This window comes from Bidens hawaiensis, unplaced genomic scaffold, assembly GCF_021521415.1.
Source record: "Bidens hawaiensis isolate Kalapana, Puna unplaced genomic scaffold, B.hawaiensis_p1.1 tig00023227_1, whole genome shotgun sequence".
In the NCBI taxonomy this organism is placed as follows: Eukaryota; Viridiplantae; Streptophyta; class Magnoliopsida; order Asterales; family Asteraceae; genus Bidens; species Bidens hawaiensis.
In genome coordinates this window covers 260,884-332,972 of record NW_027493644.1, presented here as the reverse complement: position 1 = coordinate 332,972, position 72,089 = coordinate 260,884, and the positions used below count along the sequence as shown (strand labels likewise).

The 72,089-nt window shown below is 36.4% G+C and overlaps 4 protein-coding genes, 1 long non-coding RNA gene and 1 pseudogene across 6 annotated transcripts; 3 read left to right on the top strand and 3 right to left on the bottom strand.

Moving 5' to 3' along the window:
• The first annotated feature begins 12,618 nt into the window (after positions 1-12,618).
• On the top strand, positions 12,619-16,512 carry LOC143567159 (protein SUPPRESSOR OF K(+) TRANSPORT GROWTH DEFECT 1-like). The gene is made up of 8 exons (XM_077053638.1): positions 12,619-13,298; positions 13,813-13,918; positions 14,438-14,636; positions 15,429-15,497; positions 15,574-15,648; positions 15,818-15,916; positions 16,094-16,249; positions 16,328-16,512. Exons 1-8 carry the CDS (start codon positions 12,815-12,817, stop codon positions 16,451-16,453), a joined length of 1,314 nt encoding a protein of 437 aa, XP_076909753.1. The 5' UTR covers positions 12,619-12,814; the 3' UTR covers positions 16,454-16,512.
• Positions 16,513-35,658: 19,146 nt separating this feature from the next.
• Positions 35,659-39,754, top strand: LOC143567157 (uncharacterized). The gene is made up of 4 exons (XM_077053637.1): positions 35,659-35,918; positions 36,735-37,398; positions 38,302-38,659; positions 39,472-39,754. The coding sequence occupies exons 1-4, from the start codon at positions 35,714-35,716 to the stop codon at positions 39,520-39,522; spliced, it is 1,278 nt and encodes a 425-aa protein (XP_076909752.1). The 5' UTR covers positions 35,659-35,713; the 3' UTR covers positions 39,523-39,754.
• LOC143567158 (uncharacterized) lies at positions 37,903-38,324 on the bottom strand. Its single transcript, XR_013141364.1, has 2 exons — positions 38,231-38,324; positions 37,903-38,107 (listed from the first exon to the last, which is right to left on the bottom strand). It is a non-coding gene; the product is annotated as an uncharacterized LOC143567158 (long non-coding RNA).
• A 4,984-nt stretch (positions 39,755-44,738) lies between the features above and the next one.
• On the top strand, positions 44,739-46,672 carry LOC143567148 (uncharacterized). Its single transcript, XM_077053630.1, has one exon. The coding sequence runs from the start codon at positions 44,850-44,852 to the stop codon at positions 46,650-46,652; it is 1,803 nt and encodes a 600-aa protein (XP_076909745.1). The 5' UTR covers positions 44,739-44,849; the 3' UTR covers positions 46,653-46,672.
• Positions 46,673-51,200: 4,528 nt separating this feature from the next.
• On the bottom strand, positions 51,201-57,601 carry LOC143567147 (choline/ethanolaminephosphotransferase 1-like). The gene is made up of 18 exons (XM_077053629.1): positions 57,417-57,601; positions 56,789-56,798; positions 56,648-56,698; positions 56,472-56,549; positions 56,298-56,373; positions 56,187-56,209; positions 55,536-55,636; positions 55,359-55,453; positions 55,181-55,249; positions 54,252-54,321; positions 53,142-53,205; positions 53,011-53,051; positions 52,696-52,780; positions 52,401-52,463; positions 52,061-52,119; positions 51,884-51,936; positions 51,588-51,660; positions 51,201-51,504 (listed from the first exon to the last, which is right to left on the bottom strand). Exons 1-18 carry the CDS (start codon positions 57,551-57,553, stop codon positions 51,483-51,485), a joined length of 1,170 nt encoding a protein of 389 aa, XP_076909744.1. The 5' UTR covers positions 57,554-57,601; the 3' UTR covers positions 51,201-51,482.
• A 2,496-nt stretch (positions 57,602-60,097) lies between these two features.
• Positions 60,098-67,265, bottom strand: LOC143567156 (uncharacterized; annotated as a pseudogene). The gene is made up of 7 exons (XR_013141363.1): positions 66,527-67,265; positions 64,769-65,744; positions 62,990-63,269; positions 62,069-62,176; positions 61,629-61,907; positions 60,673-60,816; positions 60,098-60,434 (listed from the first exon to the last, which is right to left on the bottom strand). The product of XR_013141363.1 is annotated as an uncharacterized LOC143567156 (transcript).
• Between the last annotated feature and the right edge of the window lie 4,824 nt (positions 67,266-72,089).

Sequence of the window (72,089 nt, the reverse complement as noted above, 5' to 3'; positions counted from 1 at the left end):
CAAAATCCTGAGAACATGATACTTCTGGCCAACAATGAAGAGGGATGCTTTGAATTATTCTCAGAAGTGTGATGCATGCCAAAGACACAGTAACATTCTGCACCAGTCGGCTGAACCATTGTATCCTAATATATCCCCTTGGCCTTTCATGAAGTGGGGTATGGATATCGTGGGAAAGATACCAAGAGCTCCGGGAGGAAAAGACTTTATGCTGGCAATGACAGACTATTTCTCGAAGTGGATCGAGGCTGAATCTTTTGTTCAAGTCAGAGAGAAAGAAGTTATCTCATTCATCAAGTGCAATATCCTGACAAGATTTGGAATCCCAGCAGAGATAGTGTGTGACAACGGCTCGTAGTTCATCGGCAAGAGAACAACTAACTTCTGTGCCAGTTGGGGAATCAAGATGATCACCTCAACACCTGTCCATCCTCAGGCTAACGGACAGGCCGAGTCAAGCAACAAATCATTATCAATAACCTGAAGAAAAAGTTGGGGTCTAAGAAAGGAAAGTGGGAAGAGGAACTGCCCTTCGTTCTTTAGGCAGACAGGACCACTTCAAAGAATGCTACTGGTCAGACTCCTTTCTCATTAGTGTTTGGGGCTGAAGCAGTTATCCCGACAGAGATGGTTATCCCTACAGCTAGAGTCGGTCATCAAAATCCCGAAGATAACACTCAAAGTCTACTTGAAGATCTAGATGCAGTAGAAGAACTCAGGGATTTGGCGAAGATCAGAATGGCCTCTTATCAGCAGAAGATAGCGAAATCCTATAACAAAAATATCAGGGTTCGTAGATTTCAAGAAGGGGATTTGGTTCTCCGAAAAGCCTTTCAGAATACTACAAATCCTGTAGATGGAAAGCTTGCACCAAAGTGGGAAAGTCCTTACTTGATAGATTCAGAAGCAGGAAAGGGGGCATACAGATTGTCCACTTTGGATGGTGACTTACTACTAAGGGCTTGGAACGCTATCCACTACAAAAAATATTTTATGTAAGATTTCTATCCCGAGGATAATTTAACAGTAATGTTAAATAACTAAGGTATGTATTATAATTTATCTTTTTATTTTTTCAATATTATTATTCTTCTATCCTGGTATTGACTTAAGCATCGGAGGGGTGTTAGCAAGGCTAACACCCACCCCTCACCTAGAGTTGAATGTTTTGTAGCTTGAAGATATGTGATATCCCCACATGGAATGGAGTTAATTTGGGCCTTGTCGCCAGTATTTTTAGACCTTGTCGCCAGTTGGCCTTTGTCGCCGGTTAAAGGTATTATTCGCAGTATTACCGTTTTCCTCATTATATGTCACGTATTAGGTTTGGTCCGGGTAAGTTTAAGTGTTGGGGGTCTGACCCGTTTGAATGTTTTAGAATGCTTTTAGTTTCACTATGTGCTATTTGTTTAAATATGTTAGACGGGTGGAATTAAACGGGTTAGATCGGGGTTGGATTAAAGAAAAGCCTCCCGATTGAGATTTCGGGAGCGAGTCTGGCTGAAAACTTTTCTGTAAACTTAGCGCTTCCCGGGAGGCAACCCGGTAGTATGTTTTTACTTTTATTTTTTATTTTAATTTTTTGGGGTTTCTTGCTTTCGTTTGCTGGCCGTGTGTTTTCTGTTTTTACTTTCAGGTTGCTCTGGGATTTCTTGTGGAAGGTTGATGATACACGGTTTGATTCAAGTGCGGGGAGGCTACTTACTTATTGATTGTCGCTTTCGTTTGTAAGTGACTGCTTGGTAGAGAGCATTGGAGTGTAAGGCTTTCGTTCGAATTGGAGGGCACGGGAACACGACTCATGAGGCATATCCGCATATTTACCAGGTTAGTCTGTTCCACTTTACTTATATTTGAATGTGCTTTAATTTTTGTCTTTTTCCTGTCTCATTGAGGACAATGTGACATTTAAGTGTGGGGATAGGAAACTGACATTTTTATATTAAAAAAATTCAAAAATTTAAAAAAAATAATAATAATAAAAAATAAAAAAAAATTGAAAAATGTCCCGAATTTTTTATCGAAAATTTTTGCAAAGAATGGAAAATGATAGAAAAATTTGAGATTAGTTTTTAAAACTACTATTATATATGAGATTAAATAAAAGATAACGTACTAAGCTTGGGATGTGTCGATAGGCCCAACTAGCTTTGATAGTCCTCTTTAGCAAATTTTATATATATAATAATTTTAAAAACGGTGAAACCGAATTTCGATGCTTAGGGAGGATGACCATAATCTAAAAACTTTGAGATGGTAAGACTTAGAAGCACTCAAACCAACACACCACCACATGTCCATCTTTTTACGAGCTTAGAAATAATTATATACTTTAGGGTGAAAAAAAATGAAAAAAAAAGAAAAAATAAAGAAAGAAAAAAAAGAGAAAAAAAAAGTATGTTTTGAAAGTCTATTCTGAAAAGTTGGTTCAAAAAACAAATGACCATGAGAAAGTTATGTAATGAAAAATGCCAAAAAAAACATTCTCAAAGTTAGTAAAAGAGGCCAAAGTTGCACATACTAGACGGGACTTAGAGTTTACGTGTTACCAAGGGGATAGTGACTCTGAGGATACACTATTGGGGCTCGAATGTTTTTAGTCAATAAATATTTTTATTAGGGATATATAGGACAAAGTCCAATAATATTTAGGGTATGCTCGTACGACCTCCACATGACCATTCATCCATCAAATTTCACCGAGTGCATCTACTTAGTACCATCAATGAGTTCTTGGCTTATGGTGATTTGTCAAACCATTCTGTTTTGACTCGAGTTTTTCTAGCTCTCTTTATCTGAGATGGGGTAGGTGTAGCCGTGGTTTTTAAACTTAAAACGCTTAATGAAACTGGGGGCTTGATAGGTTGGTGGTTGGGTTTAAGTGGACAACAATATCGGCAATCGCGGTTTTTGCGTTTATAAGTGCTTAAAAGATAACCTATATGTTTTAAAGATCAGTTTCGAATTCTAATTCCATTGCAAAGTACTTTTTCAGGGACGAAAAATGTTCAAGTGTAGGGATATTTGATAGGGGTTAAATTATACATATTTTATATAAATACTCCCTACATTTTTAATCGTTTATTGAGCTAAGTCTATTTAATATTACTACAAATTGGTTCATATTTGAATTGTATCAGTTTCAAGAGACAACAAACTAAACGATGTATTTTTTTTATTACTCTTGAGATCGACGATTGAAACTTTAAACAAATTAAATATTTACCTATTTGCTTTGTAGTAGTTTTTTTTATATAAAAATATATATGTTTAATAAAGAAAAAAATGAGTAGGTGCAATTCTCCATATTTTAAAGTTCATCTATTCTTAATATAATGATTTATTGATGCAGGTCAAATGTGCATATTCTAAATTAATAGAAAGAAAAGGCTACATGGAGTAAACTCAAGTGCATGCTACGTGGAGTTGAGATAAAATAATAAGGCCTCAAAACATTTGTTTTTAATCAGTTATTAATAGAAGGCTCATGAGAATTAAAAGTCAAAGGAATAAGTCAACCAGCCCATGAGAATGAAAACCTATATGTGATATGTCGGCAGGGAGTTTTTTTGACTATATATGTTATACATATATTCTTTGGAAGGGGCTGGGAGATTGGGCACCCCTGGTGGTGATAGGTTGGGGAAAATTAAAAAGTCACGCAATCCTTTGTGCACCTGTGTCACCGTACGAATAAAACAAAATTACAAGCTGCCAAGAAGGTCAAAAAAGTCCACGGCAATATTGAAAAGGTCAAGCACTCTAGCAGCTCAAAGTCTTACGGCTCAAGAAAGAGAAAAAAGTGAATTAATTTAAGCTATCAGGCTACTCAATTAATTTAACCAGGCTAGTAGCTCAATCATATTTATTTCTTTTTACGATGAACTGCAATAATTTTTATATCTTTGTTTCGTCGAATATAATTATGATTGGCTAATCTGTTATACTGTCTGGGTTTGGATGAATACTTTTAGACTTGTTTTATTTTTAGTTTTGGATTATATATTGATTGGTTCATGTTTTGGTAAAGTTTTTATTTTATTTGGTTGTGATGCACATGCGTATTAGGTATTAAATTATTATCAATTTATTGTTCCATATGCGTTTTTATGAATGTCTTTCATGTATGGATGCATATTAGGTTGTTTACTGCGTGTTTACAACTAGTTTATGGTTTATAGTTAACATATTCCATAGGAGCGGTAATTGAGAGTTTAGAGATACCTTATATTCTGTCACTTGAGAGACCGGGAGGTAATTAAGTGTCGTCTGTTTTGGTCTTTTGCGGGTTTGGGTAGTGATTGCACGGGAGTGAGTTACCCTAGATTCCCTTAGATTCTTACATATCCGAATTATAACCGAATTAAATAAGAATACCTCTTTACGCTTTAGGGTGTTTTGTGATTAGAGAGACCGGGAGGTGATTTAATCTTTGGGTACCTTAGCATAGTTAGGTAAGGTGAGACCGGGAGGTGATCCGAACCATTAAACCGTTGAGCTTACATGATATTTAGGATTCTTAGGTATTGTTAGCGAGACCGGGAGGTGATCTAGCTTACTTTAGTTATTCCTTAAATTTCATATTTTTAGAATACGGTACCAATCATAAATCCAGTTCCGAGAGTTTACGAGTTGACTAGTAGGATTCCTTACCTAGGTAGTTATTTCCCCTATTTGAGTTCCACCCCTATTTGTTCGTGTCAGTTTTAGTTTAAGTATTATTTATTTTATATTTTAATAATTAAAAAAGACAAAAATCAATAAAATCAATTTATTTAAATTATTAGTCAGAGTCTAGTTTAGGTGTCGCTAGTATCTCGTGGGTTCGATATCCGGACTTCACTAGGCTTTACTACAGTCGATAGGTACACTTGCTTGTCTAGTGGTCTAGCATTAGGAGAGTCTAGATTTATAAATTTTAAAACTAGAGTGTCTAAGTTAGGTTAGGTTTTTATAGACCGCGTTTCGCACATCAGTACCATTTCCCAAGGTGTAAGGGGTTTTCACCTCTTCTCAAGGGCCATATCGCCGGTTTAATCCTAAGGCTTAAGGGATTTTCACCTCTTCTCAAGGGCCATGTCGCCAGTTTAATCCTAAGGTTTAAGGGGTTTTCACCTCTTCTCAAGGGCCTTGTCGCCAGTTTAGGCCTTGTCGCCAGTATATTTGGGTCTTGTCGCCAGAATTTCTGAAATTATTCTCAGGATAATATTGCAGGATATCCTTATGATTAGAAGAACAACCTGAGAGGTAATCTTGTTAACAAGAACTAAGTGGTCTATATCTTATCAAAGTTGATTACTAAATAATTCTATTATGACTTCCTATTTTGCAATGTTCTTTATTTCCTTCTATTTAATGAATTTTATGACTTTATGTTAATTCATTAGCTTAAACCTAAATTTTGTTTCTTATCTCACTTAGACTTCTAAGTTCTAAATGAAATCAACTTTATTGTGAAAATTCGATAACATGAGCGAAGATAAAACACCAACATAAGTTATAAAAGGTTATTCTACTAATATTAAAATTGCAGGAAAAGGATGATTCAGGTTTCACTCAAAAAAGAGCCCATCCGCCTGAACCATCATATTGTCTTAAAGCAGGAAATAAAAGATTTGGGCTTCGTCCTGAACCAGGATCCCTCCACCCAAACCGTTATCCTAAGCATACTACATTATCCTTACATAACCAGAATAAAAATTGTCCGAACAACCATCAAAAACACATAAAAAAACACTTGAAAACCAGACCTAAACCTTATCACCTTCAACCTGGTCGCCCTCCTTCTTCTCCGACTCCGTCACCTCACCAGACTTGTTTTCCTTCACCTGCTCGCTAACACCGGCTTCCTTGACCACCTCAGAAGTGCGCGCCACATCATCTTCCTCGACCTTCTCACCCCTCAGCATCTACAGCTTCTTCCTCCAAGCCACAGAGTTCCAGGAGTCCATCGTGTAGCCTTTCGCTTGAACTTCCTCTGACATCTTGAGCATCGACTCCAGGATACTGGTGGCTGCACACTTTTTGGCCTCTTCAAGGAACTCAACCTTCTCCAACTCAAATGAGGCTCTGAGATCCGAAATCTCTTTATCCTTCTTTTTGAGCAGCTTATCCTTGATGTCAGAAGATCGACAACCTTAGCCTCAGCATCTTTTTGTGCCAACTCAGCATCCTGGGATCTCTGATGGTAACCTTCAGATTTCTGTTATCCCCAAATTGACATAAATTTTCTGCAATTTACTATTTTCAGGATAAGCAAAAATACTTACTGTTCCAAGAAAGTTGGCAAGAGCTTGCAGCTTCTCCACAGCATCAGTAGCGCTCATATCAGCAAAGGGCTCGGTCTCAGCCGAAGTAGTGGCTTTCCTCTTCTTCTGTGCCGCGCTTTTCTGACGGGTCGTTGGAACTCTCACTATCGGAGAAGCGGTCTTGGAGTGTTCTTGCTTTACCACGGTCCTATCCTCAATGAGATCGTCCAGTTCAACTAAGCTGAAAGAAGACTTTGGCTTCGGCATCCCTATACAACAATTTATCAAGTTATTCCCAAAAAAGTAAAATCCTAAGGATTTCATAAAAGACCCAAAAAACTTACTAGAAGACATACTCTCAACAGACTTTGCAGCAGTTACACTCGTCTCTCCCGTTTCTTCTTCTAATCAGGACTCCCTATCCTCTGGTGGAATCTTAAACAAAACCTTAAGCCTTCTATTTGTATCCTTCCTATACTTTACCAAATCTTCAAACACAACTGCCAACAAAGAAACCATATTAACACAAAATATTTGCAAAAGAAATTCTATCCTAAAGATTTCCTACCCTTGTGAACCCATTTGATAGGCAAATTCATTCCGTCGGGAATAGAGCCACGACGGACAAAAAAGAATTTTTTTCTTCCAATCAGGGTCGCTAATTGACATCTTGGGAACTGTCACACCCCAACCTACGGCGGAAATGCCGGGGCGGACTGATTGCTCACAGCTTTTCAAAGGTTACTATCATGCACAATATAAGTTTCAATATTTATTTAATTATTTTAAACAAATATTCATGTACATCAAAGTTATAAATAAACAATTACATTAAACATCCAAAATTAAGTTCTTGTATCTTTTCTCTAACATGCATCCTAAGTTGCTTCAAACAATCTTGATAATCACGTCACACAATAACCTGCATATGCGTTGAAAATAATATAGTTTGTCAACACAAGGTTGAGTGAGCAACACACAAGTTTAAATGTACATATAGTATATAACAAAAATATGTAGTTGCAACAAGTCATATGAGAATAACAAATTAACCAAATGAGCAAGTATAACTAAGATGCCGAGAAGCACAAAGGCTAACGACTGGCGTATGATTATACTAGACTGAGATTATGTTGGACCTCTCCGAATACGAAAGCATACAAAGCAAATAAGCACATAAACAAGTAAGGTATAAGTTGTTAACACATAAGACAAAGTTGCAGTTTTAAGTATATGTATATATGAGAAATATATTTACGCATATGTCCCCAAAACGTGGAAACAAGTAAAAAGGGGAATGTGGTACTCACCTCGATAGGCGAACAACGGTGATTGAGATAATAAGAGTGCGGAAAATCAAGCGTTGACGATAAAGCCTATAAAGTAAAATAGAATACGAATATGCTAAGTTAACGAACTAGATCAAATACGAAAGCTCGATAATTAAGTTAATATATATTCTTTTTTAATCATATATATATATATAAAGATATTGTATACAAAATCATTAGTTTATTTAAATAAAAGTAAAACACATCTTAAGATATTGTTAGTTTTATAAAGTATAAATATATAAAGTATATAAAATATAAAAGTAAAATACATCTAAAAAAATATTATTAGTTTGTCAATTTAAATTATATAAATATATTTATATATATAATTTACTTGTTACATATATTTATATATCAAAATATTAGTTTTTATGTTATTATATATATAACCATATATGCTTACTTATACATATATACACGAACATAAACGAGAGAAAACAAGTATCATAAAGTCGGTTTTCAATAAAATAGTTTTATTTGATTATTAATATTAATAATATACTTAATTAGGGTTTTAGAAAGGAAAAATAACAAAAATCAATAAAGATTTGGGGTGGCAGGGGATCGAACCCGCGACCTGCCCCCCATGACTCAAGTGAACTACCCAGCTGGGCTAACCAGCATTGCATATATAAACCAGAACCAAAACTTAATAAACAGAACAGATTGAACAAAGTTTGTAAGGCCCCGAACCCAGTAGCCTTACTTTAGCGTCGGATTTATTGATAAACACAGTTCTTACAAATCAGAGTTCATTAAAACTTTCGCGGAATATAAAGACTTTCATGAAACGTTACAACAATCCAAAACTTGCCTTAATTAAACATTCTTGTCTTTCAAAATAAACGTCAATTACATTAAAACATCTTGAGTCTTCAAATGCCAGTCTCCTATTCGCCCACCATGTGCCCGCTCAAGCTAGCTGTCTCATTATACTCACCTGCGTGCATACTAAAAGTCAGCTACGCTGAGTGAGTTCTAGTTAATCATTCACTATACAATACACATAAACTTATATTCTTTCATTCATACTTTCATACTTTCTTTTGTATTAACTTACTTTCATATCTTACGTTATAAAGAGCATTACGCCCTACATTCCTCGAGTATTATTAGGGCTCGGTACCCTCCTTCCTCGAGTATTATTAGGGTTCGGTACCCTCCTTCCTCGAGTATTATTAGGGCTCGGTACCCTCTTTCCTCGAGTATTATTAGGGCTCGGTACCCTCTTTCCTCGAATATTAGTAGGGTTCGGTTCCCTAGTTCTCGAATATTAGTAGGGTTCGATTCCCTCTTCGTTACCATACAACCATACATCATACCTCGAGTATTATTAGGGCTCGGTACCCTTTTCGTAACCATACAACCATCATTTCCTTCTTTTATTAACTTTATCACGTTCATACACATAAGCATACATATCATACTTACCTTATACATAGCGTTACAACCTGACAGTACATGCAATATCCGAAGATCGTTCACGTACCATCAAGCAATCATTCATACATATCACATCATTCACATAAGGCATACACTTATCTCTTAGGATAAGCGTATTAACAAACATATCGAGTATGTACACAGCCCCGAAAACGTAACACATAAATGGGGCTAGAACTCACCTGAACTCTGCTTCTTCCTCCGATAGTCGTAAATCTCTTCTTTAACTGAGCTCGGCTGACTGTATAAGTTACACGTATCAATATTCGCCTGATTTAATCTGGTGGCCTAGTATTAGCTTACTTTTACTTATCGTTTTTAATTTATTTTCTAATCGAACTTAACTTTAGGCGAAGTTAAACCTTAGGCGAACTTAGCTTTAGGCGAAGTTAAACCTTAGGCGAACTTAGCTTTAGGCGAAGTTAAACCTTAGGCGAACTTAGCTTTAGGCGAAGTTAAACCTTAGGCGAACTTAGCTTTGCAGCGAAGTTGTCATCAGGCGAACTTAGCTTTGCAGGCGAAGTTGTCATCAGGCGAACTTAGCTTTGCAGGCGAAGTTCATCAGGCGAACTTAGCTTTGCAGGCGAAGTTGTCATCAGGCGAACTTAGCTTTGCAGCGAAGTTGTCATCAGGCGAACTTAGCTTTGCAGGCGAAGTTCATCAGGCGAACTTAGCTTGCAGGCGAAGTTGTCCAGCTGCAGGTACTGTTCGTCCTTAAATCCCTTAATCATCTTCGTTTCTTAACCAAATAACTCGATTTAGGTATCCACGGAATAGTCTGACCATCGCCTACAAAACCCAACCATCAAATCGACCTAACATCGATGTTTAAAGGTGCGATTTAGGCATATAGGTTACGGGTTCTTTTATCAATCGATTAATGCATCAAATCATATCCATTTTTAGTAAGTTTAGCTTTGTTGGATTCGTTTTTACCATACAAACACAGATCTATCATTTCTATACTAATCCAAACCTAAACGAACAAGTTCTCGATATAAACGTACCGTAAATGAGTCGAACTACGAACACGAGCTGGTCTTGTTGCTTTGGTTCGTCACGACGATTTAGCACCAACGAGCTCGGGTCCTCTCCTTTGGATCTTGGTTCGGGTTGTGTGTGTTTTGGAGTGTGTAGAGATTAGGATGGATAAATGGATGGAATGGAAAGGATTGGGGTTTAAGGGGGTATTTATACCCCCTTAAGCCCATGGACCGAAGGCCCATATTTCCTTTTGGTCCAAATCTAATCCCATCTAATTATCCTACTAAGTCTTCATATTTTGCTATTATTATTATCGTTCCACTAACTCGTTTATTTCACCCGACAAAATAATATAATAAATATTACTTTAGAAATTTCGGGATGTTACAAAGTTGAACATGAACCCTAATTTTTGAAATTGGGAAATCGGGTTTAGGTACGACTGATTAAGTTTAGGGCTTTTAATTCCCATTTAAATCCGACCAAAACCATATAATAATATTACCTTAACGCGTTATAATTGAAGGTGAACGAGATCCCACAGTTTCCGGCCACAAATGCTTACGAACGGGCTAGAAAACGGCAAATTTAATATAATTAAGTTTAGGGCTAATGAAGGAGACGGCTTAAGGAAGCTAGGTGTGAGTTTAATTGTAAAATTATCATCGTTTATATAGAAAACGAGATTAGGGTTTATAACGTGGATAATAAGCTATGGCCCAAGTTCTAGAACCTTTTAAACGTAATTGAATGAGGAATTATGGTCGGCTAGATGCGAATTAGGGTTTAGGAACACCTAATTAGGCGTTGGTTGATGGATTTGGGCTCAAGAACAAGTTAGGGTTGATAATTAAATCAATTTGGGTTCGGGTTGGGTTTGGATCCAAGTATAAACGGGTTAGATGAATAAAATGGATAATAATATACCATACAATTATTTAATAAATAACGATTAAGTAATAAACATGCACTAACTTTATTGATCAAAATAATCCGAATAACAAAACGGGTCGGGTTCTAGTTCGTAAATCAAAACGAGAAAAACCGGGATATTATAGGAACCATGTAAAGTCGGCTGGATTTAGATTGAAGACAGTAGCGAAAAAATCCGCGAGTACGAAGATTATAAGTCGCAGCTATCTCAGGCACGCCTATGGATAACCCATGGATTTTGTTCAGTCGATCTACCGTGGCCAAAACCCTCCACACCATTGGCATGACTTGCGAGTACGAGAACCCGGTAATGTCAAAGAACTCATTGATAAGCGGGGAAAAAGGGTATGAAAGGCCGATTGAAAAAGGATAATAGAAGAAACACACCCAGGTTTTGGAGGAAAAGTCAGCCTTGGCCTTGGAATCGTAGGGTCTAATGATGGCTTCGGCGGGTAGCAGGCCTGAGTCTTTAAGAAATCTGATATCAAGATCTCTAAAGAGACATTGGTCTTCATAGGTGGCCAGAATGAGACCCTGGTCAATAAAATCGTCCGAGAGTGCAAAGGATTGGGCGCTCGAGGGGTTCTCTTCCTCATTATCGATTGGATCGAGAGAAAAAATTCAAGAAATTAAGAAGACAAGAGATAAGAACTAACCTGATAATGAACTGGTGGAAGAGTATTATGATTTGGAAAATTAGGAATGGTTTAATTATAACCTAAGGAAGCGGTTGTGAAGTCTCCTTGATCCCCATGCACGTCCTTTCAAATCACAGAGATATTATTGATTTTAAAATTCAAAATTTTTACAGCTGTCACGCTGTAAAAATTGGGGGCAATTGTTGGGTGCGAATTTTTATCCTCGGAATTGAGCCTCACTTAGGGATAACGACTTAATCTGCTATTCTGAGGAAGGTACGTTGACTAATTCAATTGTCCTATATTGTTCTTGTTTGTTTTGCAGATAAGAACACGTGGTAAATGTGATAATAAGAACGTGGACTACAACGGATATTATCTGGACTTCGTCAAATTCGAACGTGGGCAACTAACGGATTAAAGAAGAATTAGTCTAGGGTTTCTGGTTATTTCGGGATAACAGTTGTAATCTTTTCCTATATAAATGAGCTGATAATATCACTAGAACACACACTCTCACGACTTAGCTTACTAGTAAACACTGTATCACATAGCTTACGATCACTTATCAGCTCCACCACCTGTAATCACCTATTTTCGTTATTAATAAAGTCGACGGTGATAGTTTTCACCGTCCGGGGGTTTTTTGTGCCGGAGATTACCATAATCATATACGAATCCGACCAAAAATTACGTTCTTAATCTTTGACCGAAGCAATTCGACCAAAGATTACGTTGCTAATTCTTGAGCGACGTAAGATTATTGTAATCAAGGGTTTTTTCCCTCGTAATCATATCGTTGTGTTCGATCTTATTATCAACAAACACTTCAACTCACGCACTAATTTGATCAAAGTTTGCTTTACCAATTTTTGACCGAAACATTATCGACACACGTATAAAACGGTGCTTTAAAGCCTCTACACCTTCCTGCTCACTTCAAAGCCCATAGAGGAGGGTCTCGTGGAGCATTCTTTCCCATTGAATGTTTAATTAATGACTTCAATTAAAGGCAAATAACACATTTACCTGGAAACATCCCAAATCACACATTATTATTATTATTATTATTATTATTATTATTATCCCCAAATCAAAACCCGCGAACATAACTTCCTTCGCACGCTCCGTTGACCCATATACATACATCTTCATCCCAATTCTCAATTCCTTTCAGTAATCAATCAATCCAATTACCCTCTTCAACCCGATCCGATCCGAATATAAACACACCATGTACAGCAATTTCAAGGAACAGGCAATCATATACGTCAAACAAGCGGTTGAAGAAGACACAGCCGGTAATTACGCAAAAGCCTTCACTCTCTACATGAACGCTTTGGAATACTTCAAAACCCATTTGAAATACGAGAAGAATCCCAAGCTTAAAGAAGCAATCACCCAAAAATTCACTGATTATCTGAGAAGAGCAGAGGAAATCAGGGCTGTTCTTGAAGACGGGAATAATAATAATAATAGTAAAGGTTCGATTGGGGGTGACACGGGCGTTGCGACGAGACCGAAATCGAATAAGAAGAATGGTGGTGATGGGGATGGTGAGGATGCTGAGCAGAGTAAGCTTAGGTCAGGGCTTAACTCTGCGATTATCCGGGAGAAGCCGAATGTGAATTGGAATGATGTTGCGGGTCTGCAAAGTGCGAAACAGGCCTTGCAGGAAGCGGTGATTTTGCCCGTTAAGTTTCCGCAGTTTTTCGTTGGTTAGTTTGCTTTCTGTTTGTGTGATCTCATGGTTTTTGATATATGAAGTAGTTATGCATATTTATCATTAATAGACAACTAATCTAACATTAAGTTTGTAACTTTTAGCGGGGCGGGTAATAATATATTGTGTAAAAATGTATTATTTGTTTTAGAATCTATTTGTCATTGTCATCACAACGCTAAAAGTGTGAACTTTAGGCACGAGATACATCTAACACGAAAAATATTGATTTGAGTTTAGTATAATTAATTAGACTAATCAAACATTAAAGTTCATAGTTTTTAGCGCTGCGGGTAATAACTTATATATTGTGTAAAAAGGTATTCTTTGTTCTAGAATGTAGTTGTCATTGACTCATTGTCATCATTATAGGGTATTATTACTTGTCTACATATGTTTTGTAAATAATCAAGCTTATGCCATTTTACCGATTCAGTATTCATAATGGTATCTGGCTTATGTTGATTTATTATTGAAACTTATATATTTGGTTTTATATTAATAACAAGGGAAGAGAAGGCCATGGAGGGCTTTTTTATTATATGGACCACCCGGAACCGGAAAATCATTCTTGGCTAAAGCTGTGGCAACTGAAGCAGACTCGACTTTCTTTAGGTATTGTTGTTTGCACAATTGCACTTAATGATTCAGTGACTAATTTGGGCGGTAGTTTTTATTTTTTTATTTATTTACGTTTTGGTTTCATCGAGTGATTTTTTTGTTGGTTTCTTGGGTTGTTTGTGAACCTTGGATGAGTAAAATGGGAAGTTTTATTATTTATGTGCTCCATACAAAACATTCGTCAAATAAAACTTTCTGCTTGGTGTTGGCTAGATAGTTGATGATTATATAGGGGGTGTTTGGATTTTGGTGTCATCAACCTTTTAAAACAGTCAGGTTTGAAAAATCAGTAAGAATACTTATTATTGTATTAAATGTGGAATTACCTAATAACCCTCGTTCTAATCATCTAGTTAATTAATCACACTTGCTCAAAATCTTGACCATCCGAGTCGTACAGACTTTAGAAAATGAAAATCCAAACGGCCCCATGAACTGTTATAATTATCAAATACTTTGTGTTTAGTATCTATCAAAATGAATTGAGTGTCATGAAATTTTGTGTTTATGCAGCATTTCTTCTTCAGATTTGGTTTCAAAATGGATGGGAGAAAGTGAAAAATTAGTTTCAAATTTATTCCAAATGGCTCGAGAAAGTGCACCTTCTATTATTTTCATTGATGAAATTGACTCGTTGGTTGGTCAACGTGGTGAAGGCAACGAGAGTGAAGCTTCTCGCCGTATCAAAACCGAGCTTCTTGTCCAGATGCAGGTACTTTTGTTAGATTAATGCTGGCGTGGCAAAATGTGTGGGTTAGATAATGGGTCAAAACTGGTAATTTTATGTATGCTTAAAGAACACGATTGGAGCATGTTTGTGCCCGTTTGTTTAGTTAACAAAACAAATGATCGAACACGAACACTCTGACTATGGTTATGTTGTTCGTTGTTTGTTAAGAAAATGGTCATGTTCGTGTTCATTTATTTTTGTTTGTTAACAATATAAATGAACATTTTATGAACATAAACGAGCAAACATAACTCAGCGAAAACTTTTAAGTTAATGTGGAGAACAATGTGTTTGTCCTAAAAAGTTATTAAAACTATACTAGGTTGTAATGAGCCAAAAAAAGTGTTTAATGAATATATTAACTGATGTAAACAAACGAACTTATACAAATGTAAACTAATGAATATAAACAAACTTAAATGAACGAACATTCATGAACATAGCATGCATTAATGTTTGTTCGTTTAACTAAATGAACAAAATTTGTGTTCATGTTGGTTTTCGTTTATTAAATAAACGAACTACCCACTGAACAGTTTTCAAACTTTTCACTGAGCGTTCGGTTTGTCACAGGCTTAATTTTGGGTAGGGGTTGAAACGGGCCAGGGTGGGTTGACCTGAAACCCCTTTTGTTCAATAAGTTCATTTTTTGATAAATAATAATTGGTGTACTCATCAAATATGATCACAAAAAACTGTATTAGTTCAATAATAATTTGATTTTTTTATAATTGTCTAGTCCAGAAATATTAATATTGTTTGTATATGCTTCAGGGTGTCGGGAATGATGATAAGAAAGTTCTTGTTCTTGCAGCTACAAACACACCATACTCATTAGATCAGGTCACATTTTTGTAAATCAATTTTTATTTATTTTTTATTATATTCTGGCTGCTAACACATTTTGAATTAATTACAGGCTATTAGGAGGAGATTTGACAAGCGAATTTATATTCCTCTACCGGATCTTAAGGCAAGACAACACATGTTTAAGGTAACGCTAATTTTTTTTTTCAACTTCATTATTTAATTTTTTTCAATGAACAAATTGACCAATTTTGATGTAAATGGGTTGAATTTTCCACCTTAATGTTAAGGAACAAGATACTTGTTTTAACATCAGCTTATTGTTTTTATTTTGTTTATTAAATTTATGTGCGTAGGTACACCTTGGAGATACACCTCACAGTTTAACTGATCGTGATTTTGAGCAATTGGCGTATAAAACTGAAGGATTTTCGGGATCAGATATTGCTGTTTGTGTAAGTTTTTATCCTAACTTCAAATTTTTAAGCAATTAACGCAATAAATATGATCACAATAACCACATTATTACACGAACAATCGAACCTTCAATAATAAAACGTTATAATTTTATAATTTTTTTATACATTTGAATACACATCGAATGAGATTCAACCCGTTTGACCCATCTGTAGGTAAATGAGGTTCTGTTTGAACCGGTACGTAAAACGCAAGATGCAGTGTTCTTCATAAAAAAGTCCGATGACACTTGGGTGCCATGTGGGCCCCGCCATCCGGGTGCTATTGAGATCACTATGCAGGATCTAGCAACTCGTGGCGAAGCATCAAAGGTATGAATACGAACCCGAGCTCCAGAAACTGTTACGATTTTTTAAACTGAAATCGAGTTTTGGATATTGTTTTTTTAGATCATCCCGCCACCGATTTCAAGAACAGATTTTGATAAAGTGTTGGCAAGACAGAAACCTACTGTGAGCAAATCAGATCTTGAAGTGCATGACAGGTTTACAAGAGAGTTTGGAGAAGAAGGCTGATGATTAAATACAAGAAAATACTCAAAAATGTTTATATTCATGATGACTGTTTTTGAAGTATTAAAAACTTTAAGGGGTATTGGTTATATTTTAGTATATATATTATTTTCCCACGAATAGAAGCATCAAAGTTTGGACTGTTAAGTTAGTGATTTAAGTCTTATGAAGTTATTTTGGATTATTAGGATTTACTTGAAGAAAAATGAAGTCATAATAAACATTGACACAAATTAGGACATGTAGAGAGTGCATGCTTGTTCAACATTATTACGACTTTGGACACTAAGGAACCTTTAAAGGTTGTAAGGGACAAAGCCCCTTATCCGAGGGAGGTTCCAAGGGGGCACGACCTGGGGGGGTCTACCAGTTAGCCCCAATGGACCGAAAAGAGCAAAAGTTGCTTTGTTGGAAATGTTGATGGCGACTAGACGGTTGTTGGTAGCTAAGTTATCAATTACCACTTATGCATAATGGTAACTTAGTTACCACTTATGGGGTTGTTTATTAAACGGATGGTTTGGTTTTCATTGTTAGACATTTATAACCCTAACTTTTACACTGTTTAATGAATAGTTGAGTGTTTCGTTGTTAACGTTTCCCACCTACATAAAGAAATCATATGATTTGTTTAGCATACGAATATTACACTTTGCTTTCACTTAAAAGCCATTCTCGTTCTCCAATGATTTGTTTAGCATACGAATATTACATCTATCTAAATGCTCCATATGCTTGTATAAAATTGCCGCACTCTTGTATTATAAGGGTTTAAGAGCATTCTCAGCCTATTCCTTTAACAACTAATTTATTTATTAAAATTCCATAAGTTCTAATGTCTTCTTCAAGTATCATTCCCTAATATATATAAAAAATAAAGTCGACTAAACGAATAGTTGGTAAGTTCACATAAGTTTTGATATAAATACGTAAAAACCATACAATTCCATAAAACAGGTGTAATAATTAAGCACGTATGGTCCTTTCCAGTTGGTAACCACCAACGTACCTGGACACTAATGGATAAACGAACATGCGAACAATGATGGATAACACACTAATGGACAAACTTTAACGGCTACATATTAATTCCAAACATAAATCTAAATAACTTCACCTACAAATTTGAAATTACACTATTAATATCCAAATATACTTAACACTTAGTATATTAGAGTAAAGTGATAACTATAATAATACAAAAGTATAATTAATAACACTAAAAATTCCACAATTAAATTACTATACTGGACTATATATCTAAACACTTACAATATCGGGCGAACGTTACCGGACGTAATTAGACGGACGTTACCGTACGTTCACGAACACTATCGAACGAACTTAGCCCTAGTCTGTGTTTATCTGTTAAGCTTACCGAACAATTTTTTTTGTCCATGTCCGAATCGCTTACAACCCTAGTATTATAGATTTTTTTGTCTTCTTTACTTTTGGTGGTCCTCTAATTTATAAATACTTTAAAATGTTAGCAAGTTTTAATTCTAGTTTTTTAGAAAATATTTTTAGACGATCATATCATTTCTCTCTCTATTATATTTCAACAATTTCATTAAATACAACCTAGAAAAACATATATGGTACTTGAATTTGTAAAAATGACATAATCCAACCTTGTGGGAAGAATACATGCTAGGGGCTTCATAGAAAAAATTTTATAAATAGGAAATACTAATGGGGTGTAACGGTTTATATGAGAGAAAATTTTTTTTGGGTTTCTAGGTGTTTCGCCATTTCAAATGGCGGAACCGACCATGGTAGCATAACCTGTCAGAAGTTGTCTGGTGACATGGACGTTAATTTGGTTTTCCGTCATTTCAAATGGCGGAAGCCAAATAATAACCACATGTCCTGCCATTTCAAATGGCGGAACATAATTTTCACCACTTCTAGGCTACCCCTATTTATTTTTATCACTTCCGCCATTTCACACCGACAATTATGACACATGACATAACTTTCTGCCACCTTTTTGACCACATATTCACTTCCGCCATTTGAAATGACGGAAGTGAACAATGTTATTATGACACCTTTTTGTCTGCATGTTTTTTGACCACACATTTTACTTACCCTCACTTCTCATTATTGCCATTTTAAATGGCATAAGTGAACAGTATAATATAATAAAAAATATCATATGTTTAAAAAAAGTATATTTTAAATAGCTAATTTATTTTTTTCATTTTCTCTACATATATAATATTTTTTTGAAAATGACAAATAGGTGTTTTATTGTTAACGGGTTTTATCTCATCGCACTCTCGTGTCTTCGGGCGAGTCTTTACGGTCGAACCATACTTATTATTTGTTTAGCAACCATGCATATATTTGAAATACTTTATAATAAAAATACCATATAATATAGAATTTTTATGATACTTTTGACAAAACTATCCTGGTTTTTTACGACGCTATTCACTCATGCTATTTCAAAATTATGTATTATATGGTATTTTTATTATAAAATATTTCAATTATAGGTATGGTTACTAAACAAATTATAGGTATGGTTCGACCATAAAGACTCGCCCGAAGACACGAGAGTGCAATGAGATAAAACCCGTTAACAATAAATCGCCTATTTGTCATTTTCAAAAAAATATTATATATGTAGAGAAAATGAAAAAAATATATTAGCTATTTAAAATATACTTTTTTTAGACCTATGATATTTTTTATTATATTCTACACACTTATGCCATTTGAAATGGAAAGAGTGAAAAATGAGAGTAAGTAAAATGTGTGGTCAAAAAACATGCAGACAAAAAGGTGTCATAATAACACTGTTCACTTCCGCCATTTGAAATAGTGGAAGTGAATATGTGGTCAAAAAGGTGGAGAAAGTTATGTCATGTGTCATAATTGTCGGTACTGTTCACATCCGCCATTTCAAATGGCGGAAGTAAATAGTGTTGGTCAACACCCCTCGTCAGATGTGTCAGGATTTACACTATTCACTCACGTCATTTCAAATGGTGGAAGTGATAAAAATAAATAGGGGTAGCCTAGAAGGGGTGAAAATTGTGTTCCGCTATTTGAAATGGCGGAACATGTGGTTTTTATTTAGCTTACGCCATTTGAAACGGCGGAACACCAAATTAACGTCCATGTCACCAGACAACTTCTGACAGGTTATGCTACCATGGTCGGTTCCGCCATTTGAAATGGCGAAACACCTAAAAACCAAAAAAAAAAAATTCTCTCTCCTATAAACCATTACACCTCATTAGTATTTCCTATTTATAAAAATTTTTCGGGCTTCATATGTTAGTTCCGGCTTTAATTTTACCCGTAATGATATAGAACATTGTAATCATTAGTTAATTATTTTTGTTTTAACATTATCCTTTTTTAAATATATAAATTAAAGTAACAAAAATAACATTTAAGTTTTTGCTTAAACATTATCCTGTATTTCCTTTTGTTAGTCTTTTTAGGTGGTGGGCCAACGCTGTCACACCCCGACTTAGGGCCTAGGCGTATGACCAATAGTTGGTACCTGTTTTGCAAATACATCAGAGTTGCGAGTTATTTTAGTGAAAAACTTTAGTTAAATAAAATATTAAATTCATTTGAAAACTTCTCGGATAATAAATACCAGATGTTTTATAAAGCTTGTTGAAATACCGTTTGCAATATTTTTAATAATTAAAAACTGAGCCATCATTACCTTGCGAGCATCTAATTCCATGAATGTCTTGCTACCTGTACTAATCTGTATTCTCTGAAATGTGGGGAAAAATACATCAGTTATATGCTGGTGAACACGTATGACTCAATAAAACATTTTGAATGACATTATAATACAAATGTAGTTTTCTTGACAATCTCAGCGGAAGCATTTCTACTTCCTGTATATGTACCACTGCCCTACACACATAACGGTATTCCCCGAGCCAAACGGCCCTAAACTGAGAACTGGTCATGACCATTTAAGCTCGTGGCTTCATTGCCTTTGATTGATTGATTGAGCTTTAACAGTTATGTTTGGATCCAGACACATGCGTATTCGGTCTGAGTTGATTTTATTCTCTACTTTGTAATATAACGTTTTAGAGATTTCATGATCTCATGTAAGCATTGATTGACTCGTTAAGACAAACACCCGTTCGTCTCATTGAGTATGAATATATTTTGACTGATTAAAAAGGTTTGAACGTATTCACCTGTGATTGTCTGTTCTGAATGATATGGTGATTTCGTTTGAAACCTTGACTGTGAATGAATGATTGATTGACTGACTGGTTGATTGATTGACCTATAATAAAATAGGTATATAAATATCTGGATCGTCTCTTGATCCGACTATAGACCTTTAGTCTGGTTTAAATAGCTTTAAACCTTGATTGATCATTTGTTTGAATAAAATATTTAGACCCTTAGTCTTTTTGTTTATTTACCAAATCATATGATGAGTTTCTTCTTCATGAATAAACATCTATAATCTGTTTCTTCTTCAAGAAGAAACATTCATTGACTGCCATGCATGTAAAACCTTATGTTTCTTACACATGAAGAAACAATGTTTTAATTATATTCTTTGTATATGAATGCTATGTTTCTTAATCGTGAAGAAACTATATTTCTTTATGAATGTAAAATTGATGTTTCTTAATTGTAAAGAAACACTATTATAATCCTTTGTATGTTAAAGCTTATGTAAACATATTTATGATCAAGGTTTGAGCTATACCCATGACTATGGTCCAAGCCATATAATAATAATACCATAATGACTTAGGTCAGAACTTTTACCTTACACGGTATTCGAAGTTAGATACCTAAGTTCGTACGAGCAGCACTTCTACTCTATGTCACGTTCTGGTGTTTAGATTGTCAGAACTTCGGGGCTTAGCACGAACTTCGAGGTTGACACGCAAAACGAGGCAACATGTGGTGGCCGTCGTGTTGTGCACGTACTTCGAGATAGATTGTCAGGTTATTTTCGGGTGGCACGTACTTCGAGTATAGTCAGTATGTCGCACAGATTACGAGGTGATGATTGTCGGGTCGGCACAGAAACCGAGGTGGTGAGAGAGTAATTCTAGAGAGAGAATCTAGAGATGTGTGGTGAATGAGCTCGTGGCCTCCCCTTTTATAGCTGATTTTGGATCCTATCGCGATACGCGATAGGTCCCTTGTGGCCCGTCGCGTATCGCGACGCCGCCATTTTACACCGCCTTATGCGGTGATGACACGTGGCCTGTCATATTGTGCCACATGTCGACACGGTGTTCAACACGTGTCCGGTGACTCACCAAGCCCATCGCGCTACGCGATGATGGGTTGATTGTTACCCCGTCGCGTATCGCGATGGGAACAAAGTTTCAGAATTTGCACTTTTGGTCCCTATCTTTGATAGCTTGTCATTTCTAGGCCTAACTCCCATTGTCCAAAAATACAAAGGCGGCTCGCGGCGATGCGAGCTTGCGAAGTGCAAAGTGCGCCATCAAAGCGCCACATTGTACCCATCGCCCTTCGCCCGAGCCCGAGCGCGTGCGCGTCGTGTGCTTCGCACCCTCCGCTAGGACCGCTGGGTGCATGCTAGGCATATAAGAATATTATTATGGAAAATCTCTTCCTTATAAAGAGCTTCCATTTCTTTACCACTTTCCATGTGGGATGGGTTTTAATTTCCTTATTTATACCCATGTGGAATGCTTCCACTTTCTTACATCTTTCAGTGTGGGATGGAATTTCCTTATTCCATATCCTTAACATAAGATGGAATATTTTAATTTCCTTATAGAATGGTTTTATTTTCTTTATTTGAATTTTCCCAACACTTATTTTAGGGAATAATTTTGATCCTCCAACTTTACTTAGTTATCAAATTTGGATCGAAATTTTGGGGATGTTACAAACGCGTTTGGGTCGGGTTTTCGGGACAAACTCTGGTGTAGGTTTTGTTTGGAATGCCGTTGCTTGGGCTAGGAATGTGTTTTGTTGGTGTTGAAACACGGCCCGATTGGCTTATTGATGTGTGAAAAAACGTAAATAATATTAAATACCAAGTTTTACCGAATTCACCTAAAAAAACACACAATCGGCAAGTGTACCGGTCGCAATGTAGTTAGCAAGTAAGAACGGATATCAAACCTAGGACACTATGGGTAAACTCTAATTATTAAACCTAAAAGATTACTAACCTAGACTTTCTTTTGATTTTTTTAGAATTTTTTTTATATTAATTAAACTGATAAAACTTAACTAATTAAAATTAACTAAAAATAAAACTTTATAAAAAAATTGGGTTTTAAAAAAATATGAGAACGACTACCTAGGTAATGGAATCCTACTAGTTAAACTTAATAGCTAACGAACTTGACTTGGTTGAAAAACAATATCTTAAAAAAATATGACACTAGAGACCACTAAAATACGCTAGATCGCCTCCCGGCCTCACCTACGACACCCTAGAACTCTATTGACATGTGAAGCTTAATTGTTAAAGGTTTGGATCACCTCCTAGTCTCAACTTACCTAATAATACTATGGTACCCCACAACCCAAGTCACCTCCCGGTCTCTTCGGATACAATATATATTAATATAAAGAGGGTATTTTTAATTAACTTGAACAAAACTTGTATCACAATAATCTTAGGGACCTAGGATAACTCACTCCCGTGCAATTACTACCCAAACCCGTAAAAGACAAAGATGACACAACACTAAATTACCTCCCGGCCTCTCTAGTGACATAACAATAAAATCTAATAAACTTTTAATAATCACTGCTACGGTTGTTTCGACCATAACCCCCAAACAAGTTGAAAACACAAAGTAAACAACCTAATCATGCGTCTAACAATCACAAAAAACTATTAAACATAAGTGGAATAAATATTAAAGCAATAAACTAGATTCTATTACGCAACCATATCATGACCAAACCAATTAAAAACTTTACCATAATACTAAATCAACCAAAAATCAATAGTAGTTCGTCAAAACATTAAACTAACATAGTACTCAACCAAAACTTAGGCAGTTTAAAGTATTTTGCTACTCATATAAATAATAAAAGAAAACAATTCAATTGTATTCATGACAACAATCATAACGAAAGAAATATAACTAATAATAATAATAATACTTTCGAACTATTACCACTATAGTAGGCACCACCAAAGAACAACAGTAGATTTTGACTTTCTTGAATTCTTTTTCGTTTTCTGATTTCCACGGCAGCTTGTGACAAAACCAAAGTATATTATGCATATTATTTTTTCCTTTTGCTTCGTTGACTTTTTCCTCAACCAAAACAAAACCTCGTATCTGGTGGAATTTTTTTGCCACCGACAATAAAGTTACCCCCTATTAAAATATTAATATGGTAGCTGCTTTACACCTTGAGACATAATCAAAACAGTAGCCGGCCCCTTTTTCGTAAATATATTAGTGCCCTCCTCTCTCTCCGCTCTCTGCCTCTCTCTATATATTATATTCTAGTGTAGGGTTTTAATTTTTTAGCTCCAACAAATATTAAAGCCCACATAAGCCTTTTTTTTATATTGATCCATGGCCATTGTTAATTTATTTCTTTTGATCTTCTTGTGGGCCCAGCTCATTTGTCTTCTAAGATTTGATGTCCAAGACTTCGACACCTTTCTCTGCATTCACACAATCACTTATTTAGTTTTAAACTCGTTGCATTATGAAACCTTTAAACTTTAAATATGAGATAATTGAGAGTAAAATTAAATAAAAAACAACGTCAAAAGCTATTTAATGTGACATCTGCCCGATCCGACCCGACCCAGGTACCCGTTTTCGAATCCGATTCTTTTTATGATTTAAATTTGTTTATTAATCTTTGTAAATTTAGCATTAAATAAATTATATATATATTTTTATATTACTAATAATAATAATTTCCTTTCCGCCGTCCCGCCTCTCTTTTCTCTCTTGTCGCCGTCCCGCCCCTCTGCTTAACCTTTACGCCTTGAACCCCTTTTCCTCTTAACTCTTTGCTTGTCCTTTGGTTCTTCCCGCCTAAGGATATCTGCGCAGCTCCACGCGCCAGACTCCTTACAAGGAAGCCTGCGTGAAGACCAGTTGTTCCTGCGATACGCGAGGCGAACTGTTCTCGCAGCGCGCTAAGAATTATAGTTCTTCTCGCAGCGCGCTAAGAACGGTAGTTCTTCCCGCGACGCGCTAAGAATTGTAGTTCTTCTCGCAGCGCGCTAAGAACGGTAGTTCTTCCCGCGACGCGCTAAGAACGGTAGTTCTTCCCGCGGCGCGCTAAGGATCTAAGTTCTTCCCGCGGCGCGCTAAGGATTTGTTCTCTGTCTGCCTTCGCCCTCGCGCGTGCGCTCGAGTTTTCTCGCGCTAGACCTTAAGTCTTTTCGTCTGTTTAGGTCAGCCTGTATTCTTTTGTGATATCTTATCTTCTGTCTGAATAGTCACTTTCGGCGCAGCATGCGCACCAACCCCATTGGTTGGCAGAAAAAGTGACTGGCATAATCTTTTGAAATCTTCTTTTGCATGTCTTGAACAGTGTTTTATCTGACTCTCCCATGCTTTATCCTGTAACCTGTCAGCTTTTCCATCCCCTGCAGCTGCCGGCATATCTTTTAATATCTTTTGCTTTTGTTTTCTTGTGCTTCTTGATATCTTTTGCTTGATTTGATAAGATCTTTTCCTCTTTTTAAGGGATTGTGTTCCCTAGGGTTTCCCTATATATAATACTAATTTCTTGTTATTTAACACTACACACAAACACTTAAACTCCCCTCTGCTCTCTTCTCCTTGCCCTCTGCCGTTGTTCCTCAGCCGCCTCCTCTCTCTGCCTTCGTCTTTTCCCTTGTCCTGCCCAGATTTCCAGTAATATATAATATATAATATTTGTTAAAGATACATATTACTATGCTAACATATATTCAAGGCATAAAACAAATCATTAAACCAATAAACTTTTATTTATAGGTTAACTTGTGCTTGTTTCTTGCATTATCTTTCAACATACCTTTTTCAGGTGAGTAATCTCGTACCTAATCCCTTTTTATTTTTAATGTTTTGGGATGTTCATGTGTTCGTACAAACTTGAGTCTTAAACTTGTTTATGAACTTTTGTCGCGCAAAACCCCATGTGTTATGGACGTAGACTTGGCTGTTTATTTGTATGTGTGGATCGTTAACCGTCTTGTCGGCCTATTCCGCAGTTTTCATGGATCCATTAGATGAACACGGGAGAACTATCGTTTATGATTTCTCTTTTGTTTACACTTGCACAGTTTTCTTGTTTTTGTGCTCAATTGGGAGCACGGATTGAACTATGAGCTATGATCTAAGGCTTGATCACAATCTGATTACACCCTTGTTGAACACCAGTTATACACATGATGCGCGCAGATATTGTTATCTATTTATATGTATTAAACTTGATTTCTCACCGACACGCAAGTGTTGACGTTTTATTTTAACACATGTTCAGGTTTGCTGTAGCTGTTTCTGGAAGCTTGAGGACACATAGGATGTTTTCTTTCTTTTGGACCTAGTTTAAAATGTAACAAGACAAGTTTATGTTATTTGAATATTTCAAGTTATGATATGATTTATGTTACTTTATGTCATGTTATGCGCGTGCGCAAGGAAATGTATTTATTAAATATTGACACCCAAATAGTGTCACGAGTAATGAAACAATACGTGGCGCCCCGATGTATAATCCGCCATCGGTCGGGGTGTTACATTTAAAATGTAGGAAATATCTGTAATATTCATATATAATTTAGCCCATATCAAATATCCCCACACTTAAACTTTTTTCTTCCCCGAAAAATGTATATATTGCAATGGAATCAGAATTCAAGACTAGTTTTCAAAACACATAGGTTATCTTTTAAGCACAGATAAACGCAAAAACTGCGATTGCCGATACTGTTGTCCACTTAAACCCAGCCACCAGCCTATCAAACCCACAATTGCAATAAGTGCTTTAAGTTCAAAAATCGCGGCTACACCTACCCCATCTCAGACAAAGAGAGCTAGAAAAACTAGAGTCAAAACAAACTGGTTTGACAAATCACCATAAGCCAAGGACTCGTAGATGGTACTAATTAGACGCACTCGGTGAAATTTTGATGGATGAATGGTCATGTGGAGGTCGTACGAGCTATTCCTAAATATTATTGGACTTTGTCCTATAAATTCCTAATTTTTATTTATTGACTAAGAACCTTCGAGCCCCAATAGTGTATCCTCAAAGTCACTATCCCCAAGGTAACACGTAAACTCTAAGTCTCGTTTAGTATGTGCAACTTTGGCCTATTTTACTTACTTTAAAGAATGCTCATTTGGCATTTTACAATACAAAACTTTATTCACAAGCATTTTGCTTTTCTTGAACTACTTTTGATAATACAATACATAACTTTCATTACAAACTTTCAAAACATACTTCTTTTTTTTTCTTTTCTTTTCTTTTTTTTATATCACCCTAAAGTATATAACTATTTCTAAGCTTGTAAAAAGATGGACATATGGTGGTGTGCTGATTTGAGTGCATTTAATTCTTACCATCTCAAAGTTTTCAGATTATGGTAATCCTCTCTAAGCATCGAAATTTGGTATTACCGTTATTTTATATTATTAGATATATAAATTATGCTAAAAAGGACTATCAAATCTAGTTGGGCATACCGACACATCCCAAGTTTATTGCGTTATCTTTTATTTAATCTCATATATAATAGTAGTTTTAAAAACCAATCTCAAATTTTTCTATCATTTTCCATTATTTGCAAAAAATTTCGTTAAAATTTCGGGACATTTTTTTTTCTTTTTAAATTTTTATTATTATTTTTTAAATTTTTTTAATAAAATTTGAAACTTTTTTTATTTTAAATTTTTTTAATTTTTTTTATTATTTTTTTAAAACTTTTTTTTAACCAAAAGGAAACATAAAGAAAACGTCAGTTCCCATCTCCACACTTAAAATCTACATTGTCCCCAATGTAGGAATAGAAAAAGACAAAAAATAAAGCAGAATAAAAAATGTAAGCAAATAAAGCTATAAATTGGAACAGACTCCCTTGGTAATAATGCAGTTATCTTCAAAAGTCTCGTTCCAAGGCGACCGTATAGCATTTCATTCGCAGTCGCAGCTTCCGGGTGTCCTCTGCAATATGATAGGCTCAGAAAATCCTCATCCGAATGGAGATTGAGTACGAACAAGAAAATCCAATTCTGCAAAATAAAACTCAAAATAACCCAAAGCAGACATCAAACAGACTCTAAGGACTAAAAAGACTCAAAGAAAAATAAAATAAAGCAGATTAAAAATATAAGAAAATAAAAATAATGCAACTAAAATATTTTACAAACTATACAACTCGGGTGAAGTCCCGAGTGTGCTCTCCTCCTCTACTCTCCAGGCGAATCAAGGTAGATCGCCTCCTCCTCGCGATCACCAAGTGGACCTCCAACATAATGCTTCAGTATATGCCCATTCACTTTCCAAGAATGTCCATCGTCTGCCTCTATCTCAACTGCTCCATAAGGAAATGCCTCTTTAACAACGAACGGACCAGCCCATCGGGATTTCAATTTACCCGGAAACAACTTCAACCGGGAATTATACAGAAGCACCTTATCCCCACATTTAAACTCTTTGGGACCCTTAATATGTTTACCATGACGTTCCTTTGTCCGCTCCTTATACCCCCAACTTCTTTCATACGCCTCATTTCGTAACTCCTCAACCTCATGAATTTGAAGAAAACCGACTCTTTCCCGCCGCAGATAAATCAAGATTTACGGCTTTTAAAGCCCAATACGTACGATGTTCTAACTCTACGGGGAGATGACATGCCTTTCCATAAACTAGCCGAAAGGGAGTGGTCCCGATAGGCGTTTTGAATGCAGTACGGAAGGCCCAAAATGCATCATCTAGCTTTTCAGCCCAGTCACCGCGATTGTTCCCAACCGTTTTCTCTAAGATCCTCTTAATGCCACGATTGGTGTTTTCCACTTGACCGCTAGTTTGAGGATGGTAGGCAGTAGAAAGTCGATGGGTGACCCCATAACGTTTCAGAACCTTATCCATCTGAGCATTACAAAAGTGGGTACCCCGATCACTGATCAGGGCCTTAGGAGTACCAAATCGAGCAAAGAGTTTTCGAAGGAATTCCACTACAACTCGTGAGTCATTTCTAGGTAGGGCTTGAGCCTCCACCCATTTGGACACGTAGTCGACAGCAACGAGTATGTATCTGTTCCCTCTAGACATAGGAAACGGACCCATAAAATCAATGCCCCATATATCGAATATCTCAACCACCTGGATGGGGTTTTGGGGCATCTCATTTCGGGATGAGATGTTACCGGCTCTCTGACACGCGTCACACGAACGAACAAACTCATGCGCATCACGAAAAATAGTCGGCCAATAGAATCCCGCATCAAACACGCGTTTGGCGGTATAAGTCGCACCAAAATGGCCACCAGTCGGGCCCTCATGACAATGTCGAAGAATACTACGAGCTTCATCACCAAAAACACATCGGCGAATCACCTGATCTGAACCAATACGGAATACGTATGGATCCTCCCAAATGTAGAACTTAATATCTGCAAAGAACTTCTTCTTTTGCTGATATGTCAGTCTGGGTACTAACTCACCAGATGATAGATAATTCGCAAGATCAGCAAACCATGGAAACCCTCTTCACTCGCCTTTACATACAATAAAGTCTCACCCGGGAAATCATCACCAATTCCCTGTTCCCGGGTCCTGTCCAAGTCGGCATTTTCTAGTCGTGACAAGCGGTCGGCGGCGACGTTTTCAGCTCCTCTCTTATCTTTAATCTCTAAATCGAACTCCTGAAGCAAAAGGATCCAACGAAGGAGTCGAGGCTTCACATCTTTCTTAGCGAACAAGTAACGCAGAGCCGCCTGATCAGAGAAAATGATAGTCTTAGAAAGCACGAGAAATGAACGGAATTTATCGCACACGAAAACAACCGCAAGAAGCTCCTTCTCTGTTGTGGTGTAATTCTCCTGAGCATCATTAAGGGTCTTGCTAGCATAATAGATGGGATGAAAATGTTTCTCTCAACGCTGTCCTAACACGGCTCCAACAGCAAAATCGCTCGCATCACACACGATCTCAAACGGAAGAGTCCAATCGGGAGCAACAAGAATAGGAGCACTCACTAACCTCTCCTTAATCAACTCAAAGGCCCTCAAACACTCCTCACTAAAATCGAATGGCCTATCTTTCTCTAAAAGCTGGGTCATCAGACGGGAGATTTTTGAGAAATCTTTTATAAATCGGCGATAGAATCCCGCATGACCTAAAAAACTACGAATAGACTTCACGGAAGTGGGTGGTGGAAGCTTGGAAATGGTGTCTACCTTAGCTCTATCTACCTCAATCCCCGCACTAGAAATCTTATGACCTAAAACAATACCCTCACGAACCATAAAGTGACATTTCTCCCAATTAAGCATAAGGTTCGTCTCTTCACATCTAGCAAGCACTCAATCTAAGTTACACAGACAATCATCAAAGGAATTCCCAAAGACAGAAAAATCATCCATAAAGACTTCCATGGAATCCTCGATTAACTCATGAAAAATGGCCACCATGCACCACTGAAATGTGGCTGTAGCGTTACATAATCCGAATGGCATGCGTCGGTATGCGAATGTACCAAAAGGACATGTAAATGTGGTCTTCTCCTGATCACCTGGGGCGATGGGGATCTGGAAATAACCAGAAAAGCCATCAAGAAAACAGTAGAACTGTTGTCATAACAAACGCTCAAGCATCTGATTGATGAATGGAAGCGGGAAGTGGTCCTTTCGTGTAGCCTCGTTAAGTTTGCGGTAGTCGATGCAAACTCGCCACCCTGTTACAGTCCGTGTCGGTATGAGCTCATTCTTTTCATTCGTGATAACTGTCATATCGCCCTTTTTAGGGACCACCTGGACTGGACTAACCCATGCGGAGTCGGAGATTGGAAAAATCAGACCAACATCGAGCAACTTAGTAACCTCCTTCTTGACAACCTCCTGCATGTTCGGATTAAGCCTCCTCTGTGGCTGAACCACAGGTTTAAACTCGTCCTCCATAAAGATTTTATGTGTGCAAAATGACGGGTTTATACCTTTGATATCCATAAGCTTCCATGCGATGGCATACTTATGAGATTTCAGAACAACCATCAACTTCTCCTCCGTCTCCAAACTCGAAGAGATGATGACGGGAAGTTGAGACTCCTCCCCTAAAAACGCATACTCGAGGTGAGATGGTAAATCTTTTAGCTCTAAAGATGGGAGGTTCTCAACAGATGGTTTTTCGATCGGAAACTCTCGCTCTTCAACCGCAAGGACATTAGAAAAGATTTGGGAACTCATGATCGGCTCGTGTCATCCTGTCTCAAGTAACTGCTGCTCCTCTTTCTCCTGCAACTCAAAATCAAATTATGTCATCTCGAATGACTGATTTTCCACATCGATGATATGGGTGTCGGACGTGTCTCTCTGGCAAACCTTCGTAAGATAGCCGCCTACATGCATCATGAAACTATCGATGAAATAGAGAGTGTCATCATGCTGCTGAGTATGCCTCATGGATTTCTGCACATCGAATGTGACCATGTCATCATGAACTCGAAGAGTCAATTTGCCATCAACAACATCGATGAGAGCGCGTGCGGTGGCTAAGAAAGGACGACCGAGGATGAGCGGGACATTCGAGTCCTCATCCATATCGAGGATGACAAAGTCGACCGGAAAAATGAATTTGTCCACCTGCACCAACATGTTCTCCACAATGCCCCTTGGGAACTTCACGGATCGGTCTGCCAGCTGGATACTCATTCGGGTGGGAAGCAGCTCTCCCACGTTAAGTTTGGCAAACACAGAATAGGGCATGAGGTTAATGCTTGCACCGAGGTCGGCCAAAGCATTGCTAACATGAAGATTACCAATCAAGCAAGGAATGGTAAAGCTGTCTGGATCTGTTATCTTCCTAGGAAGCTTGTTATGTACGGCGGCAGAACACTCCTCACTAAGAGTAACAGTTGAAAGCTCATCAAGTTTCTTTTTATTAGTGAGCAAATCTTTAAGAAACTTGGCATGTTTTGGCATATTCGCGAGAGCTTCAATAAACGGAATGTTCACATGGAGCTTCTTAAGCATGTCAAGAAACCTACAGTACTGCTCCGAATCATTCTTCTTCACTAGACGACCGGGATATGGAGGTTTTGGCTTATAGACGCGCACCGGTTCCTGCTCAACCTGCTTCTCCTTCTCAGCTAACGCATCGCCTGACCGTGAGGTACTTGCTGGGCCTCGCCTCTGGTTCACCTTGTTAGGCGGTGTTTCTAACTCCAACTCCTCGTCAACTTCCTCCTCACTTGGTGTATCTCTAACGACACCTCTCCCACTTCGGGTAGTCACTGCCTTGGCCTGAGCATTTTGAAATGGTTTAGAATAGGTGGGACCGGGATTAGGGACAGTGTTACTTGGAAGACTCCCCGATGGTCGTTGATCAATCTTTGCGGACAATTCACCAAACTTGGCCTCGAGATTCTGAAATGCGACCTGTTGTCCCTTCATATACGTCTCATGCTGCAAAAGAGGGGATTTGGTGTTGGCATCATTTTGTAAGAGCTGATTTAACAATTGAGATTGGTTAACCAACATCTCCTCGATCTTGGAAGTACTATTTGGTATAGGAGCAGGTTCGGGGGCGGGTTCTTGGAACAGATTTTGGCGTTGTTGATAACCGGTGTTACCTGCCCGTCAATTAGAGTTAGAATTATTGTTTCGCCACCCTGAATTTAAGGTACGATTTTGATTAGCAAGAAAATCTACCTCCTCCTGAGAATCAACGGGACAATTGGCTGTCTCGTGATTTCCACGACATATCTCGCACCTACGAGCTTGCAACTTAAGCTCTTTAACTTCCCTCTTCAGTGCCCCCACATCTGCCGACACACTCGTATTCTGATCAACATGATGCACTCCACGTGATGATGAGATGGTTGCGGCCTTGGAAGCCGACATGGACCTTCTACTCGGTGTATGTTGGTCCCCTAATGCAATGCTCTCGAACATCTCTTCAGCCTCTTCTATGGTGAGTTTATCAAGCATGTTTCCTCCGGCGGCGGTATTGAATCGCTGTTGGGTTTCGGGAGTAAGACCGTTATAGAATTTTTCAACCACAGCCCAATCGTTTAGGCCATGCAGAGGGCAACGACTTATAAGAGTTTGGAAATGCTCCCACGCGGAATAATAGGACTCATCGTAGTCCATATGAAAAGAACGGATTTGCTCGCGTAGACGCCCGGCCTTTGATGGAGGGAAATACTTCCTAAGGAACTTGGATTGCAAGTCTGGCGATTGAAGCATTTGGAAGAGAGTCAAACCATGTAGCAGCACGACCAGAAAGTGAGAATGGGAATAACTTAAGATGAATGACGTCAGACGAGATATTATTAATATTATAAGTTTCGCAGATCCGCACGAATCGGGACAGGTGTCCCGGAGCATCTTCGTCATCCAAGCCGTGGAACTGAGCAGAATTGGTGATGGATTTCATGACGTGAGATGGAATTTGCCAGTTTTGATTATTAGTCAGAGCAGGTCGGACAATTGCGGATCGGGCTCCCATGATGCCATCGCTGGCTCTAGCATGAACGGTTTGTCTCGGCGGTGGAACGGCGTCGCCCATATCTATTCTAGGAGTAGAGACGTTAACCTGGATGTCGGTTGAATCGCTCTCGCTATCTGTAGTCTCCTTAAGTCGCTCTTGAAACTCTCTCTCAAGCTCTTTTGATGCAATGAATAAAGGTGGGCCTTGAGAACGGGTATTATGCATAAACTAAAATAAAAAAATAATTTAGAATTTTTTTTTGTTTTTAAATTAACTAAAACTAAAGGCAAAAACAGCAAGTAAAAGCACCTAAAGAAAAAAAAAATAACAACTAAAAAGCAAATAAACAATTAAACAGATCAGATAATCACGTATTCTTGTGGGCGGTAGGAAAACAGGGGCAACAAACCAAATTTGTATGAAATCGGTTGCTTGTGTGGCACTGTGGCTGGTATTATTCAGACTGTTGATTTGGTTAACAAAGTGGATACGTTTTATGACAAGCAGTGTTGTAAAACCCGGCCTAGGCGCTCCTCGGTACTTCACTGCACCGCTTTTATTCTCCAAGGTCAAAAAACTCGAAATCGGCACTAGGCGGTCCAACTCGGTCCTAGGCGGGCTAACTCGGACTTAGGCGGCTCTACTCTGGCTAGGCGGTCCAACTCGATCTTAACAAAATGTTGACTTTTATTAAAAAAACTCAATTTCTCCAAGAGCTTACCACTGCTTTTTTTTCCTTTTCACACTAAAAAGCGACCTAATTTATGTTTTAAACTTGCAACCACCATTGTTATCATTCGATTCAAAGTTCTAAACTCGCAAACATCTTATATAAGTATGATTTAGGTACATCTTTAATCAACTGAGACATGTTCATGAACTAATATGTATGTGTTATTGATTGTTTTTGTAATTTTCATTTGTATTTTGTAAAATATTTAATAAACTTTTCATATTTGACATATATATAATATCCGAAAAATGAATTTCTTTATAAAATACCATGTCCGAGTACTCCCTGAGTACATCCCGCTTAGACCGAGTACTCACAACTCCCTAGTCGGCCGCCCTGAGAGCGCCTAGCGACTTTTGCAACCTTGATGACAAGCGCGTGATGACACTAAGTTTTTCCACCTCAATAGTTAGACCATCCTCTATGGTGGGGGGCTTCGAAGCCCCTCCACCGTGCCACGTCAGCGCCACGTAATCACCGGGGGCATCGAAGCCTCATCCAATAATGTCCCGCTATGGTAAGGGCGCCCATTATATATATACATATGTATGTATGTGTGTGTGAGAGATAGAGAAAGGACCCACCAAAAACCCCTCTTCCGCGCCCAGTATTGCAACCACCTTCAACACCAGCGCCCCACCACCAAGAGACGCCCCTTGATGATGTTGAGCGCCCAATGGCACCGACCAACTCAGCCAACCCCGCCCCATAATTGGTGGTGTTAGGACGTGAAAGTGGGATACGTGAAGACGATTATTTCATTTATTATTAAATAACAAATCATTATCTTCACTTCAACCCCACAATCATGTTTCATATTTACTTGTTCACAATACATCCAATTTTATTTTTGTGAAATGTGAAAGCTCCTCTCCTTGCATCGTCCCCTACGTGTGAGAAACGAGTATAATTATTAAATAACTAGTTTTTATCCCCCGTATTACAGGGTTGGTTTATATTGTTTGTTCTAATATTTATTTATTTTTTGAATTTTTATTTTTTTATTGTATCAAAGTTAATAATATACTTATGGTTTGATGATAAATTGTTTCACAAATAAATGAGATGTTATAACCCGGTTTAAAAGCTATATGGTTTTGATAAGACCCAAGACACGTTTATTTTTTTCTACTATAAAATTGGTTTTTTTAATTATAAATAATATTTATGAAAATTAATAATATACGTATGGTTGATGAGACCCAAGACCCGTTTATTTTTTTTTACTATAAAATTGGTTTTTTTAATTTAAATAATATATATATATCTTTTTAAAATAAATAAGATATTAATTTTTAGTATATCCTATTTTATAGGATTTTTACATCAATAATTTGGTGAGAATAATTTTTTATTTAATGAGATGTTATAACCCGTTTAAGGAATATATGAGTTTGGTAAGATCCATACCCATGAATTCAGGTCAAATGCATGAGAAGCCTCAATTTAAAAATCAAGCAAATCTGGTGACTCCAAAAAAAGGGGAAACGATCATATCGCGACAGCTAGAAATTTTGGATCTTCGTTTATATATATTACAGATAGATAGATAATAATAATAATAATAATAATAATAATAATAATAAATGTGGAGGAAAACATATAGAAATAGTAAAATTATTAGTGTGTATAATGTAACCCTTGAACGCACTCCTTCCTCTTCCGTCAAACAAACCCTATCTATCATCTGTCTGTCTTTGTCTTCGTCATTCAATCAATCAATTACAATGCTCCTCATATAACCATAACCACAAACAATAATCAATTTAAATATATTGATGATCTGACGTTACACTTTAACCCTAATTATTTAATTATTTCATCCACACCACAGAGACACCATGGCAGGGTCAGTAGAGGATGATGATTCATGGGAAGTAGCCGACTTAGACGCCACCATGACCAGGCTTATGCTCTCTTCCTCTAAACGACAATCCAACAGCTCATCACCCAATCTAATCATCACTTCTCCTAATTCCAATTCCAATGAATTCATTTCACCCCCGTCCAGGTCATCTTCCGGTGGTGCCTTGGAGGATATGCTCAATTCCGTTGACCAGTTCCTTCGTGAAGCCTTACAAAACCCTAGGGAACGTCTTTCAGGTCTCTTTTTAATTTCTTTCTATTTATTATTATTATTATTATGACTTTGTTGCTTTTCAAACCCTAATTTCCATTTACATGTTTAATATTCTAATTGCTACTAATTTAGCTACGATATATTAGTTATTTTTGCCATGGGCTCTGTCTTAATGAGCAATTGTTACATTTTAGAAATATAGTTGTCAAAGGCACAAAAAGTGAAATTAGCTTAAAAGGTGAGAGCCTGGGATAAGAACATACAGTTTTTTGAGGAATTTAGCCTTGTTTAGGGATTGTGTAGGATGGTTACATGCCATTCTTGCCTGGAATTTGTAGAATTTAGTCTGAATTTTCATCATTTGGCTGAAATCTCGCTCAAAGGTCACCGAACCAACTAACTAGATGGCAGCAAAGCACTTTCTCTGCGCCTCGCCTTGCCCGAGGGCGTAGGTCTGCGCCTAAAGGGCTTTTGCCAGTATAGTTTACAAGGACTAAGAATTAAACATTGGACAACTTTGTGTTAGTAGGAACAAAACTCTATGATTAATTACCTTTTATTTTCCATCATCATCATCATCATGTCTTTTTATATTGAAAAATGCAACTATGGATTCTTATAACTACAGTATTGACTCAGTGTAAGTGCATAGAGAGGTTTCTTTAGGATCTCATTGTAGGTGTGTAAAATCCTCACCTTCGGGCAAAAAGACGCGTCTCATGTAGTTTTGGGTTAAAAGTTTGGTCAACAGGGTGAAAGTTTTACTATTTTTTTAATGGTTTTTTTGTCTTTTTATCATATTCTAAGTAAAAAACATTTATTTCCTATGTCACGTTCAGTGTTAAGGATGGAGCAAGATGTAGAGAAGTTTATTAAAGACCCCACACGACAACAAATGGAGTTTCAACAACTACCTACTTCTTATCTACGGTTAGCAGCACACCGTGTGGCTCAACACTACTTTCTTCAATCTACAGTTTTACTTGATAACAACCTTGCGGAAGGTTCTAGTTCCAGAATCATCATCTACAAAACTTCTGAATGCCGTCTTCCCTCCATACGTCTAGCTGACATTCCTGTAAAACTACCGAACGATGACTCAACCAACAATGTTGTCAAGGTTGCAATCAAACAAAGGCCAAATAAGAAATCACAAACTGCTGGATCAAATTCAAGTTCACAAAGGAGCAATAGTTTGAAAAGTGTTGAGGAGAGAAAAGAAGAGTATAACCGCGCACGTGCAAGGATATTTTGTTCTAGCAGTTTCAATACTGGTGGTAAGCAAGAGAGTGATTCGAGAATCCAAGATGGGTCCCGCCATGGGTCTATAGGGACAGTAAAGGCAGAAGAAGTTTCTTCTTCATCAGTTGCTGATGTGGCTCCCACAAGTAGAGTTAGAATAGAGGAGCCGATTAGTAGGTCTAGGAATAATGGTAAAGTAGCAATATTTCGGGACCATGAAGTTGAGCGAAAGGATCCTGATTATGATAGGAGCTATGAAAGGTGCGTTTTTTTCTCTTGTGTGTTTACACATCGGACATTGAACTGTTAAAATGGTTGGGTTGGAAATGGGTTTGGGTCAAGTTGGGTAAATTTGGTACGGGTTGGATTGAGTTGGTCAAAACTACCAACATTTTTTCATAATACATTTAGTGTGACTCGTTTGATCCATTGACCATTTGACTCGTTAGAGATGAAACATTACAGAGATCAACTCAGTGTCATGTCTAATTGTTTCAGCCATTCTTGTTTATTGCCTTTTCTTATATTGTAAACGTTACTTTTTATGAAGAAAGTTAAGAAACATGAGTTGTTTATTGATGGTGACCGCATTTAAAGCCTGTTTCCTTTTTAAGTTTATATATTTGACTATTTATACATTTATCAACGATTTTCAAAAGTTGTAAATACTTGTAGTCTTTGTAGATCTTTACCAAGTAGTGTGATTTGGCAACAACTTTGATACGTGAAAAACTATATTTGTCTTTGATTAAGTTCAATGCTTACTTTTCTTTGTACTGATATATAACAATATTTCTTCAATATCATAGCAACTAGTGGACTTCATTTGTTAACCATTATTAAATTCTAAAGGTGACAATTTTGACCTGTTTACATATCAATAGTTAGATTTGACGAGTAAATTCGAAAAATTGTTAACCAAAAAACAAGCCATGTGGGTTGAAAGTCGCTCAATGTGAATTTTTAATTCCTATGTAAAACCTTGTAAATCATTTTATTGAAGATCCACATTAGCACTAAAATAATGCAATCTCTTTTTTTAAAACCATATTTGACATAATCTTTTTATATAAAAGCTAATTGCTTTAGACACAAGCGTTTTACCTAATAATCCATTTTCTCACTTCTTCTAAATATGGATCTGTAATAAATTGTGTTTTTTAGATATGCACAAAGATTCGATCCAGGTTTTGGGTTTAATGGTGGCTCATACCCAATCCAACCTATGTACGCGCCGGTCTTAACCTACAACACTGAATTTCCACAACTCGGTTCAGCTCACACTCACCGGGCCTCACCTATCTCTACTGAACAACACCAACCACACTCACTGACTCCACATTTACCTGGACCATGGGTTGCACCGTCCTCACCCGCAAGCATTGGTTACAGACCTCCAGAGTCAATGGTCCTGCCATTTAACCCCAATCATGGCTCTACACTATACATGCAGTACCCTTCTCAGCATTCTGGAGTAACATTTATTCATCCTCATGAACAGGTTCAACAACATTTGGCCCAGGTAAATTTGATTTTATATTTTTTATATTGTTTATTGTTTAGTTTTATTGATTAAATAGTAGAAACATCTGGTTATTGCATATAGATGATTATAGAACTTGGCATCTGATTATTGCAAGTAGAAGTTGTATTGAGCTAATGACGAGTATTTGCTGTTTGGAAAAAAAGTGATCATAGTTTATAATTATTGCTACTTGATTATATTACTATAAGTATTATGATTACTTGTTAGTACAATTTGTTACCCACTTTTTTGTTTTTAATAACTTCTATTTGTTTACGCTGAATTAGTTATACTATAACTACAATTTGTGTTCGTTTACGTTTTTTTATAGTCGTCCATTTATGTTCAGTTTGAGTATCACAATTTTAAAATCCTTTGTTTATATCTTTGTTTACGTTTAAAATCTTAGATGTAATAACGACAAATTTTAGAATTTAAGTCGGATATTTATGTTCTTTTCTAGTCGTGAAATTTGATCATCACAATTTGTGTCTGTTTATGTTCGCAAGCATTTGTTTAGAATGTTAACAAGCTAACATAAACAGATATGAACAAGAAAATCTGTCCGTTTAAGTGTTCATGCTCGTTGATTTGTATGTAAAGTTAACAAAGTTCGTGTTCATTTTCCTACCTAATCAAAGCCACCCTTAAATCATATTATGTTTATCATTTACATAAAAGGTATAAATTTTATGAAATTGTACATTATGACAATCTTTTGTAACAAATAATTTGTAAGAAAGTTTATTTACAGTAGAATAATAAATATATTGTTTGTATTAATGACCATTTTTTAACATGCTTTGCAGTCTCAGCAGCAGCAATCTGATTCAGGTTTTGGTCTAGCCCGCCCCCGATGAGGTGCAGACCGGTGACCCATGCTTATGTGGCTCAACTGATGGACATCTGATATTAGTAACATGTTTTGAATCCATTTCATCAACTTAATATGTGAATGTACACTTGTTTCACAAGTGGAGGTAGTTATTTTCATCTTCTTTTGCTCTACATGTTTATTTTATGACCGCCGTTGTGCTTGTTTTTTTGTTTAATGGTGTGAATCCTCCATATGACACGAAAACACAACACATCTAATCGGAATTCATGGGTTTTATGTTTAGCGTGAATGGGTTAGGCCAATTTTGGTGTTTAGTTAAATGGCTTGGTCTCAAGTCAAAACTTCACGTGGTTCAGTGGCTGGCTACTTTTATTTTAATAATTTGTTGAACATGTTTACAGTTTGATGATCTGTAACTTGATCATCATTCGATTCGTTTAGGTTAACTGGTTACGGTAGTTTTGTTCTAGTTACATGGTTTTGACTCTGTTCGAATTGCGGTTGCTACCTGAACAATACGTGCTACTTGGTAGGCATGTACAAAATGATCTTTATCGCTAGCGTGTACAAAATGATCTTTATCGCTAACTGGTTCCACGTTAGAAACACTAGAACTTTTAGGAACTATGTAGGTTAAAAACCGGCCAGGTTAGGAGCAAGTACCAAAGCTAGTTTTTATACAAAAAAAGGTTTATGCAAAATCTAAAATAAGCAAAATAAAGTTAAATCTTTTTTAAGCAACTTCCAACACAGAAAGTGCAATGCATTAAAGAAAAAACATTGAAATCGCGAATACTTTAATTTTTAGTTGTGTGGTCGCTGTCGTTTGATGCTTAATCATTGTTTGATAGTGATTGTGAGAACTTGAACTCTGGTGTAGTTCTTAATCGAAAGCAAATTCATTAGTTAGTCAATGTGATACCTCCTCCTTTATGACCTCATTCCATGTGATCCCTCCTTTATGCGTGCTTCTCCGGTATTTTCGCCTTCAAGCGAAAATATGTTGCATTTGTTCAGTTGCGTTCAATTGGTTTTCCAAACAAATGAACATTTCTATTGACCAAGGAGTGAGCCTTGTACTTCTTAGAGAGATAATTTTGCCATTAACAAAAATAAGGGATTCCGAAGATACCTTATAAGCTTGGAAGTTTAGTATTAGTAGATCATTGGCCATAGCAGATTGAATAAGGAACATGTATTCTTTTCGTTTCACCAAGTCGAAATTTTAAAGTTCTTAACATCTTGTTTAGCAAAAGCAGATAATAAAAATCATTCCAATATACCCCCACCCCGAGCTCACTGCTAAGAGTGCTACCATGAGTCACATGTACTATTTTCATTTTTCTTAAAAGTATCTTGAATTTCTACTGCTACGACTACTGTTGCTTGATGCCGGTGACATTGACTCATGCTGCCATGCATCAGCATTGTATTTTGATAGGTGTTTAAACGTCAAACATATTTGTTAAAGTTTGTTGCATAATTCATGTCTTCATCTAAAAAACAAAAATCGTAAGTTATTCTTTCAAGTAAAGTTTCAACTCTGGCAACATTTAGGCATGAGTTCAATGCCACAACATAAGTATATGATACATATCTTTAAAATATGTTATACATTTTCTCGTTAATATGTAGTATCATTACTAAAGAACTCGCAGAATTATAATTTCTTAGTAAGTAAAAATTTTGAACACCCCGCATACATCACTTAATCCTTTGATATGTATCCAACTCTCTATCAGTAATCAAATTTTGATTCACAAGATATCATGAAACATATGTAAACTTTTTTTTTTCCATAAAGCTTTTTCAAACATCTTACAAGATCATATTCCATCTCGTAGGGACGTCTTAATTCGAACACAAGCAAACAATGACTCTTTACAAAAATTGATATATCTATTATACCTCTTTTACTTTTACTAAAAATATGGTGTAACATTTTCTAAAACTTTCTTAACATTATCAAGTACTCTAAGTCCGTCTTGCATAACCAAGTTAACGACGTGTAAAACATTGATTACGAAAATAACAAAAGCTGTCATAAAGTGGTTCTTGTAGATGTTGGAGTTAATTCCCGAACCGAGTTATGGGTCGGGAAGGTGGGGCCGGGTCGAGCCAATGGATCGATCTCATTAATTATTTAATTATTGCAATTAAAGATAATTATCTATTTTATTTATTAGATAGAGATGGAATTTTATTTAATAGATAAATAGGAGTTTGTGTTTTACTCTAATTGTAATCGAGCCTCTATATAACCCCAAAGAATTCATGTAAGGGTTAAGAGAGACTTGATCAAGTTTTGAGTTATTTTCGTGTTTAATTCGATCCGGGCCTTTAATTGGCATCAGAGCAAGAATTGAATAACCCCAAGATCGCAGGAGGAGCAGGCCAAGAATAATGGGGTTTGTGTTCGAGCGGCGAGACTAGGGGTGCGGTGTTGCTGATCGAACAGAAGGAAGCGTTCGGTTCAAATTCAACTGAACAAGATAAGCAGGAGGGTGATTCAAAGGGACCGAGTATACCTCTTGTTAAATGTGTTCAGAAAGTTCAAGAACCCAAGCCGTTGCCGCCGCTGATCTTCGCTGTCGTCACCGGGGTTCTCGTCACGTGTTCTGCTTGGCGACTAAACAAGAAACTGGTTTAGTCGCTGCTACTGAACAAAGAGAACGTGAACAAGGAAGGTGACTATTGGATGATTGAATAAGGAGCAAGAACAAGGAACGAGTTCTGGTTTGTATTATTTTTGGAATTGTTTTGCAATTAAAGAAGAAAAGGAGATTTCTTTTGTGATTGGTTGTTGATGACACAAAAGTCAAAGGAGTAAAAGGACTGGAAAAAGCTGATTTGCACATACAGGAGCAAGGGAGTTTGACACCGTTAAGTGTTTACCAACGGAAGAGAAAAAAGGGTCAATGGCAAATGCTGAAGAAAGACCGATAATCCCACCCAAAGCGAACGGGGGGATATCAGTGCAGGTTACAAAGCTGAACAGAACAAATTACATCATATGGGCGATTGTGGTGGAAGCGATTTTGGACGATTAAGGATTATGGGAAGTCGTTCAACCGGAAGAGGGCGCGGCTATTGATGCGAAGAAGAATAAAACGGCAAGGTCGTTTTTGTTCCAAGTTATGGAAGGTAATATTCTTCTTCAGGTTGCTCAATACAAGAATGCTCGAGAAATATGGGCGGCTTTGAAAGTACAGTTTGTTGGGGCCGAGCGGGTCCAAAAGGCTCGACTCCTAACGTTGAAAAGTGAATTTGAGAAACTCAAGATGGCGGAAGACGAGACTGTTGATCAGTTTGCGGGAAAAATAACCGGTATGGTTTCAAAGGCAACAGGTCTTGGTCACGTATTCGAGCAAGATGTTTTGGTGAAAAAGTTACTCGACGCGGTTCCAGACAAATACTTCAATCCAGTAGCTTCAATCGAGCAAACGGTTGATCTCGATAGTATGAGGTTTGAAGATGCTGTAGGAAGACTTAAGGCGTTTGAGGAACGTTTACGAGGAAGAAAGCGTGCTTCTGAGTCTCAAAGTCAGTTACTTTTCAATCGATCAGAAGGTGGTTACAAAGGCAAATCGTATGATCAATCCGGTAACCGAGGTAGAGGTGGGTCAAGTTCATGGGAACGTGGAAGAGGCGGGGATACCGGAGGACAAGGATCATACCAAACCGAAGGACGGGTAAGAGAAAGGAAAGACCGCTCCCAGATTAAATGTTTTCGGTGTGACGAGATGGGACACTTTGCGTCCTCGTGTCCGGAACGAAGACGAGAAAATCAGGAAGCAAATCTCACTCAAACGAATGAACCAGCCGATCGTGATCTGGCAGGTTATTTAAATCTTCATGAGATGGTTTACTTAAACGAAGAACGAGTTAACCCGAAAAGGCTAGAAGCCGAGAAAGTGGAAAAGGACACTTGGTATCTCGACAACGGAGCGTCGAACCACATGACAGGTAATCAGTCGTATTTTTCCGAACTCAACAAAAATATAACGGGTAAGGTAAAATTTGGGGATGGGTCGTGTGTTGATATATGCGGTAAAGGAAAGATTTTGTTAAAATCGAAAACCGGAGGTGATCGGGTTTTATCCGATGTTTATTTTATACCAAGTTTGAAAGATAATATAATAAGTCTCGGTCAAGCAACGGAGAACGGGTGTAATGTTCATATGAAGGAAGATTATTTGCTCTTGTACGATGACGAGGGTAAACTTATGATGAAGGCGTTTCGAACGAGAAGCCGGTGATTAAATTAATCGTGGGAGTTCCGGGTTATGTTAAGAAATCCACGCCGATTCAAATTAAGTTAAACGATTTGGGAACAAAAGAGGATCAAGGAAAACTGTTGTTCGCTCGATTAAATGACAAGAATCGCAACCAAAGGAGCGGTTATGCGAGTTCATGCGGCCGAGGGAATGGTCGGGGACAAGGTCATAAAAGAGGTCGAGTTCGGGAGAGCCGAAAGAACAAAGTCATGGATCAAGAGAAGTTCCAAGAAGTGAAGACCAAGATGATGAGGACCAATATGGTTGTGAAAGCCGAGAAGGTCAAGATCGTGGGTCAACTTAAACAGAACAAAAGAGACATGTTCGAGGTTAAAGGTCCGCCTATTCCGGTTCGGAAATTAAGGGGGTGATTGTTGGAGTTAATTCCCGAACCGAGTTATGGGTCGGGAAGGTGGGGCCGGTTCGAGCCAATAGATCGATCTCATTAATTATTTAATTATTGCAATTAGAGATAATTATCTATTTTATTTATTAGATAGAGATGGAATTTTATTTAATAGATAAATAGGAGTTTGTGTTTTACTCTAATTGTAATCGAGCCTCTATATAACCCCAAAGAATTCATGTAAGGGTTAAGAGAGACTTGATCAAGTTTTGAGTTATTTTCTTGATTAATAAAATTGGTGAGTTGTGCCAAATATATTCTCGTATTTAATTCGATCCGGGCCTTTAGTAGAAACTGATTACATTATCGGGTCTGGTTTGGTATTGGAACCAGTTTTTTAAACATGTCTATTACTAGGAGTAGGAGCATCAACTCCATGTTGGATTACTTAAATATATTCCTAATAATGTTAATTAATAGTTATTTGTGTTCAACGATAATATTTTAAACATTACTATTTTACGAATGAATCTGATATGGTCAAATTTCATTTAATGTATTTGACAAATTAAAAGTACAAACAAAAAGGCCTGCATTTTTTTTTATAAATATTTCATAACAAAAACATCCACGACGGCTGATATAATTCACTGCTAGAAACAATATTCGGCTACATATGTACACAATTGAAAATGTCAATAGTAATATATATATATTGACCAATTCATGTCTCTCATCGTGACTCCCAATTATCTACCCGACTTCAATTTAACAATTAAAATACTAAGGCTACAAACTATAAAAGGGGTTCTATGCATACTATTTACACATCCAAATCTCTCATTCATTCTACTACTAAACATTTCTTGTTCAACTGATCAAGTGATAAATATGGCCAAGTTTTGGCCATGCTTACTTATTGCCTTTGCGATAGGCGTGTTAGCTACTCATGTCAAGGCTGATCATGACGATCACTATGTTTATGCATCACCACCTCCGCCAGCATATGCTTACAAGCCACCACAACCATCGTGGGTGGATATAAAGCCTCGTTACTATTACAGTTCGCCTCCACCACCACAACAATCACCTCCACCATATTACTACAATTCACCACCACCTCCATACATTTATAGATCACCACCACCACTGTATCCGTCACCACCTCCTCCTTATAGGTACAAATCACCACCGCCACCATCTCCATCACCTCCTCCTCCATACATTTACAAGTCACCACCACCACCATCTCCATCACCGCCTCCTCCATACGCGTACAAGTCCCCACCACCTCCTTCACCCTCACCACCACCTCCTTATGTGTATAAATCTCCACCACCACCTTCTCCCTCGCCACCTCCTCCTTATGTTTACAAGTCTCCACCTCCTCCGTCTCCATCACCACCTCCTCCGTACGTGTACAAGTCCCCACCGCCACCCTCTCCATCACCTCCTCCCCCTTATGTTTACAAGTCTCCACCTCCTCCGTCTCCATCACCACCTCCTCCATACGTGTACAAGTCCCCACCTTCACCATCACCATCACCTCCTCCCCCATATGTATACAAGTCCCCACCTCCACCGTCACCATCACCTCCTCCTCCATACGTGTACAAGTCCCCACCACCACCTTCTCCCTCACCTCCTCCCCCTTATGTTTACAAGTCTCCACCACCTCCTTCACCCTCACCGCCTCCTCCTTATGTGTATAAATCTCCTCCACCACCTTCTCCCTCGCCACCTCCTCCTTATGTTTACAAGTCCCCACCACCACCCTCTCCATCACCTCCTCCTCCATACGTGTACAAGTCCCCACCATCACCATCACCATCACCATCACCATCACCATCACCATCACCTCCTCCTCCATACGTGTATAAGTCCCCACCACCTCCTTCTCCTTCACCTCCCCCGCCTTATATTTATAAATCTCCACCTCCACCATCTCCATCACCACCCCCTCCGTACGTGTCCAAGTCCCCACCACCACCTTCTCCTTCACCCCCTCCCCCGTATATTTACAAGTCTCCACCTCCCCCATCTCCATCACCACCTCCTCCGTACGTGTACAAGTCTCCACCACCACCTTCTCCGTCACCTCCTCCCCCGTATATTTACAAGTCTCCACCTCCCCCGTCTCCATCACCACCTCCTCCACATGTGTATAAATCCCCACCTCCACCATCACCATCCCCGCCACCACCATATGTTTACAAATCTCCACCGCCGCCTTCACCATCACCTCCCCCTCCATATGTCTATAAATCCCCACCTCCGCCATCACCTTCACCACCACCACCATATGTTTACAAATCTCCACCACCGCCGTCACCATCACCACCTCCTCCATATGTCTATAAATCCCCACCTCCACCTTCTCCTTCACCTCCTCCACCTTATATATACAAGTCTCCACCTCCTCCATCACCATCACCACCCCCACCGTATATTTATAAATCACCACCTCCACCATCTCCGTCCCCACCTCCATACTACTACAAATCACCACCTCCACCGTACTACGTCTAAGTGAGATGCCAAGTATAGAATCAAGTTAACCGATTAACTTAATTTTATATGTTAAAATCTTTATTTATTGCTCATCAAGTAACCATGTTATTTTGTATGTTAAAAGAAGCCTCAGCTTATAACTACATTCTGAGTTGTAATTACTGGTTGGCATATGCCCTAAATTTATTTCATTGTGTTATATATATGTGATTCCTATTAAATTTCAGATCTTTTGTTACATTGCCTTAATTTAATTTTGATTTCTATTCTTCCTCATTTTTCAAATTCCAATCTATTTCTGTTGATCCAATATGATTGTTCTATTTTTATGTTTATCTTTGACACATAAATTAAGATGACCTAATCTAAGAGACAACTATAAAAAATAGTTGGCTGAAAATGCTTGAATGGAAATATGATCTCAGAATATTTGGGGCATGTGAGTGCCAAAAGTGGTTTCCACGACCACTTGTGTGTTCAAAATGTACAAGTTTGACATAAACATAAGTTTCTAGCTCTATAAATGATACTATGTCAAAGTTGTTTGGGTAAAGCAAAAAGAGAAAATATAAAGTAATGTAGTTTGGTATTTGATCATTTATTTACATGCATGTTTTTAGTACAAAAGTATTATTTGATGTTTTTTCTTCAAAAGATTTGAAAATGTCATGTCCTACGAAGATATTTGTGTTTTAAATTGTGAAAAACATGATTTGTATTTTGGATAATATAATATATCTTGATGAGACTTTGTGTATTATGGCCCTTAACTATGAATTAGTAGATTGTCAATTGTCGTCAAGTATGTTTATTACCACCTAAATGACTAATTTAGCCTAAAATAACCAATTAACACATGCCATTTGGCAAGGTAAATTAAGTCAAAATTAGTTGTGCGGTGTGTGTGTGTGTTTGGGGGGGGGGGGGGGGGGGGATGAATCCCTATACTAAATACATACACATGCAACTAAAGTGAAACTAATTATCTGTAGAAAACTAATTACTTGTTACCCTCAAATAACAAGATCATTTATTATATGTAAAAATAATAACGATAAATTGACCAAGTTGTGATATTAGGTCGTTTGTGAGTCATATGATAGTATGATACGTTAATTTGATTATTTGAGTTCGTTTGACATTTACTATTTGATATTAATTAATTTAGGGTCTTTGTAATCACTTGACTACTCATGCATCAACTTTATATTAGTAGCATGATAACAATTGAAGGGGTCGTCGTTTATCACCTAATAACAGTTGAATATGTCTTAAAGTTATAATCTTATATATTACAATTTATTTGACTAGTTCGAGATTGGTTTAGCACAACTAGTGCGAAGCTTGGATAAATACGCATGGGAAATGGTGAACCCGGGCCGTAACCAACCTTTGCCCCTGAGTAATACTACGCTAGAATAATTAGTAACAACGAAGTAGAAGCAATTCAAATTAATCAAATCAAGCCGTTGAACTTTAGAACATGTATTTATATTTGAACAGACAAGAAATAGTTAATGGTCACAACAAATAGATTTATCGTTTATAGTATTATACCAATAGATGTTTACAACTCAAATGCGTATAGTTATAGGCTGCAGTTTCTTTTCGCAGATAAATAACATGATTGGGAATAAATAGAGATAGATAAATAGAAAATTGAAGGTAAGACCGGTGTTGAAAGAACTTGAAGTAGTTAATTGGTTAACTTGATCTCTCTCAGACGTAGTAGGGTGGAGGTGGTGATTTGTAGTAGTATGGTGGTGGGGATTTAGGTGGAGGAGGTGGCGATTTGTAAATATATGGCGGTGGTGGTGATGGTGAAGGCGGTGGTGGAGATTTGTAAACATATGGTGGTGGTGGTGGTGAAGGTTACGGAGGAGGTGGGGATTTATAGACATATGGAGGGGGAGGTGATGGGGAGGGCGGTGGGGGTAATTTGTAAATATAAGATGGGGGAGGTGACGGAGAAGGTGGTGGTGGAGACTTGTAAATGTATGGAGGTGGAGGTGATGGAGATGGTGGTGGGGGTGACTTATACACGTATGGAGGAGAAGGTGAAGGAGAGGGTGGTGGTGGGGACTTGTACACGTACGGAGGATGAGGTGATGGTGATGGGGGTGGTGGGGACTTATACACATACGGAGGAGGAGGTGAAGGAGAGGGTGGTGGTGGAGACTTATACACGTATGGAGGAGGAGGTGAAGGAGAAGGTGGTGGTGGGGACTTATATATGTACGGAGGTGGTGGTGAGGGAGAAGGTGGTGGTGGAGACTTGTAAATGTATGGAGGAGGAGGTGATGGAGATGGTGGTGGTGGGGACTTATATATGTACGGGGGAGGTGGTGAAGGAGAAGGTGGTGGTGGGGACTTATACACGTATGGAGGAGGAGGTGATGGTGACGGCGGTGGTGGAGACTTATACACGTATGGAGGAGGAGGTGAAGGAGAAGGTGGTGGTGGTGAGTTGTACACGTATGGAGGAGGAGGTGAAGGAGAGGGTGGTGGTGGGGACTTGTACACGTGTGGAGGAGGTGGTGATTTAGATGGTGGTGGTGGGGACTTATAAATATATGGTGGAGGTGGTGATTTAGATGGTGGTGGTGGGGACTTATATATATAAGGTGGAGGTGGTGATTTAGATGGTGGTGGTGGGGACTTATAAACATATGGTGGAGGCGGTGATTTAGATGGTGGTGGTGGTGACTTGTAAATATAAGATGGGGGAGATGATCTTAGTGGTGGAGGAGGTGAAGAGTAATGGTAAGGAGGAGGTGTTGATCTTGCTCGTGGCGGTGGGTGGTGATTTGTAAGCATATATTGGGGGAGGTGGAGATGCATAAACATAATGATCATCGTGATCAGCCGCAACATGTGTAGCTAACACGCATATTGCAAAGGCAAAGAGTAACCGTGGCCAATGCATGGCCATTTTTATCAAGTCAAGTCGGATCAAGATATGTTTTGAGTAGAGAGTGAGAGATTTGGATGTGTTGGTAGAAAGCATAGACCCTCTTATATAGATGATATTCCATCAACTTACACAGTATTAAATTGAGAATATGAAGTAGGATTGATAATTGGGACTTGGGAGTCACTAACATGTTTGATGAGAAACGATTTGGTCAATATTATTGACATTTTCAATTGCTGCCTATATTGAAATAATTTCATGATAAAGTACCACAAAACCCAAATTTATTTTAATTTGTGTCGGATCCTGTTGTACCATCGGGTTGAATCGTAACGTAACACCCTATTAGGCCATGTGTAGTGGACGTGGGTTGGGGGCGAAATGGGGCGAGGAAGGGCGCGAACACCCCCCCCCCCCCGGCGATTTTTGGCCGATTTGGGGCGGGGGCGAGTTCTTCTCGTCGCCTGGAAGAAGGGCGAATTGGAGGTGGTGGGGCCGGCATGTATGCATATGTATGTGTTATATATACATATATGTATATATATATATATATATATTATATTACTATTTGTAGCTCCTACACCATTACACCCCAAAAACAAATTCTCACCCCTTGCTGACTGGGCGCCACACGGCGCCAAACGCCCCAATTTGTAGCCCCTCCACTACGCATAGCCTTACAAACATAGTGACATACATATAACACTTGTGTTTTCACTTAAGAAAATACAAATGAACTTTTAATAAACTTAAGTGTAACTTATTGATAAATAGTCAATACAAACACTTTTCTTCCAATTTCATTGACGAAAACAATCTCTTTAGAAAAAAAAAAAAAGAAAAGAAAAAAGAGAAGCAACTCTACAAGATATAATCCACTCCTAAAAACAAGCTTCTATTCATCATCATTTTTTATATTTTATATTTTATAATAATAATAATAATAATAATAATAATAATATTCCACTCCTTTATCATGAAACCATTGCAACACTACGTAGCAACTGAAAATGTCAATGATATTGAGCAATTCATTTCTCATCGTGACTCCCAATTATCTAGTCTACTTCTAATTTTCCCCAATTAAATACTATGTAAGTTGATGAAATGTGAGCTATAAAAAGGGGTTGAAGGCATTGTATTAACACATCAAAATCTCTTGGTGACACGAACCAACCCGACTTGATTGATATGGTCAAGTTTTAACATCACATCCGCAAGTGGGTTACGGGGATGGCAATAGGTTGGGATTGTTTCTATTCATTTTTTTGGCGACAAGTGAAGTTTATAATAATAGAAAGAGTAGATAGAATAGATAAAAGAGCTTTAATGCTTAAAGTAGTATTTATACAAGGTAAATGTGAAAAGTAACAACCTAGCCAGTTCAGTTTGTCCTTGTGGAAACCATAGCTATTTGCCTATTTTTTTTAAAAAAATTTTTGGTCAAAACCAACCCGAAACACTCTTTTAACATCCCTAATATGACTCTCGTGTGCTTCTTAGACCGGTATGATCACAATCATTTTAGTTTGACATCATGATCTACCGGCTGAACTGTTTTTTTGCAATGTCTAGTAACATATAAAAGTAGTTTATATTCTTTAAAACTTTTAACCACTCGAAATCAAACTAGACAATCAAATAAAGTCACCTTAAAAAATAAACTCACTCCATTACAAATTTGAAAACAGAACATAAACTACTGTTAGTCACAAAAATCAACCTTAAACTATATTATTTATATATAATAAACTATAATATTTCCCTACAAGAGATTAAATCCCATGATGCATAGAGGACATAACTGAATCTAGTTGGAAATTTGTGATCTATTCCAGCCGTTGGGTTTGATTTGATTGTAAAGAACTCGAAAGCGCCAGATCATCACGACCCTAGATAACCAATACATACCTTATATATGGGACATGCACGTCTCAAGCCTCTTTTCTTGTGATCCTGATAATGCGTTTCGGTTTAAATATTTCAGTCAATACATAATAAATAAATGATGATATTAATTAAACACATTGCTTATGTACCTAAAACAATAAATTCCAAGAGCCGTTGTTATTTCATGAATGACTAATGTGGCGAAGTGTAGATACAGGGCACCTGATTAATAGTTGACTATTAGTCAAACATTTATATACCCTTTAATAGTAACAAGATGCTTGGATCTTGTAAGTGCAAATAATGTCATTTTGCTCTTGTAATGATTACAATGAGAGATATAAGTTCACTAAAAATATATATGTTCCAATATTCATGGAAACTGTTATATTTTTTATAATAATTTTAAGAGAAAATTATGATGAATAACAATCATAATTCATACCTGTGTATAAACAAAAGCCGAGAAGAACCCATTTATCATCTACTAGGGGAATTCTGCCACAAATATGATTTATTTGAATACCATTAGCAATTACAACCAACAAATTAAATATAATAAATATACATATCATTCCAACTATTCCATAAAAGATGTGCCTTTAAGTCAGATGAAACATACCCCTCGTTTAACCAGGCGGTGAGGGCATTTGCTATTGCAAGTGGGAGATAGAACAGTGACTGGAGTATAAGCAAGAAAAATAAAATGTCAATCATCATTACTATATAATTTTAAACCTGTTAAATATTTAAAACATGTGCTGGTTTTTTACTCGTTTCATGAACCTCTTTTGACCCATTACCCACTCCAACCCAACCCCCGCCCGTATTTGCCATGTTTATTATTATTACACAACCCTACTTCCCTATAAAAAAAAATAAGGCGTCAAGAAAACATAATTTAAAATAGAAGATACACGGTTAACTAAATTCCTAACAAAAGGATATTAAATCAAACTTACCATGGACATACTAGTTTTCAATCCCTTAGGCTCATCACACAAGTGGGCCAATATCATCCTTCCCTGCAAATAGATGAATATTTAGCCTCTCCCGTATTTCAAGATGGCAGGAATTTACAAATTCAAATTTTTTAGTTGGTAATTGATTATGCAATAAAATGTTTTTTTGACCAAAAGGTGGTGAACAAAATTTTGAAAGATAAATCCAAAATATACTAAAGATAAAAATAATCTATAGGTGCTGAAAGTGAAATCTCAAAGAAGGATTAGTTGATGATCAAGGAAACAATTTTACCACAAGGAATCCAAATGCTAGTCCAATTCCCATAACAACCATATGTGGATATTTCCCAATTAAATCATATGGAGACATATAATCCCTGAACAAGAAATAATACTTTCTCAGTATAAATTGAAAAATAATACCTCCATTAAACAAAAATGGAAGTCTTTGACAAATAGTGAAACACCTAAAATGCCCCTCAAAATGACAAAGTTCAGAAAGCTTTTTTTGTGACAAACAATAATAGAAAGTGTTGCAATGAGATATGTGAGTAAATTACAACAAAATATGGTAATATGGAAAAACAATTATAGGAAGCGGTCATACCATAACAGAACTACTGCCAACAGCACACCAAATGGGACAAGCTGGCATAAAAAGATACAAAAATGTTTAAGAACACTATAAAAATCAAGATATTAATTATATAACTGGAGAAAGGAATAAAATGAAGTTACCATAGCCAAGGCGTTTAGCATGCTTCCGTGTTTCATGCGTACAACCTTATAAACATTTTGCACGCTGAAAGCAAGAAAAATAAAAATAAGAAAGATAAATAAACAAACCACCTATGCTAACTCTAGAATGTATAAATGATATTTTCTAATCTTCATCATCATCATCGTACTCAGTATATCCCACCAATAGCAATGCTATGGTAGGGTCTGAGGAGGGTAAGATGTAGACAGCCTTACCTCTATCCCATAGGGATATAGAGACTGCTTCCGGTGAGACCCCCGGCTCGATAGTAGTTTTGCATCAAGCCTTGGACATAAGGCACATAGCACTCAATCATCGGGACACCGGCTGATTGGTGCATGTGCCCTTGTCTTTCGGCTATCAACGCCACCACATGATGCCTGATTAACCTTCCGCCACTTTTAACGTTATTTCCATGAGATTAGTAAAATAATGTCAAAATTAGTGCAATTTTACTTTTGCCCACCTGAGGGTTCACACATATATACATTATATGCGCGCACCGCAAGCAGGGCGTATATTTTCTAATCTTGATATATGTAAAACAATCTGACTAGAAAAAGTAAGTGTAGAAATATCAGGTTCAATAAATGTTTTTTTCTTCTTTTGTTAACAGTTTCAACAGTTGATATATAAGTATGGGAGGGTTCTACACAGAACACAGTTTTTTACGAGAATAAAAAGAACACAATACATCAATATTTAAAAAACATAGAATAAATGGTTGAAACGAAATGCTTGTTCATCTCTAATGAAATCCAAAAAACAAATATGGGAAATTTTGTTTGTTTATAGAACTTACACATCTGCAAGTCATGTGTAGATTATATTACCTACACATCTGTGGGTCAACGTTTAAAAGTTTTAAAAATATGTGTACAAATTAGTTTAATGGTTTTTACGTATATAACACACGCAGCATGTAAGAAGTAAGGGCTTCAAAAAGATAAAACCCGTGATTAAAAAACTAAGCAATTTAGATCTGTTCTTTTTGTTCTCACTTAAATGAGTGTTCTATAATGAACCTCACCCCATATATATAGGGCATAAAGAGTAGATTTGCTTTAAGAAATGCAAGGGTTACTTACTGAAATGTGAGTGTTGGTATAACTGCAAAAATTATCATCAAGAACAAAACTGCCCCATAGGTAGGGATTCCTGAATTCAATAACATGAACATCAAATCTAGCAAGTATTTGTGTGTGTTTGAGTGCGTGAGCGCACTATATATACATGTAAATGAATATATACATAGGGTAAAGTAATTGTAATAATACATAGTTTTTCAAGAAGCCTAGAAAAAGATCTGGGCCTTTGGATCAAAGTAGTTGATGGTTTAGATCTATAGCATGCTAAAAACCGTATAGTCTCCTATTTACATCGTATAGTGTCCTATTTACATGGTGTGCTTTATTTAAAGCCTTCCTAGGAAACTATGGTTTCTTATTTGAACCCTTTTCATATATACATATTATATATGTAGGGGAAGGTTCTAGGCGGAACACAAATTTTTGTGATAACAAGAGCAAAATAAATCATTCATTTTTCATTCTTAAAAAGTTTTAAAACATAAGAAAATAATTAAAATATCAATTCTAATGTTCTAAAAAAACAACATTCGTTAAATTATAGAACCTACACAGGTCCAAATCATATGTAGGCTATATTTTCTACACAGCCTATACATGTGCATGTAACAATTTAAAATGAAACAAAAAAAAACATAAAAAAAAACATATGACCATATTAGTTTAATGATCTTTTTGTACTTAGACATATACATGTATGTACAAAGTAAAAGTTATAAAAATATGAACCAATGATAGAAAAAGTTTAACGAATTAGATTTGTTCCTTTTGTTCTCACAATAACTTAGTGTCTTGTAATGAACCTCTCTGTATATGTGTGTTTGTGTGTGTACACACATACATATGTACAAATATATGTATGCACAAAACATATACATACATAATATATATATATATATAGAGAGAGAGAGAGAGAAACAAGAGTGTACCATCTATAAATGGAACCCAACCAAGCAGGGGAATAGACTTCCCAACATCCTGCGCCCACCACTCTGCACCTGAAATTAAAATGACAGAAAAAAAAACATTTAATGACCATTCAAATAACACATAAACTTATTACAAAAGAATTGAATAGAAGAATCTAGAAGCCTAAAAGTTGTATACCAACTACAGCAGTAAAGAAATGTGCCATATATATTAGCATGAGACCCTCTGTAGGTCCATTTACAGCTGGAAGAATTAATGTGTTGGTAAAATAACTGCAAAAAATGATAATTATAACTTAAAATATGTAAAATATCCAGAATAAATTTGTACCAAATAAACAAAATAATTACTTACTGCTCCCATGTTGCTCCATAGAATGGAACAGCTGAAATCACCCAAAACCAAAACGTGTATCTTCCACACATAGCAGTGCTCCCAAAAGCCAATGCCTCCAACTAATTCATACATTAATTAATAAATCATAATTATTAATTTATTATTGATATCATATAGGCTTTCAAGAGCGTTATACGCCAAAAGAATCATTATATTTACAGTGTGATACCTGTAGGTTTGGTACTAGTTATAATAAAAAGAATAAATTACACTTTTCATCCTTTTGGTTTACCTCAAATTCCAGTTATGTGCCTTGTAAATGAGGGTACTTTTGTGATTTTTTTTTAATCTTTGATTTCTTTAATAAAAGCAAGTTAAAAGTGGTAAAATGGTAAAACTACCCTCGTGTGCAAGACACATGACTGGAATTAAAAAAAATATATAACGCCTGTTAGAGGAAAAGAGTGAAAATGTTAGAAGTTTTTCATATATAGAACGTTCTTTGTAATTACCTTAGTTATAGGCTGCAATTTGAGGTAATTAAAGGACAAAAAGTGTAATTTACTCTAATAAAAATTAATTAACTAATATACTCTATTTTAACAAAGACAACTGAAAAATGAGAATCACAACTAAAACATAGATTTGGGGGTGTGGGGGAAGACATACCGCACACGCAAGTGCATCACATCCTGCAAAATTAAAAAAAAAAAATCATAAAGTTACATAATTCAATATAATTGCAGAGAATATAAAATAAATGCCAAAAATATTAATTACCATGATCAAAAAGTTCTCCCAGTGGACTAGAAGAGTCTGTCCTTCTAGCTTGCTTTCCATCAACAGCATCAAAAGTCTAGCATAAACACAAAAAATTTTAAAAAAACATTTATTTTTTTGAAAAATGATAACATAATAAAAATACTGAAATAGCAGTTCATAATGGTAATAAACCTGGTACAAGAAGAGGAGTAATCCATGAGCAAAGTGAACCCATCTTGGTGGTGGAGAATCCAATTGAGGTGAATATATCTATAATGTTCACAACTTAGGTTAATTAACAGAACACAAATTTTACCCTAAATGCTTCTTAGATGCCAATTTACTAAAAAAAATCATAGAGCACTCACATAGCCAAGTGATGCAGATATGAGCAGGAACATGAATCCTGTAAGTGTAATCTAAAAAAAAAGTAATGTGTAAGAAATTGATAATATAAGAGAGTAGATTATACAAAAAAATGCAAGACAAGATAGCTCTAGGGATTTTACCATATTAGGTCTAAAAAAGCATCCATCACATGCAACAACAAGATAACAAAAATTAGTGATGTGTAATAAAAAGTTCTCATTGGAAAAAAATGTATTTCGAATTTTTTTCATAATTCATAGGTATTGGGTTTGATATTATTAAATTTAAGGTTTGATATCAACAATGGTTATAACTTTGAATCAAAAGTTTAGAGTAATGACTTTGAGCTGAAAAAAGTAAAATTCAAGAAGTTAATGGTTAAAGATGATGACAGTTTGGGTTGTTTTACTTGAATAGTACAGTGACCATTTTTGTAAGGCCATCCGTGGGCATTATAGGCTCGTGTGTGCGCGCGCTGGAGGTGGGGGGATTTACTAGGGGCATGAGTGTTTTCTACAATCAATAATGGCATATGTGGCTTAAAGTGGTAATGATTGAAGGGGCATTAACCATTACATATGTTTTTACCTAAAAAGAGTGATGATGATGTGGCAGAAAATGCCCACTGTAAAGACCGCTTTCATCATTTTGGACACTACACAAGGCCATTATTGTAATTTATTCGTTTATTTAATTGTATATGAAAAGAGAATTAACAATAACTATATTCTACCAAGTACCAATATATAAAATAAGAACAGTGCTTACGGCATCCAAAGAGGGAAGAAAGTGACAAATCGAGTCCAAAATGGTTGTAGGACATATTTTGCAAGGTAAGAGTGATCAACTCCACTGTATTTGTATTTATGCAGTGCATTAATGCCATGAACACCTATATATCCCATTAGGCCTACCACAACTTAGCTTTGTAACCTGCATATTATAGCAAACAAATACAGTTCATAAATTTCATATTAACAAAAACAAGAAATGATGATCACATAGTCCATTTTCTTTAAAAAAAAAAAAAAGAAGAGAAGAAGATGTACTTTCAAGAGATATTTAAGACTAACTCAAAAACATGGAACGTAATTGCAATTTGATTGTCTAAACATACATGATAAGATCCTAAGAAGTACACACACATGACAAGAAGTAAGATACAATATGGTCCATATGGATACATGATTTTGTAAATGATAAGTAAATAAATTATGAGATAAACTGCCTTTTGTTAAAGTAGGTGGCAGTTTAGAATATATATATATAGGGGAAGGTTAACGTACAAATGAAATTATCGTGCTAAACGTGAGAATCAAGTAGAGTAATTATATATAGAAGTAGAGTAATTATGTAGTAATTACATCATAGAGTAATTATCATAAAGTAATTACATAATTACTCTACTTGTATATATAATTACTCTACTTGATTCTCACGTTTAGCACGTTAATTTCATTTGTATTTGATCCAAACCCTATATATATATAGGATGAGTATCATTACAGAACTGTTAAATTATTCCACTAAAAGTGATAGATACAAACTATGTGCAAAGTTGAGTGATCTCGGGATTTATCATCAACCAAGAATACAGAATCACATTTCAAGTAATCATACGAGGATAACAATTAAATAATAATAATAATTTAATAAACAGAGAGTAAGAATATTAATTAGGGTTACAAGGCTTTGTTCCATGTTGAATTCATCCTATGCACACAGCTTCCACAAACAATACATAAAACTGAAAGTGCTAACGACACAGTATAAATTAGTGAGAACTCAACTGAAATCACATAGTCAAATAACTCAACGCAGCACAATAAATATAATAATAATAATAATAATAATGTAATAATTTTGATAAAGCAATAATTAATACAAGAAGAAGGTGATCTATCTGTCTAATAGCATAAAGAGTAGAAAGTTGAAGTATTAACAGATCGAGATAATAAAGTTTGAATGGATCTAATAATAAAGGTGAATTAGGAATGTAAGATAAAGTTAACTGAATCTTGGAACAACTAATTATAATTAATTTCGAATAATGAAATCACCGAACCGGCAGTGTAAGATGATGGTGATTGGTGCAATGGACGACGGAGAGGTAATAATAATAATAATAATAATAATAATAATAATAATAATAGTAGTAGTAGTCGGAGAAGCAGAGGTTACCACGCGGCTTAACAACTGAAGTAGCTGTCTGTAGCTCCACCGCCGGTGAGTTTGTGATTTTTTGCAACAAAAATAAAAATAAAAATTAAACTTGCTTTTTAGACAAAAGTCATAAATCCCCCATTTCTGGTTTTTTTTTTAACGACTAACTTGGTAACGCCGGGTACTTCGTATGCGGCCCTCATTGGCTAAAGGTAGCCCGAGCCGGCTACTAGTCCAGACGGACGGAGCCCCTAGCAGCCCACCTATTAAGGGATTCACCGGATAAAACCCGACCCCCATGCCCGCCAAATGGCACGACAGCGAGGCGCTGGTAAAACCGAGTGAGATCAGGACACGAACCCTGACAAGCTAGGGTCATCCTCATATCTCCCATATAAATTGGTGATAGTGAGGTCAGGATTAGGCTGCTCTTTTTACACAAAACTTTCATTTTATTTTTATTTATTTTATCATTTATCAAAACAAAATTCCATAATAATAAATAATAATTTAAGAGGTTAAGGTGTTTTTTTAATCATATTCAGTAATTTTTAATATGCTAAAATTGGGTTAAAGACATTTTTCGATAAATGAGTAAGCATGTTGGTTTTGTTATAGGATCACTTCTGGTTTTCTTTTGTCTTTTTCTTTTAAATGTTGTTCATATTGAAAGAAAATTCTTTAAAATAAAAAGAAAAGAGCATGATGTGGAAAACATAGTAATGTTTTGATAAATTTCTTTTGGGAAATTATTGAATTTGTAAGATAGGATTGCTGCTTTTTAGTTCTTTCATGTTAGACTAATGTCTACATTTTATATAAATGATTGTATATACCAACTTGTAACATGTCATGCCTTGATATTTGAAACACAAGTTTGTTTTCTGAAAGTTATAACGCGACTAAACTTAAATTAAGGTTCATAAATTTTAACTTTTATAGTTCAATTTGTTTGATTAGTAAATTTGTTCATAAAAAATGAGCACAAAAGAAATATTTTGATCTTAAAAGGAAAAAAAATAACATTAGCGTTCCGTTTTGTTCAAAACCGAACGAAGAACCATCAAGAATCGCGTACTCAAATGACCCTAAACACAAGTAAACAATTCTCAGCCAAAACAACTTAAAAAGAGAGTAATTTCAACAAATAGCCTAAACTGTTAATTCACTAACTACCAAAATAGCCCACCACCACCACCACCACCACGACGAGGACGACGATGATGATGTATACAAAAGTCCTTCAACATCACCTGTGATCATGCAAACTTGTAAATTCTACTTGCCACCCAAAAACTGAAAACCACTTTGAACATTGGTTTGTGGTTTTAACTTTTAATTTAACTCCATCAAAACACATCTTTTAAGCACCTGAATCCCGACAACGTAAAGGTATGCTTGTTACTTTGTCATCATCCAAGTCTTGGGTTATTTCACGAAGAGATTGGTTCATAAGGGTATGATAACCACGGGTGTTTCAAAGCTTCCGAGGCCGAAGGGCGTTTTCTTGGAGAGATTTCAAGCAAATGAGAGACAAAAGTCTATGAACCCTTGATCCCCCATCGGTAATCGATGCGTTAATGACGTTTTTTTGGGGATTAAATACTCTAATTTGTTTGTATCCTAAACAAAAAATGAGCCAAAATTAATAAATATTACAATAAAAAATGGGCAATAAATTTTATTTTCAATAACAAAGAAGTCAATTTATATGAAAAGATCTTGGCAATTTTGGGCCGTCAAGGCATTTACTTATTAATGAGTCGATTTTGGTCGGGTTTTTTTTTTATCTCAAATTGGGCAAATTGAAACAATTAAAAATTGAAAAACAAAAATAATAATAATAACAAGAATGGTGTACTTGGTTACGTTCATAAAGCGTATAGCCTTTGGAGAAGTATTTGTATGTGTCTTGCCCTTTTGCGAGCATGTCTTGGCTAATTGGACTAATAATTCCAATCACACGGGCGAGTAAAGTAGACGGGGAATCGTTTTGAAAGAGAACCTATGACATGCAAAACCTTATTTAATAAAAATAAAAAACAATCTAAAAGGTATGACGTATCAAATTCCATCAAACGGGTTGAAACTTGAAAGTCTCCCAACCAAAGTGTAATTTTAGTGTATATAACCTCCTAAATCTCTTTATTTAGAAATTATATACATTATTGAACATATTTAGAACATCAATTATGTATTAATGTTTAACTATATACATTAGTGAACATATTTGTTCTCGCAATAATTTAGTCTTTTGTAATGAACACCCTATATAATTATTTATCAATAAAAATATATATTTTTGCAATCATACATGACAAGCAAGTTAACTCAGCCCATTCCAACCCATCCCAAAAAACCGAAGTAGTTTAAAAGCTTGAATTGAACTGAGCTTAAACAAGCCGAGCCGGCTCGTGAGCTACTCGATATCGGCTCATTAAAAGCTTGGATTGAACTGAGCTTAAACGAGCTCGGGCATGAGCTCAAGCCTTAATATAAGCTTGTTTAACAAACGAGCCCAAGCTCGAGCTTCACTTATCTAGCTCAAGCAAGCTCGCAAGCCTATTGTTTATATAATTCACTTATTGTATTAAATATATATTTATACAATAATATTTATTACATATAAAATTGCGATAAGAATAACTAAATTATATATTCTATGTTGTATATAAACTATAACTAAAAATATATAAAAATGTATATAAACTAATTATAAATAGAGGAAATCATAAACTGAGCTCGAGATATATAAAAAGAGCTCAAGCTCGGCTTGTTTGCAGCCCTACTTGTAGTTACAATGATAAAAATACTCACACTTCCGGTACAAAGTTCAGCCAAGATGCAGCCAAGGGACCAAATATCAATCTTTTTATCATATGGAAGCCCTAATATAACCTCGGGTGCGCGATATGATCTAGATTGAACATATGAGCAAAGATGATCTGTTTCAAAACAGCTACTTCCAAGATCAATAACCTTCACTTCACATCTACTATAACTTTTCACCAAAATGTTTTCGGGTTTCAAATCACAAAGAATTAGTCCAAGCCCGTGCAAAAACTCAAGTGCCTCTAAGCATTGAATAGTTATTGACTGCACCATAAATAATAAACAGAAAGCAATAACAATTTTTTTATTAGTTTCGTTCTCAAAAGGCATGTGATAAATGGAAGTGACAACTTTGATTTTTGACTATTTAAAAAATTATGATAAAAGTCTTTTTACTTAAACATAGGGACTTATGAAATTCATACCTGCAATCTTGGCATGGTGAAATAAACCTCTCCTCCAGATTCTCTATTAAACTTATGAAATTCATATAAGTTTGCTTTGAGAAGTTCACAAACAATTAACAAATGCTCCTGTAAGTATATAAGCAATGATAATATTATATACAAGTTAAACAAAAAAGGCAAAAAACCATACCATGTATGAAAGAAAGACACGAGCAGTTCTTTCAAATAAAAGCATATTACTTTATCAAGCCACGTCATGTAATCTTGATAATCAGATATGTAACAGAAACAAGTACAAACTGAAAAATATGGGTTATTTTATATATATATCCTTCTAAAAGTTCAAATTTTATATAATACCTATATTCATATCCTTCTGGATTTCATAATATCATATTTACCCTTTCAAACACCAAAAATCATCATATTTACTCATGTTTTAGTAAATAAATAAAATCAGTTACTTAAAAGAATCTAGTTCATTGAATAAATATGTAGGAAAACAACACTATTACTGAGAATCATCTCAGTGCATTATATTCTTTCAGTTTTTCAGTGAACTGGCTCTTGTAAGTAAGTAGTTATATACTTTTATTTACTATAAATCTATAATAGATAAATAATAATACTTTTAGTTTCTTGAAAGGGTAAATATAATATTATAAAATTTAGAAAAACACATCCACACACTGACACACACACACATGTATGTGTGTGTCTGTGAAAGTTTGATTTTCTTTTTTGTTTGCTTGAAAGTTCTAAATAAGTTCAAATTTTTAGTAACCGGTTTTGTTTTATTTACTGTGGAATGCGTAAACATGATATTATAAAAATTAAAAGAATATGCATGAAAACCTTTAGGACATATATAAGATTGCCTATAAGTTCTATATATGGTCAACCAAAAAAGATAATTTCCAAATAATATAATCTACTTACTCTGTAATAAAAGTAATCATAAAGTCTGAGAAGATGATATTTGTCACCAGGATCATGCTTGTTGATGAATTTTAAGAGCTTTATCTCATCAAGACTTTGATCAAAAAAATCTTTATTATTTTTTATGATTTTCACACACACATCCATGCCCGTGTGAAGATCACGCGCTTGAATCGCTTTGCTGAATGCAGCAGATCCAAGATACTCAGTAACATGATACCGACCCGCAATAAGCGAATTTAGAACAACATTGAAATTCTTGTCCTCCTCAAAGCCAGTTCTGAGAAATAATAAATTAATAAAACCAATTTTAACCAATTTAACATATAGTAGTGTGTGTAACAGGTTCTACAATTCTACTTCAGGTTTGGCAGAAAATTCAATTCATCTTCTAGCATGAGAGGCTAAATTGATAAAATTTCTGGTCAACTTCACTATATCAGTATCTTTAACCTCTTTGCTAAAGAGCAACTTAAGAGCATATTAAAAGAGCGTGGGACTAAAATGGAGGCTATCAAACCAAGTTGAGCTATAGCAGAAAAATAAGCGAATTTACACATCTACATAATTCTTAGCAGCTATTCTTCCCAAGTTCACGGAAGTGAATGATGCATTTTTATTGGTCACTTCTGGCTTGATTTAGGTTTTAATTAGGCTTGGCAAATTGGGTGGGTCAAGCGGTTCAGGTCAATATAGGTAATCGGCAAAACAAGTTCAGGTTAAAACGGGTCGTTTTCAAAATGCATCAACTTAGTTGGGTAAAAATGGGTCTTTTAAAAACATATCAATTTGGTTAGGATTACAAAAACAGGTCGTTTAAGAATCGCATCAATTTGGTTCAGGTCAAAACGGCTTCTGGCCAAAAAAGGAGTCAGGTTGAAATGAGTCGCTTTAGAAAAAATCACCAAAATAGGTTCACCCGAAATATTTTCTTATGGTGACTAGTGGCTGTGATGGCCGTGGTAGTAGGGCGACTACTACATTGGACTGGCGGTGACATTGGACTGGCAGCGGCAACGCCGTTGGACTGGTGGCGACAGCAATGGTGTCGGCAACGAGTAGGATGAGGAACAAACAATGGTCATGGATGATGCTAACCCATTTGGACCCTTTACATTAACAAGTTATATAATGGTTACCCGTTGACTAATTTAAGTAGACCCAAATTTACCCATTGATTGATTTAAGATGACCCAAATGAGCCCATATACAATTTAATTTGCCCAAACCAACCCATACTTTGAAGAATGGGCCAAGATTGCCACGTATAGTTTTATTGTAAATTACTATTTCATAGCTACACACACATATACATACTCAATACACATTATACATATAATTATATTTATATATGTTTTATTCGGATTGATTAGCTTGTGGATTTAAACTTAGACAACTTAGACTTACTATTATTGGTTTAGGACGCTTTTGTTAGAATGCATATTCACATAAGATAAACCAAATTATAAAACAATCCAACTGAAATTGTGATTTGGTTTGGTTCGGTTCGGGTCTTGAGATAGTTGAACTTTGGAAGTTTAGTTCCATATTTTAGAAAAGGAAAACAAATTGGTTTCACCTAATTGGATTGGTTCAAAGTTCAAACTGAACAATCCAAATGAACAAACTAAGAATTTTAAACCTATTATTTACTTCGTTCAGTAAACCAAAAACTCTTGCCTATATGATTTGCAAGATATAGATAGAAGACGAATAATTAGCATAGAATCAATAGCGTAGCAATTACAGAAATTGTTCAAGTGAGAACAAAAGACATACCTCTTTTTTCTGTGCACAATTTTAAGGTCAAAGGTTTCAAATTCCTCCTCATGAGCCTTTATCTGATTCACTTGCTCTTGAACAGCAGCAGCCTCTTCATCCTCCAGTGAATCACCTGGTTCTTCTCTTGAACCACCAACTTTCTGGTCCACCTGGCGGGCCAATTTCGGCATAACCATATTTTGAAAAGGTAGAAGGGCTGGAATCTGCAGTACCTGCACCATCCACGTCTTCATCCTTTGAGCTTTTGACAGGCGACGAGCTACTACTTTTTTGTCTCCATGGAGGGGTAAATTCGTCATTTTCCTCACTTACAATAGGATTGGTCAACGCGTGACCGGCTCTAGGAGGTGGAAAGAAAATCCACCAATCACGTTTTTAGTCAATTTACCCGAATACGTGGCATTTTTAGTGTTGACTTTCGTGTTCCGGTCAACATATTTCTTCTCGGACTCATGTGATGAAATACCATCCAACTCTCTCTCGCTGCCGAAATCCGCCACGTCACTGTTGATCCCCACACCAATAGATCTAACCGAACCATGTTGATCCTCATCTACACAAAGATCATCATCATACGGACCAATCATATCATCTGATTGAGTAACTGGGCCCACATTCTTTGAATTATAATAATGATCCCCACATAGGTCCTCTTCCGCAAATGAAAGATATGAAAGATCGTCATCATCATTTTTTTCAGGGATTTTTTCTTGTGGGCTGGTTTTGTTTTCATTATCACTCGGGTAATCAACTTCATGAGCAAGAAACCAGGTTTCATCTTCAATGGGTTGTCTCATATAACCAACATCATCATCGTCATCATATTCATCAGAGTCCCAATAATCATTTGGGTAATCAACATATTTACTCAAACCGTCACCAATAGTTGCAAATCCAGATACTAGATCAGAAGTGTCCTCAGTTAGCCCCTGACTTACAGAGAACCAATTGCCTCCTGTAACCCGTTTTCCACCTAAATCATCAAGTGTAGTTGGTAAGAACATTGTTTGTCATTCTTTTGATAACTAATCATGCATAAATACACTATAATTTATTGGACAAAATGATCAACATTTGCATAGCTAAATGGTTTTTCAAAAAGGCAGAGTTATTCATAGTAAATATTTTAAAACTATAACTGGATTGCAATCGGGAGCCACTGTTTAGGAGTAAATATTTTTAGCACTTGACATCAAGCAGAGCCAAAACATAATTCAGTTGATTTTCTTAACTCATATTCAAGTGAAAGTTATTCTTCGTCTTTATTTTGATTCTGCAAACATAGTTCAAGAATTTAAAAGATGTTTTTTTGTACAAATTACATAAAATATCCAAACACCTTGTTTCATTCACACTTTTGGTCATGTACTTCATGATGCATGGGTCATGAGATATCCACTAACAGTTTTTTACCACCTTAAAATACCATAAACTGAAGTGCACATGCAATTCCTAAGGGTCAAAATTATATAACAAGTCTATATTACTAACCCTAATCCTAAATTATAAGAAATTGTCGGCCAAAGAAAGTCAATCATGCTTGTGCAAGTCAGTTTATGGATTGATGAACCAAAGAATTGAGGGCACAACAAGAATGTTAGAAAATTAGCAACGACTATAATCTTGATACTGTATACACACACAGAAAACACATAACAAAGTAAAATATGAGCATGGGTGGAATGTGTACACACACATAGAATCACATAACATAACAATTTAAAGATGAGATGAATCTATGTAAATACTACTGACCTGAAGAGCTTATTTCTTGACCAATAGGAACATCAAGAAATGATCCAATAAGATAACTACCGTCAACGTTGAAGGTCTTCGAACCAGTTCCATCACGTTGATATTTCTCCTCCCAAGCTATACTTGAGGATTTGTCATCTGACTTAAGTTTGACAGGTGGCAACCTAGGTAACTTTTCCTTGTGTCTCTCTGAGATTACAGGAAACCCTAAACCACCAAAAGCACTTCCAACCTCATAACTTGTTGATGTATTTCCCTTAGGGGATGGAAATACAGTTTTAACAGAACAATCTTTCCACATTTCTGACGAATTGCATTTGAATTCATCATCTTTGTGAACTGCAACGGTAACCTTATGTTGATGATTTGATGTGAGTCTATCTGTATCAGTTAAATCAGATGGATGGATCTTTGATTGAGTAAAAACTTGACACTCTTTCACATCATCTGCTTTAATAACAGCTCCATTTTGCTCTTTGTCAAAGGCTGTGCTTTTCCACTTACTAGATGGTCCATTTCTTGCAGCTCCGTATTCAATTTCCTTCACAAAAAACTCTTCTTTTGTTAATTCATCACTAATTTTAGAAATACTTCCCTGTTCAAGCTTAAGATCTTGCATAAAGCCATTCAAATCAGTTAGGCTATCAATCTCATTGAGCAGTGCAGCCTCAGCCTTGGAAAACTTATTACTCTTCAGATATTCAAGTATCACATTGACCGAGCTTGAATCCGCCATGTTTAAACTGCCACAATTGAACTAAACTTGTTAATGCTAATATCATTATTACAAAAAAGATCCTCTACAAACAATATAACTTGATAATACAGGAATAAGCAATTCCTTGACTTAAGCAAGACCTATTCAAACTCTAATCCAGGTTCCACCAAATGTCAACTCGCAGTTTCAACTTCAACTATAAATTACTTTAAAAACCTCGAAGCTACAATTCATATTTGAATTTCAAACTTCCTGATATTTAAACTAAACTTATTAATACTAAACTAATATTATTATTATAAAATAAAAAATCCTGTAAAAACAAATATAACTTGATAATACTTAAGCAAGACTTATTCAAACTCGAATCCAGATTTCACCAAATGACAATCACCAGTTTCGATTTCAACTACAACTTGCTTAATAAAAAATTTAACCTACATTTCTTCTTTAAATTTCACACTAATTATGTTAATACCAAATGCTGCAAATAGAAATCAACCATTTCATAATCACTAGGTTTATCATCTAAAACAAAGTGCAGTAACACGTTACAAAGAAATAAATCATTCAAACGCGATTACTTACTCCACCATTACATGTATATACACACTAATACAGTTTAAACAGTAACGAAGCATGAAGTTTACCTAAATCCGAACGAATAATGGTTTCTAGTTTCTATGCAGATCTTCTTTTTGCTGCTGCTGCGGTTTAAAGCGTTAGCGGCGTCGTCGTCTTCTTCCCCAAAATCATTAGGGAATAATATAATATGTTTTTATATTAGACCTTGGGTTATACACAACATGGCATTTAAACCCCAAACTTGTATTATTATTATTATTATTAGGGAATTTATGAAAACGACCCGATATGGTCCATTATTGCGACTTTAAACTTAAACTGAGGCTTATGATAAATAAATATGCATGACTTTGAGTTTGACAGGATACATAAAGGTGCTAACTACTTGCCTACTTGGGTGGAAATTAAATTTAGGAAGAACAACAAAAAAAATAAAAGAAATGGTGTATTTTAATTGTTTGTTTTAGACGACTTTATTGTGTGTTGAATTATAGCATTTTTCAAATTAAGGAGCCTCGATGTTTCAATTTGGCCAAATTATGTTGTCTGTATTGGCTTTTAGAGTTTGGTTTGGGTATTTCCCTAAAGTGGTGTAAAATTTTAATTATTACTATAAAACGATTACAATAAAGTGGCAGGCAAACGGGCAACAAGCTGCGCTGCAATCCCCTTTTGAATAGCAAAACCAATCCTGCTAAAAACGAAGCTTTGAGACCTAAAAGCTGAAGAGGTTCCAGGTACGACACGCTGAACCCTACTAAAAAATTTCACAGCCTCTGGGGCCAGAAAACCAAATGTATCAAAGGCAAATGGTAGAAAGACATGTTGATTATCTAAACAAGCTTTCTCGTGTTTAACAACTTTGCCCGATTCAGGCTTCAACGCAGCCTGACCCACAACAAACCCACGGTCCCTGAGCCCAACAAGAGGAGACACTCCTGTAAGATCCACACATGCGTGTTTCCCCCCTGCCCACCCGAACACAAGAATATCAGCTAATCGTAAAGTAGACCTCCCTTCAAGAGGATCCGTGAGAAAGTTAACAGGGGCCTCATTTTTATCAGAAATCCCTGCCCGTTTAAGAACATCACATAGAACATCCCTAACCAAATCATGTCTGTATTTAAAGCCAGGCAATTCTTTGCAATGCACCGCATGGTCACCAAAGGAATCCAAACAGACCTTGCGACAAATTGGGCAATGCGTGAGTCGGGAACATAAGGATCATTAACCGGTACTTAAGGATAGCCCGATACTCCAGACCCGACATACGTTGGCCTAATCCTTCAATGGGGATGGCCGTTAAAAAATCCCTAAGAAATCAGGCCACATACGATGGGACGAAAACTCGGGTGTGCTCAAGATTCTAAGTTCTAACTAACAACCATGCACAAGGTCTAGCTCAAATCTTTATTGTTTAAATCCATCAAAAATAACACAAGTGAGAATCAAACTTGAGTATCTATTTAAGAAGCGAAGCGCCTACCAGTAGGTCTTTCTTACAATTCAATATTTAACATTTAACTTGATTGATATTATCTTGTATTGATATTGTTCTTAATTGCCTCGTGTGAGATGGGCTTAGTGGCTGGACTAGATGCAAAGTTGGGCTTATGGCTGGATATTAGGTGAATCAGTTTGGGTTATAGTTGAGCTATTGGGCCGATGCATTGTGTACCCACTGAGGTTTCAAGTACTCGTTTACTCTCTCAAGTACACGCACGCGGGTCATACAAGTTCCAAGTTATCTACTTGGTTGTTTTATAATGAGGAGAAAGAAGCTGGTTGTCTCATACTCTCATTCAATACTTTAGTCGATATAGGGTTCCTCATCTTTAGTCGATATAGGGTTTCTTTCGTATTTGTTTTTTATTCTTGGGGGACTGTATTTAAAGCTCAAACATGCAGTTTTACGCTTGGTATTGGTACCGAAACTCCAAAAAAATGGGTACGGTACTAGAAATACTCGGTACAGTATCGGTTCGAGCCTTAAAAATTTAGTACCAAATTGATCGGTATTTGTTCAATTCCAGTACCCGATACCATTTGCTCAACACCTACCCAAGGTGTCAACATATGCTTCTTGAAATTAATAACTTCCATTGGATTTTGTCATTTTGTTGTCGAATCCGCAACCTAGGATAGCATAATTAGCTTTTGCATAGATTCCTACTACAATACCTTGAAGTCAATAGTCAACTTATCGAGACTGATGCTGTTACTTTAATTTACATAAAAAAAGTCAATATGGATTTGTAGGGTTTTCAATTGTTGTTATCTAGGATCAGAATATATACGATTTCATTTCCACCAAATGAACACACAATCAAAGTACTAGTGATACGATAATAATATTATTGTTATTTTATCAACGATAAAATTGAGTTCTAGACAAAGTCCGGTCCATTTCTAAAGTTGGCCACCGATGCATATATATGATGATATGATGTTTTTGTTATACCTTTAAAATGTTTAATAGAAAGTAAAATTAAAAAAAATGGCATGCGACCCTTACTATCTATAAATTATCAAGTCGTAATCACCAAAAGATAATATATTAATATTGCAATAAAAAAACTTATTAAAATAAAAGAAAGCAAAATTTCTCTTCAACTTTATACACTAAAAATCATCCAAAATACAAATGGAATATGTGACATCATGTAAACTACCAAACAACATACACTAACAATATTAAATCCTTTAAAAAAATAAACAAAAACAACGTGGTCTTAACTCTTTATAATTATCATCGTCGGCCGCCACCAAGTCCTACTTATTTTTCGGACCTTTATTTGTCCGAACCCGGTTCACGAAAGCCGCCTTCACCTTCTTCCAAAACCCGGTCCGTCTAGCCCGACCTCTCATCGACCCAACCCGACCCATACACGAAACCCTCGGCGACCGGGGCTCGTTCACCGCACCACCCGAACCCTTCCCCGGCACCGACTGGTTTTTAAACAAACTCACATGATCCTGCCGGTCGTTTTGTTTAGATTTTGCATCGGAGCTAAGACCCGGTTTTTTTCTAAACCCGATTATCGTGGCTTGCGGTTTAATATTAAAATTATTAAACGAAACCGACCGCTGAGACGACCGGGTTTGACCCGGTTCAAAGTTCTCGAACCGGGCACCATTTTCACCGATGTTTTGCGTTCTATGAACGTGTGGTGGTTCAACCAATCCGTCATGTTTTTGTGGCTCAGCCAAAACGACTCTGGCGGGTTACTATTGTCCGGAACGTCTGGTTCGTCGTCTAAAACGATCTCTTCGGGGTCAAATTGTTCGTGATCATGCGGATGTTCAGGTGAATTTAGACTGGAGGTGTTGTCAAGGTCATGATCATGGTCATGATAATGATCATGATGACTGTTAACGGTTGGGATTGGATTCGAACTTAGGCTATGCATTATGCATGTAAATTTAGGGTGTTAATTAGTGTGTTGACTGGAGCTATGATCAAGATAGAAAGAAGAAGGATACGTTAATTATATGTGAAAGTGGTTTTGGTTTGGTTACAAGAAAACAAAAATTAAACATTATATTTGAATTGAACAATGTTTCTTTATTTTTAATTTTAAATACGGTTTTATTTTATGATTGAATTATGTTTATTTTTTATTATCATGTGTTGTATTTTAGAACTTTAAAATTTTGTTGATGAAGCAGTTGAGTGATTTAAAAATGTATTACAATATACATAAACTTTATAAAATAAAATATTTAAATGAATAAACTTTTGTTTTTTGAATAAAGGTATACACTTTTACAAAAGTTTGAGGGAAAATTTGTTTTCCTGTTATTTCAAGTTTCCTGAGGTTAATGAATAGGTGTGAGACTAATGATGGCTGTTTGATTTTTGTTTGGTCAAATTATTATAATTAATAATGTTTACAAATAATGTTCGGATCAACGTGCAAGACAAAATGGGCAGGTTTAATAATAACCCAAAATATCTTTGGCTTTAACAACTTTTGTATAAAGTTAAGGGTGTGAAGGATTGGTTATTCCTTCCAATTCATTTATCATATTCTCTTTCACGGAAGTGTCATGTCATATTTTCATCATTTTACGTTTCTCTATATTTCAAGAGACGGTGTACATTTTTCTTTCTTTTACCTCGTTTCTCCATTATTCACCTACTTTTCCATCCATCAAGGTTTTGGGTGGCATCACAAACAAGTTGATCGGGTCCATTTTTGTTCAGTACTGCACGACACGGAATGGTGTTTCCGTTGGTACTAACTCCATCTTTCACCC

Bases quoted from the DNA above. Each gene is read 5' to 3' on its own strand.
- LOC143567159 (XM_077053638.1), top strand. From the start codon at position 12,815: ATGTACAGCAATTTCAAGGAACAGGCAATCATATACGTCAAACAAGCG. The intron at 13,919-14,437 runs GTATTGTTGTTT...GTGTTTATGCAG, and splicing joins GCAGACTCGACTTTCTTTAG to CATTTCTTCTTCAGATTTGG. The intron at 15,498-15,573 runs GTCACATTTTTG...AATTAATTACAG, and splicing joins CACCATACTCATTAGATCAG to GCTATTAGGAGGAGATTTGA.
- LOC143567157 (XM_077053637.1), top strand. From the start codon at position 35,714: ATGACCAGGCTTATGCTCTCTTCCTCTAAACGACAATCCAACAGCTCA. The intron at 37,399-38,301 runs GTGCGTTTTTTT...TGTGTTTTTTAG, and splicing joins TATGATAGGAGCTATGAAAG to ATATGCACAAAGATTCGATC. The intron at 38,660-39,471 runs GTAAATTTGATT...CATGCTTTGCAG, and splicing joins TTCAACAACATTTGGCCCAG to TCTCAGCAGCAGCAATCTGA.
- LOC143567148 (XM_077053630.1), top strand. From the start codon at position 44,850: ATGTCTCTCATCGTGACTCCCAATTATCTACCCGACTTCAATTTAACA.
- LOC143567147 (XM_077053629.1), bottom strand. From the start codon at position 57,553: ATGGGATATATAGGTGTTCATGGCATTAATGCACTGCATAAATACAAA. The intron at 56,374-56,471 runs GTTTATTACCAT...TGTTTATGCTAG, and splicing joins TACTCCTCTTCTTGTACCAG to ACTTTTGATGCTGTTGATGG. The intron at 55,637-56,186 runs GTATGTCTTCCC...TGTATGAATTAG, and splicing joins GTGATGCACTTGCGTGTGCG to TTGGAGGCATTGGCTTTTGG.